The following is a 53861-nucleotide window of genomic DNA, read 5'->3' on the forward strand; positions in this document are numbered from 1 at the left end:
AAAGAAAGCAAGAGTCGACTCTCAGCGGAACACAAGAAAAAGTCAGAGAGCATTTTTGGACTCTGAGATTCGAGTCGACTCCCAATACGCGAGTCGACTCCGAGACTCCGCGACCATCCAGACAGAAAACCATGTTACTGCCTCTGAGATTCGAGTCGACTCCCAGACAGCTCGAGTCGACTCCAAGACAAGCTTCACGTCAAAAGGCAGAAGACCAACTTTCGGAAACTGAGAGCCGAGTCGACTCCAAGGAAGTTCGAGTCGACTCCAAGACTGGATGAGCCAAAAGACAGAGGATCGGCTCTGAGTTCGGTCGACTGAGGACAGTCGAGTCGACTCGAGTGGACAAAATTCAAAATTGGATCCACGGACTTCAGTGGATGAGCCGACTCCAAAATTGCCAGGTCAGCTCCAGAAGTTGGCGAGTCGACTCCAGGTCAAGACGAGTCGACTCCCAGTCGTGACGGCAACTTTAATTCAAATTTGGAACAGTTGCCGAGTCGACTCCGGAAAAGCTTGAGTCGACTCCCGCTACAGCCGAGTCGACTCCTGATCGCGCGAGTCGACTCCAACCCACCAACGGTCATATTGTCAGGCTGCGCAGAGTGTGCAGAACGGCAGAAAAAGCAGTGTAACGGCTAGTTTCCGTGGGGGTTGGCTTAAATAGCCACAGAGGACTGTAGCAAGGCAGAGAACAACCATTCCACTCCAAGCATTCAAGCTTTCAAGCTCTGCAACGTGCTCTTCAACGAAAAAGGGAAGATCTGCATTTACTGCAACCAACTACATCTTCCCAGCAATTAAAGCCTCCTCCTCCTGCATTCAAGTCGACTACTCTTTCAAGAGGAGACCGGAGTTCAAGAAGCCATTCCTCACTCAGCTTAAAAGCGTTTGAGGGCTTCTAACTCTTTATTATATTGTTTTCATCTGCTTTTTGAGAAGCTATTTTCTTTCTTTCTATACTTGTATTTACTTGGTTCAATCGGGGATTGAATCAAGGGGATTAAGGTTGGTTGGTGAGCCAAGTTAAAACCAACGTGTGTAAGGGTTTGATTGTGAGCCCGGGAAAACAATCGGGGTTGGTTCTAGTCGGTGAGCCTGGGAAAACCGACCGAGTTCGTTGTGAGCTCGTAAAACAACAAGTTTGGTTGTGAGCTTGCAAAACAACCGGCTGTAATCCAAGGGGGTTATAGTGAATTCCCAAGTGAGACTTGGGGAGTGGACGTAGGAGCAAGGGTTAGCTCCGAACCACTATAAAACTTGTGTTTGTTGGATTGTCTCTCTCTTCTTCCCTCACATCACTCACAGCACTTAGCATTAATTAAATAACTTGCAATAGTTTTTAATTAATCATCCATAAGTTTTAATTATCAAATTATTTTAAAACCCAATTCACCCCCCCTCTTGGGTTGTCTATCTGGGCAACAAGTGGTATCAGAGCCAAAAACTCTTCCACCAAGAGTTAAAAGATCAAAATGACAACCCCATTTGGATCTTCCACATTGAGGGTCAGTCCACCCAAAGACCCCCTTTCTTTAATGGATCGACTACTCATACTGGAAGGCTAGGATGAGAATATTCATCCAAGCCCAAGACTATGAGATGTGGACCATTGTAGTAAATGGCCATACATCCCATCCATATATGTAGAGGGTGTAAGGTACCCAAACTAGAAAGGATTGGGATGAACATGACATGAGGAAGGCACAATTAAACTCTAAAGCTATGAATGTTTATTGTGCCTTAGATAGAAATGAATTCAATAGGGTCTCTACTTGCAATTCTGCAAAAGAGATTTGGGACAGACTTGAAGTGACCCATGAGGGCACGAATCAAGTAAAGAATCCAAAATAAATATTTGGTTCATAATATGAACTATTTAAAATGGATTCTAATGAAACAATCACATGCATGTTCACTAGGTTTACTGATATTGTCAATGGCCTAAAAAGCCTTGGCAAGAACTATACTAACAGTGACTTGTCAGGAAAATCCTTCGGTGTCTACCAAGGTCGTGGGAAGCTAAAGTGACGGCAATCCAAGAAGCAAGACTTGAACAAGCTTCCACTTAGAGCTCTTGGATCCCTATGACGCACGAGCTAACCATGAACAACACAACGAGGAAGAGTCCTCCCATAAGAAAAAGGTAATAGCTCTTAAAATCTACTTCATCTAACAAGGACTTGTCTTGCAGTAGCAGCAGTGGAAGAAGAAGAAGATGAGGAAGATGGTGGTGAGGCTCTTCTTGTGCGCAAGTTCAAGAAATTCATCAACCACAAGAAGTCCTATCATCAAAGGAGAGGCCCCTCAAATTCCTACCGCAAGGACAAAGGTAAGGAAAGGGAAAATGAGGGGATTGGGTGTTACGAGTGCAAAAGCCGGGTCACATAAGAGCTGAGTGCCCCTTACTGAAGAAGGGGAGTAAGTACAAGAAGAAGAAGAAAGCTCTTGTCACACCTATCCGACTCCGACTCATCATCCTCTCATCAGATGATGAACAAGAAGAGAAGGCCAATTTCTGCTTCATGGCCAACGAAAACGAGGTAACTTCCGATACGCATTTGATTTTTCTTTTGATGAACTTTATGATGCATTTAATGAATTAATGTAGAATATAAGGATAAATTAAAATAAAGAACTAAAAGTAACAATCAATACATTCATAAATATTCATTAGTTAAGGATAAGGATTTAATCACCAAAGAAAATATAGAACTTAAGACAAGCAACCAACTTTTAACTAAGAACTACACCTTAACTAAAGATAATGAAAAACTAACTAAGGAACTTTCAGAACTTAAAAACATAAACAAATCTTAAATAAGGATCTACAAAAGAACTTAATGATCTAAAAGCAGAAAATCAAACACTAACTAAAGAACTTAACAAATACAAACCCTTAGTTGAAAAATTTACATATAGTTCTGAAAAATTAAACATGATACTTAATAGTCAACGAGCCGTATTTAATAAAGCGGGTTTAGGGTATAAACCAAGAAATAAACAAAAACTTCTTAGTAACTTCTTTGTTAAAGCTGGGAAACTAAAACTAAGAAAATAACTGCTTTTGTTGTGGTACATAGTCATAAAGCAAATGTGTGTAATTTTAGGAAAAGTAAAACTAAAAGAAAAATTAAAAGGGTATGGGTTCCAAAAGGAACCAACTTGACTAACCATGAAGGACCCAAGAAAACTTGGGTACCTAAGATGACATGATTTGCTTGTGTAGGAGTGTCTTGCAGCCAAGGTCAACAAAAACTGCTGGTATTTGGATAGTGGCTGCTCAAGGCACATGACGGGTGATAAAGATCAATTTTTCACCCTTGAAGCTAAGAAGGGAGGTGCTGTGACTTTTGGAGACAACAACCAAGGTCACATCATTGGTATTGGTAAAGTTCAAATCACCCCTTCTACTTTTATAGATAATGTTAGATATGTTGATGGTCTTAAGCATAACTTGTTAAGCATTAGTCAATTATGTGATAAAGGATATGATGTTATGTTTAAACCATCACTATGCATTATAACAAATCCTAATGATAATAGTTTAGTTTTTAAAGGGATTAGACGTGGAAATGTATATGTTGTAGACCTAGAAGATCTTGCAAAACATAACCAATGTTTAGTTGTAAATGAAACTAAAGATAATGATGCTAGTTGGTTATGGCACCGTAAGTTAGGTCATGCAAGCATGGACACAATAACTAAACTAGTTAAAAGAGACTCCGTGATAGGTTTGCCAAAATTAAAATTTGAAAAGAACAAAATATGTGAAGCATGTCAATTTGGCAAACAATCTAGGAACTCTTTTAAATCCATAAAATGTGTCTCTACCTCTAGGCCTCTAGAATTATTACACATGGACCTATTTGGTCCAACTAGAACAACAAGCCTAGGTGGAAATAAATATGGTCTAGTTATAGTAGATGATTACTCTAGGTACACATGGGTCATGTTCTAGCGCATAAGGATCAAGCATTTTCTATGTTTAAGAAGTTCCATAAGGAAGTAACAAATGCTAGAGAGTCTTCAGTCATAGCCATTAGAAGTGACCATGGTACCGAATTCGAAAATCAATTATTTGATGAATTTTGTAGTAAAAAGGGGATAACCCATAATTTTTCTGCACCTAGGACACCACAACAAAATGGAGTTGTGGAAAGGAAGAATAGAACACTAGAGGAAATGGCTAGAACTATGTTATGTGAAAGTAACCTCCCTAAGTACTTTTGGGGAGAAGCCATTAATACTCTTGTCACATATTAAATAGAGTTTATTAAGACCCATTATAAAGAAAACACCTTATGAACTGTGGAAAAACAGAAAACCAAAGTTAATTATTTTCATGTTTTTGGATGTAGGTGTTTTGTACATAATAATGGGAAAGATAATCTAGGGAAATTTGACCCTAAATCTGATGAAGGAATATTCTTAGGTTATTCTACAACTAGTAAAGCCTATAGAGTCTTTAATAAAAGAACCTAGTTATAGAAGAATCTATACATGTTGTTTTTTGATGACTCTAGTGACATCTCTCTAGTAAGAAGGTTAATTTTGATGATGATGTTGAAATACTTGAAGAAAAGATAGATGAGATGGGATTACAAGATGATAATCAAAAGTTGATTGAAGGAGAATCATCAAGCCAAGAGGCTATTGTGGATCATGGGCTAACTAAAGCTTGGAGGTATGCTCACGGGCATCCTAAGGAACTAATTCTAGATGATCCATCTCAACCGGTTAGGACTAGAGCATCCTTAAATTTGAATAACCATCTAGCTTTTGTTTCACACTTTGAGCCCAAACATATAGAAGAAGCCGAAAATGATGTAAATTGGATAAATGCAATGCAAGAAGAACTAAACCAATTTACTAGAAACAAAGTGTGGGATCTAGTAGAGAGACCTTCTGAATATCCAATTATAGGTACAAAATGGATATATAAAAATAACTAGATGAAAATGGAATTGTTATAAGGAATAAGGCTAGACTAGTAGCAAAGGGTTATAATCAAGAAGAAGGCATAGATTTTGATGAAACCTTTGCTCCCGTAGCTAGACTTGAGGCGATTAGACTATTATTAGCATATGCATGCTCTAAGGACTTCAAACTATTTCAAATGGATGTAAAAAGTGCATTTTTAAATGGGTATATTAATGAGGAGTGTATGTAGAACAACCTCCTGGTTTTGAAAATCATCAATACCCTAATCATGTGTATAAACTGAACAAAGCACTTTATGGATTAAAACAAGCACCTAGAGCATGGTAGAGGACTTAGTAAATTCCTATTAGAACATGAATTCTCTAGGGAAATGTAGACACAACATTATTTCTGAAAAAGCAAAAATAAGGATATGTTATTAGTACAGATTTATGTTGATGATATCATTTTCGGTGCTACTAACAATCGCCTCTGCGAAGAGTTTGCTGATTTGATGCAGAGTGAGTTTGAGATGAGCATGATGGGAGAGCTGAACTACTTCCTCGGGCTTCAAATCAAACAATCTGAAGGAGGCATCTTCATCAATCAAGCAAAATATATCAAGGAGATGCTCAAGAAGTTTGATATGGAGGGAAACAAGTCAATCAGCACCCCCATGAGCTCATCATGCAAGTTAGACCAAGATGAATCAGGTAAATCTGTAGATCAAAAACTTTATAGAGGTATGATAGGATCTTTACTGTATCTTACTGCAAGTAGACCTGATATTATGTTTAGTGTGTGCATGTGTGCTAGATATCAGGCTAATCCTAAAGAATCACACCTAGCTGCAGTTAAGAGAATTTTTAAATACTTAATAGGAACTAAGAACATAGGGCTATGGTACTCTAAAGAATCTAGCCTAAACTTAATAGGGTACACAGATTCAGACTTCGCTGGATGTAAGCTTGATAGAAAAAGTACCAGCGGGTCTTGTCAATTTCTAGGAGAAAACCTATCTCATGGTTTAGCAAGAAACAAAACTCGGTTGCATTATCCACTGCAGAAGCTGAATATGTTGCAGCCGGGAGTTGTTGTGCTCAAATCTTATGGATTAAACAACAATTAGAAGATTATGGCATTAAACAAGATAAAATTCCCATTAATTGTGATAATACAAGTGCCATAAATCTAACTAAAAATCCAATTCAACATTCAAGAACTAAACACATTGAGATAAGACATCACTTCATAAGAGATCATGTATTGAATGGTGATGTGACACTCCAATTTGTTTGTACTGATAATCAATTAGCAGATATTTTTACAAAACCCCTAAGTGAAGAGAGGTTTAGTGTGCTTAGGAGGGGATTAGGAGTGATTGATCCATCCTAGTGGGGTTTCCACTAGATTAATTGATTTTGATGATTACAATGTGGTTAAAATAGAGTTTCTTCAATGATCATCAAATCAGATCTTAATTAGGTGATTTTCCCTCATTTGGCACGATTATAGCATGATTTTTAGGTGCGTGCCAAGGTTAGAGACGACTCGAGTAAGTTTCAGAGCCGGCTCCTAAGGGGGAGTCGACTCGCGCATTGCGGGAGTCGACTCGCAAAGATGGCAGCTGAGGGGGAGTCGACTCGCACATTGTCGGGAGTCGACTCGAAGTCTACAGGCGCATAAGGAGAGTCGACTCGCGCATATTCTGGAGTCGACTCGAGGTCGAGTCGACTCGCGACTCAGGGAGTCGACTCGCAGTCGGGATCCGACTTTTTAACCCTAGGTTTGTCGTTTCGCAAACACTTTTCTTTCAAGCCGCCACTGTTCAAAAAGCCCTAGAGCCGACTCCTAGGTCGTCCCCGATCGTCTCCAACCTTTTCCGTCGATTTTCGCCGGACTTGGTTTCGTCCGTTCCTAGGTCATTCTCCGGTCCGTCCCGAGTCTTCCTCCGTCGTCCTTCTCCGTCCTCTAGGTTTTCTTCCCGTTTAGGTCAAGATGCCTCGTAAGACCGTGTTAGGAAGAGGTCCCGTCCCGAGGCCGGTCCCGAGCGGCGCTCCAAGGCGCGGCACGATCCCGCGAGGCAACCACCTCCGGCTCGTTCCCCGCCTAGGGCGGTTCCCGCAGGCCGTTGGCCGGGAAGGCCGTCACCACCGGGAGGTATGTCGATTTCGACTATCTCTCCCGGGAAGGGTTCACCATAGGTGATAGGCTTAGAGCCCAGGGCCTAGAGTACTTCCTCACTTGGACCTTCCCACTACCCTGGCCTTGTTCAAGAGTTTTATAGTACCGTCCATCGGGGAGATGGAGGTATCGAGGGCACAGTAGGTGTCCCTGTGCGTGTCACGGAGGATCTCATTGCCCACATCCTCCACCTTCCATTAGTAGGGGTGGCTCCCGCACACCCTGAGGATAGAGTTGAGGCCCTTACGGTCGTCTTAGGGCATCCACCTCAGTCCCCTAGACGAGGTATCTGCTAGCTCACTTCCTATTGAAGTGAGAATCCTTTGAGTATTCTGTCCAGGTCCATCTTCCCTAAGACAGGGAGATTTGATTTTGTAAATGAGAGGGACCTAGCTATTATGTCTTATATCCTTCAGGACACCCCGATCAACTTCCCAAAGCTCATCTATAGGTATATGTGTGAGCCCCTAGATAGACCTAGGCTCACCCTCCCATACGGCATGATTTTCACTCTTCTTTAGGGAGTACGAGATTCCCATTCCTGAGAGGGAACCCTCTCGTGCTTGCGATGGACTGATCGCTTGTGTACGGGGACCTATGCACAGGATGGGGTTTCGGAAGAGAGGGGGTATGGGTTAGGAAGTCTACCCTCACCGCTCAGACCACCAGACCTTCACCCAGTCCTGAGCCCGATTCAGACTACCCAGACCTTCCAGACCATCCAGACCTTCCATCCACTCCTCCTGCTCCTACCACCTCCGCCGGACCTTCCTCCTCGGCACACCATCTATGGAGGTCCGGATTGATCCTGAGCAGCTCCGGGAGCTGCGACAGGAGATAGTCAGAGAGGTGAGGGATGAGCTGCTTCGGGAGCTCCGAGGTGCGGTGCCTGCTCCCACTCCTGCACCCGTATCTTCTCAGTTGGTCCCTTCCTTGACAGCCGTGACTGACATGACGGCTCATGTACGGGAAGAGATCTACAATGTCCGGAGTTTGGTCCAGGCCCAGTTCCACAGCATGAGTGAGGTCACGAGCTCCACTCGACAGATGCGAGAGGAGATAGGTCGTGACATGCACACCACCACCGAGGGGGCCGAGCGCTTGTCGAATGTACTCATCGACAAGCTGGACGCACTTCAGACATCGGTGACTGGGCTTCAGGCGTCGGTGACAGAGCTCTCCACTACACATAGCAGAGCCACCACGTCTATTATCACACAGCTTGGCCATGTACAGATGCAGTCACCCTCCTCATGGAGCAGAGCCGATTGAGAGGAGGAGCCACATCCTCCAGAGGAGGAGATGCATCCTCGAGAGGGGGAGCTCATCCTCGAGGAGGCCATAGATGTTTTTTGTTTTGTCTTGTTTTGCTTTACTTATTGTATCTCAAATGTATTCACATTCATATCAATACAATGAGTAGACATTTATCTTCAATTATGTGCCATTTGATGATTGGTTGTGCCATTGTGCCATTGATTGTGTGTGATTACCTCCTTTTTGTATGATGACAAAAAGGGGGAGAAATATGTATAAAATGTGTAAAAGGGGAGAAATATGAAAAAATATGTAAAAGAAATCAATGGAAATAAATAAAAAGATAAACTCTTAAAAACACACACAAATTTGTTCTAAGTGGATTCGGTACCTCGAGGCTCATTATCTCTCTTTTGGGGCTCCTAATGGAGTAATCTCCAGAATCTATTCAAGGGATATTCGGAGATTAGCTGAATCCTACTCAAGAACAAATTGACAGATTTTCCCTCTAAAACAAAAAATTCAGTTCAAAAACTTCAAAGCATTAAAAGGAAATTCAGAGAATCAAAACATAGTTGAATGCATATGTTGAGGGGGAGAATCTGAATTTTAATCAAACTAAATCATTAATGACATATAAGCCAAACAATTGATTGCATAATATGAAGGCTTATATAATTCCAAATGAAAGGGGGAGCTTTAACTCCGAAATTTTTGTTTCACTCCTTTCAAACTTGGATAAATTAAATTATCAGACATTTGAATTCATTTATGGATTTTATTTCATTATTTATTGAGCAATTCATTTTACATATACTCAAAGTTTTGTCATCATCAAAAAGGGGGAGATTGTGGAGTGATTGATTAAAACCCCATTTGATTTTGATGAGCTCAAAGCATTTGAGTATATCTTGTGATTACTAATGAATTCAATTGAGTGTTTCAGTGAAAATCCTGTCCAAGTGTCTCTAGACTTGGTTCAAGTATTTTGGATAAGTTAAGAAGTCTGCTGAACCAATGTCTGAGACTCGAGTCGACTCCCGAGTATCACGAGTCGACTCCAAGCGTATCAAGTTCACTGGCACGAGCTCGAGTCGACTCCAGATAGTACGAGTCGACTCCGACTGAGAACAGAAGAAGAACAGAAAGCTTCAACTCAGAACCTGTCAACGAGTCGACTCCTGAAGTGCGCGAGTCGACTCCAATGTTCACGAGTCGACTCCAGGGAAGTAAGAGTCGACTCCAAGAGTCACAAAGAAAAGTCAGAGAGCAGTTTTCGGGTCTGAGATTCGAGTCGACTCCAGTGGAACGCGAGTCGACTCCGATGGTTGGCAGGTCGACTCCAGAAGAAAGCAAGAGTCGACTCTCAGCGGAACACAAGAAAAAGTCAGAGAGCATTTTTGGACTCTGAGATTCGAGTCGACTCCCGCATACGAGTCGACTCCGAGACTCCGCGACCATCGACAGACAAAACCATGTTACTGCCTCTGAGATTCGAGTCGACTCCCAGACAGCTCGAGTCGACTCCAAGACAAGCTTCACGTCAAAAGGCAGAAGACCAACTTTCGGAAACTGAGAGCCGAGTCGACTCCAAGGAAGTTCGAGTCGACTCCAAGACTGGATGAGCCAAAAGACAGAGATCGGGAGTTCGGGCTCTGAGATTCGAGTCGACTCCCAGGACAGTCGAGTCGACTCGAGTGGACAAAATTCAAAATTGGATCCACGGACTTCAGTGGATGAGCCGACTCCAAAATTGCCAGGTCAGCTCCAGAAGTTGGCGAGTCGACTCCAGGTCAAGACGAGTCGACTCCCAGTCGTGACGGCAACTTTAATTCAAATTTGGAACAGTTGCCGAGTCGACTCCGGAAAAGCTTGAGTCGACTCCCGCTACAGCCGAGTCGACTCCTGATCGCGCGAGTCGACTCCAACCCACCAACGGTCATATTGTCAGGCTGCGCAGAGTGTGCAGAACGGCAGAAAAAGCACTGTAACGGCTAGTTTCCGTGGGGGTTGGCTTAAATAGCCACAGAGGACTGTAGCAAGGCAGAGAACAACCATTCCACTCCAAGCATTCAAGCTTTCAAGCTCTGCAACGTGCTCTTCAACGAAAAAGGGAAGATCTGCATTTACTGCTCCAACTACATCTTCCCAGCAATTAAAGCCTCCTCCTCCTGCATTCAAGTCGACTACTCTTTCAAGAGGAGACCGGAGTTAAGAAGCCATTCCTCTCTTCAAGCTTAAAAGCGTTTGAGGGCTTCTAACTCTCTTTGATTATATTGTTTTCATCTGCTTTTTGAGAAGCTATTTTCTTTCTTCTATAACTTGTATTTACTTGGTTCAATCGGGGGATTGAATCAAGGGGATTAAGGTTGGTTGGTGAGCCAAGTTAAAACCAACGTGTGTAAGGGTTTGATTGTGAGCCCGGAAAACAATCGGGGTTGGTTCTAGTCGGTGAGCCTGGGAAAACCGACCGAGTTCGTTGTGAGCTCGTAAAACAACAAGTTTGGTTGTGAGCTTGCAAAACAACCGGCTGTAATCCAAGGGGGTTATAGTGAATTCCCAAGTGAGACTTGGGGAGTGGACGTAGGAGCAAGGGTTAGCTCCGAACCACTATAAAACTTGTGTTTGTGTGGATTGTCTCTCTCTTCTTCCCTCACATCACTCACAGCACTTAGCATTAATTAAATAACTTGCAATAGTTTTTAATTAATCATCACATAACGTTTTAATTATCAAATTATTTTAAAACCCAATTCACCCCCCCCTCTTGGGTTGTCTATCTGGGCAACAAAAGGTCTGGCCACGGAGCCCGAAGGAGCGTCCTCTGCGCGGCTCGCCGGCCCTTCGTCGGCCGGCCTACACCTCCCTCTCTCTTCCTTCCTCTCCCTCTCCCTCTCCCTCCCCCACTCACTCTCTTTTTCCTCTCTTTCCTCTTCCTTCTCCTTCTCCTCCAACAAACGGTTTTCATTTCATTGCCGGAAAACCGTTCCCGGTCCGCCGTATAGAACAGCTGGTACGACTAGAACCGTCCCGGTTCGGAACGGTTCGCCAACCCTAGTAAATGCTATATACATTTCCTATAGTTTATAAAAGAAAATATTCTTTTCGCAAAAAAAATCCTATTTGTAAACCTATACACAAATTTGCCAATAGTTAAGCATGTAAACATAACTTCTATTAGTAATGCAAAAAGGAGAAAAAGCATATCTTGGGTGATCTTTTGGTTTCAATCCAGGCACGATCCAAGAATGCACCTTGCAATCAACTCACACCAAAAACACAAATTCTATACAAATTCCTCCTCTTCATCTTTCTCACAAAAAAATAAATAAATAGCCTACAATGTTATTCTGGCATCCAAATAGACAGTTTCCAATAGACTCCTCATGCATGATTTTTGCATAAAATATTAGTAGAGTAAAGCAATGATCCTTTAGGTGAATAAACATCATAAATGCTATGACTTTCATCTCTAGATGAAATTTCATATCATAATTACCTCAGCCCCAACCGCCCTATCAAAAAGGTCTAGGGCGGTTGTCAACTTGTCTACGGGATAGATTAAGTCCTTGAGAAAAGGGCATGGTACACACATGCATGTTTAGAATCATGTATATCTAATAAGGGGTAATCCCCACCCCTCCCCCCCCCCAAAAAAAAAAAAAAAAAAACCAATGATACTACTTCATCAACAAACTTTCTACCAAAATTTCCACCATAGGTCCAACGTTTGCTCTACAACTTGCTAATCTTCAAAAGGAAAAAGAAAGGAATTAATTGTAAAGTTCCTCTGACTCACACCTAATAAATCCAAAATCTAGTGCAAGGATGAGACACACTTGGAGCATAAGTATAATCGATTTGCCATAGTGCCATGATGGCTATGCAAGATCTGCCAACACAAATGCTGAGGCATGTGATGCATGCCTCAACCACCATATTGCTGCCAAGAACACCTCCATTTGGCCAAATGCTTGAAGATGCTGTGCTCAAGGATGATTAAAATTGCAGAGGTTGAACTTCTCATGCTTGCAGATCCCAAGACCTTGGCCTTAGATTCAGCTGCTTTCACCTTGAAGTCAATCTTGGGTTTTGGCTTCTCAAGGAACTTGGAGGATTGTGATGGTGGACCACTGCAGGAAGAAGAGAGAAAGAGAAAGAAGAAGAAAAGGAGGAGGAAGAAGAGGTTATAGAGACGCAGGAAGATGAGGTTATAGAGACGCAAGAGGAAGAGAAGAGGAGGAGGAAGAAGAAGAAGAGCAGAAAAAAGGCTAGGATTTTTTATTCAATCATTCAATTCCTAATTCATGAGCGAGGTGGCCCTTATATAGGCCTTACATCATGAATTGACCAAGTCAAACAATTAACAACTAACCAAACTTGGACCTTTCAATTAATTGACTAAGTCAATTAATTGATTACATACCAAATTAAACCTTACTAACATTAGACCATTAAACCAATTGATCACACCCAAAATTTGACGTTTATAATTAGGTCTTACATTGATCCAATTGATCCAATCACTTGACCCAACAGCTAACCCAATTGACTTGACTAAAATCAAACTAACCAAAACTGACTCGACCAATAACAAAAGCAACCAATTGACTCCATCATCTAAATGAGGAGCTCTGATGTCCCCATCAGATTGTAGGAACCGAAGGTGCAAGGTAGAGAGAAGAAAGCATATTTATTGCTCTAGATGGAACCGGTAGGAAGAAGCTTGTGCTACAACTTGGGATTAAGATCAACTCTTAAGAGACGAGATACGAATTAGGGCATTCAGATTAATTTTCAACAAAACTAGACTTGCTGATTTCACTTGGCATTCATCATTGACAGGGCAAGGCATAGGAGCATGGGAAGCAAGTGCGTGGCACCCTAGCATTCTTCTAAATTTCATCCTGAAAAAATAGCTTGAAAGAATATTGAAAAGATCTTTGTTTGAATTGTATCCTTTTTCAAGATCTTTGTTCTAATTCTCTTCTAATTTCCCTCCAATGAAATTTAGGAAAGTTTAAGCAGTCCGAAATTTAGGAAAGTTTAAGCAGTAAAAAATGAATTTTGCACCACCAAGTTGGTAGCCCAGTTGGAACGGGGCGTTTGCTTCCAACCAAGTGGTTCCAGGTTCGAAACGCGCGGGCGTCGATTAAATTCGGGGACCGGATGCCCCACGCCTGGACACGGGGTCTGGAAGCGCTACTGGTCGGCTGGTAGCCTGGGTGGTGCCAGGTGTGACGTACTCACACGGAGGGTCGGGTCGGATAAAACTGAGCCGGCCCACGGGTGGAGAGGGTATGAGTAAAATAGGTCGGAGTGCCCAACACACGACTCGGTCTACCCGCATCGAACATTCTCCTGGCGGGGTGGGGGCCCCAGTGGTCGGGGCTGCTACGCGGGGGTGGGGCTTGTCCCTTCCTCCCCCCCTTCCCCTTTCGTTTAGCAAAAAAAAAAAAAAAAAAAAAAAAAAAAAAAAAAGAATTTTGCTATACACTCTATCCTCCTAATAGAACTAACCATCAAACACAAATTTCATTTTTTTACCATTTTCTCATGCAATCCAACCTATAGAGAGCTACAACTTCCAATTCTCTGTTCTTTCAACAAATTCGTATTCCCGAAATTTGCCACCATCAACGCTACATAGATAGCATCATCACACACCACAATCTCTTCAACCATCAGCCTTTGTTTTCCCTCTAAACACAGGTTAAAAGGAGCATAGCATAATATCAACTAAAGTTGATGCTTAAACAAATCATGAAACCAGCTTAAAAATAACTGGGTCAAATCAAATATTTAATAATATCTTCCTTTAAACGCCAGCAACCTTAAATTTCCCAGCAACAATTCTCTGTTTGCAAAGAAAACCATATATATCTCTTCCACATTTTCACTCCAAACCCTCCTTCACAGTTCAAATATCCAAAAAACCAAATGTATGACTTCCTATAAACCTTTAATGGCTAAAAAACACAACTTTGATTTTTGCTGAAAAACCATTGAATTTTTTCAAATTTAGTTTCATATGTAAAAGAAACATGAAGCATATCTCATCACTTAGCAAAAGCTTATAAAAATAAGCATACAAATTTACCAGTGTTAATCTCCTAATGCATTAGATTAGGAAGAAAATGATATAACTTATGTTTCCATGAGATTCAAGGCCAACTCATAACATAGCTAAAATCTTGAGCACCATGTCATGCTATTTCAACTAAAATTTGTAGCCACAATGGAAAAATAGAATTAAATAATATATTAAAAAGAGAGCCAACATATGAAAGAATTAAAATCCCTCTTCATCAATAACTTGAAGAAACAATAAAAGGACAGCCGAATTCTCTAACAGCGCAAACGCACAACCATAGAGCATAGCAATGAACCAAAATATACTTGTATGCTTGCTATGCAGGTACAAGTGGAATCAATTAAAATCCATAGTAGATAAGTAAACTTAGACATACATGCTACAGTATGAAGATAAACTAGAGCTCCAAGCTTCTTATGATATCAATTCGAGAATCCCAATAAAAGTAAGGCCAAAAAATAAAAAAGAAAGAAATGAAAAGAGAAGATGAAAAGAAATACTAGATCCCACCTCTATCCTCCTATTGTTCTGGCCATAGTACACAGGGTCATCACCTTTGGTTAAAAGGAAGACCATTTGTTGATCCATCATCTGCATCACAACTCAAACTCATCATCAAGCTTGAGAGCCTCGGCAGCGGCCTCCTCTTCCTCATCGTCGATCACAAAGTAGGGGTTGTGCACCTCTGGCTTGAACTTGTAACCGGTGAAGATGTAGAAGGCGAGGGTGGCGAGCTCCCCGGCGACAACACTGGTCCAGAGGTAGCGGTAGGAGGTGATGGTGACGAAGGCGTAGACAACGACGCGGGTGAAGTAGATGTAGCAGATGACGACGACGTAGTACTGGCGGAACAGGGTGAGCTTCATGAGGTTGACAGCGGCCTTGCCGTCGGTCCGGGCCGCCTCGCGGAGGTTCTTGATGGACCAGACGATGGGAAAGAGGACGGCGCAGCAGCAGACGACGTCGACGAGAAGGAAGACCTGCTTCCAGTTGACCCAGTCGCGAGCGTAGGGGCTGGACTCGTCGATGGCGACCTGGGCGATGTTGGCGACGACCTGGAGGGGGATGACGACCATGAGGACCTTCTTTTCGCGCTCCTGGAGGTAGGGCTTGAGGAAGGACCAACCGGTGCCGATGAGGACGATGAGGGTGAAGAGGGAGATGCCCTTGAGGAAGCTGAAGATGTAGAAGAGGACATCCCAGCCGTGGGCGCTGCCGGTGCGCTCGATGTAGGACTTGTCCTCGGCCTCGCAGAGGAGGTTGAGGGCCTTGAGGACGACGACCGCGAGCATGAAGTAGTGGATGCGGAAGACGGCGCTGCGCTTGCGGAGGAGGACGGCGACCCAGGCGGCGGCGAGGGCGGCGTAGGCGAGGAAGAGAAGGAAGTAGATTAGGGGGAGGGAGGCGGCGCCGGCGGAGAGGTAGGCACGGTGGCCGGTGTGGGGATCGAGGTTGTACATGGCGGAGCGGACGGTCATGGAGACGCGGAGGCCGCGGAGGCAGTTGGCAAAGACGAGGGTGTACTGGCCGGGATCGGACTGGGAGAAGACGGTGCCGAAGAAGGTGGAGCGGGGGATGGAGAGGCCGCTGGGGTTGGGGTTGGGATTATTGAGTTGGTTCAAGAAGTAGACGTGCTTGACGAGGGAGGAGCCGAGGGGACAGGTGATGTCGCGCTCCTGGAGCTGCTGGAGGACGTGGATCCAGGCGTCGCGGGTGGAGAGGAAGAAGCCGAGCTGGGAGAGGTCGAGGGCCGGGGAGGGGTCGGAGAAGGAGATCCCGGAGACGTTGAGCTCCAGGACGCCGTTGTGGGTGAAGCCGAACTCGTCGAAGGGGATGATGGTCCGCCCGTCGGATCGGACCTCCGTCACCCGGATCTCCGCAGCCGACGGCCGGAAGGAGGCCAGGATCGCCACCGCGAGGAGGAGGACGAGGCGGAGGAGGGCCATCGCCGCCGTCGGCTCCGAGGTTCCCAGATCTCGATCTCTCGATCTGGCTGGGAAGTTTTCTTGATTTTTTTTTTTCAATTCCTCTCTAGACGAATTTTTCCGGTGGGTCGACGAATGTCCAGATGGAGGAGATAATTACAAATAGTCGTGGCTTCTGGCTGGGGAGAGGAGAGGAGAGGATAGGCAAGGTAAAAACTGGGGAGCTATCACCTGGGGCCGTTTTATATTAAATCAACGTTTCTGGGCAGGGTTGCTTGATTGCTTCAACGCCAAGGATGGAACGCCCGGAGAGACGTCTTTTGATTCGTGTCTCCGGGTCTTGCCGTCGCCTTTCTTTATTTTTTTTTATTAGTTTAGACTAGTCGCAACGCGTTAAGGCTGGGGTTGACTTGTGACCGGACCTGCTTAGACCCGATTCTAATTCATTTTTTGAGGCTACGTAGAGTCGGATCCGATTCAAAAATTAAACCTATTCTACTTTATGGGTCGGATCTAAATTTACCATCCGACCCGGCCTATTTAAATTTTGAACAATTTTAAGTTTCCAACCCTATAACCTGATCTAACTTGAACCGAACCAGTAAACCATTTATGCCCGAAAAAGTCCGAATCTGTATTGTTCTCTAAGTTATGCCTTATAATTGATTTGCATATTCTATATGTGAGCAGTATTTTGCATCTTGAGTTTTGTTGTGTTTAAAATCTGGCCTGAAGGTGACCACGCCGGAAGAAGCCAAGGCGACACCGGCCAAGACGGAGGAAGAGGGCCACCTTCTGAGCCCCGGGGTACCTGCACAAAGCCTTGGCTGGAGATTCCGGTGAAGGCCCTCCGATGGCTAAGTTAGCTGTGTTTTTGGAGGGGTTTAGAATAGCTTTCTTATAGCTTCTATTATCTTTTTCTTACTTACCCAGGGCCTTTTCTTACCCCTTTTTATAGAATGAGGGTTTTGGCTATTACCTGTAGGCTTTTGGCTGAACTGTGATCAGCTGGCGGCGGGAATCACGGAGACTGATCCCACCGGCGGAGAATCCGGAAGACATCATTCCAGATTTGCTTTGAGAATCCGCGGGGCTTCGATGAGGATTTAAGAGATACTTCTCCTGTCTTGTCCTGAGGATCCGCGAGATCTTTGATGAGAATTTGGAGATGGTAGGATTGACGTTGACAGGGCTGAGGTCGGCTCGGCCTCGGGCTGAGGTCGGCTCGGGCTCGGGTTGAGGTTGGATAGACTTGGAGGCTGTGGCATGCGCTTGGCAAGGTCGGCTTGGTCTCTGGCCGAGGTCGCTTCCTCCGGTCGAGGTCAGCTCGGTCTCTGGCTGAGGTCAGTTCACTCGGCAGAGTTTGGGTAGTTCCATGCTGGAGTAAGATGATCCATTTTACCGCCCATCAAGTTTATAACTCCAATTCAAAATATGGAACAATTCATGCAGTTTCGTTGCTTAGTTTTGAAGGCTTATTAAAGAATAATGAACATTTGTAGTATGCTTAATTTTGAAGGCTTATTAAAGAATAATGAACATTTTGTAGCAACAAAGTAGCAATTGAGCCTCGAAAAGGCTTGAGTATGAAGATCTAGGTTGTTCTTAGATAATCTGATTAAATAAGCACTGCATGTTATTTTTGCAGTCAACCTTATCTGGTTTGTGGTTTTTTGTCCTTCAATATTCAAAAAGAAAGTCATTGAGGTTGCTTTCTACTTCACATACACAATCATACTCTTTCAGATTCATTTGGATCCGACCCAAACTTGAACGAGAGTTGAATTTTTTGGGTTAGGACTGGGTTATATATGGACCCAATCCGACTCAAATGACTCGTAGGGTTAAAAATTTTAGTAATGGACCCGACCCGACCCGATCTGATCTTCTATTAGATTGAGTCTAGGTCCAACATTAGGACCTGAACAAGAAGCTGGGTAGGGTCGGTGTCACTCATGACCTAATCCGACCCGACCTATTTGTACCCCTACAACACGTCAATGTCCATAATTATATAATATAGAAGTAGAAATATATATATACATGCAATTTGTAAAAGAAAAAATACACAATGTAAGTAAACTATGACACGATAGCAATTTAATACAAGAGTTGTATTCCACTAAAGCTGATCGTAGGCCAGATTAAGGTATAAAAAATATCAAATTTTAAATAGATCCAATCCCACTAAAAATAAATATAGTTTAGGTTCGAGGTCTAGCTCATGATTAGCTCTATGTTCGACCTAGCAAATGGTACCATGCATGATGAAAGATCTTTATGTGAATTATGAATATTATGAATTTTGATGCTACGCTAAAAATTGCTGGAACATAAAAAAAGTAATGAATTTGGTCTAAAAGCAAAAAAATAGTAGTATTAAATATATTATCTAGTTAGAAATTTCACAAAAGTTTCGGCTCGTAGACCGATAAAGATAGTAATACTCCACTATAATGAATTCTATTTTATAGACCTTTTACAACTGTTTAATTTCTTTCACTCTTCTTAGAGAATTTTGGATGCCAGTCCGCAAGCTTCTCTAGAATCGTATTCATTAACTGACATTAGTCACCTCTGCTTCGAAAGACTCAATCATGCTCTTTTAACCAAGCATGGAAGATCATCGACCTGATCTGCCAAGGGATAAGTTGAATGTTGAAAAATGCTATTAATTGAAAGATTACATTGAGGAGGACATGCAAGAAATCACAAAGTTAAAAGGCCGTGTTGTTTTATCACTTTTGACTAATATAATTACATAAGCATTAGTATAAGACTGAATAAGTGGATACTCTCAAGACGCTTATTTCTTTCTTGCTAATATCTTTCACCCTTGTTAGCCTATCAAAGCTTCAAGATGATCCGACGTTTTACCTACCGCACTTCTTCAACAAATGCAGCGGAGGTAGATTGGGTGCAGTGGGCTTCGAACAAGGTGCGAATGCAGTTGATACTGCCTAAGCCAGCCCAAGAAAGATGAGAGTATAGGATTAGCTAAAAGCTAGCTGACAAGATATTGGCTTGCCCGATTTAGCGGCCTTGAACCAAACAGTGAGCATTTGGTGATGGTATTCCAAGTTGGCATTGCAAGCCATTGGTAGTATTATCTTAATTTGTGACGGTACTTCAATTCTACAAACCAATCAAAAGTCGGTGAAAATAGGTTGTCCCAGCTAATACTCAGCTTTGCCCTCCATGAAAAGTAAAAGAAAATTGGGGGTGGCATAAGGTTAATAAGGAGGAAGGAGGATGAGCATGGAAGAGAGGGATGTACAGCTTATTTATAGAGTTGGCAGCCAAAGGCAAGTGACATATAGATTATTTTTGACTTGGTTAAGGGGATGAATGTGCACGCACAATATGAAGATTGATGAGACCTATTCGACGAATAAAGAATAAGAAACTGTTGCTAACGAAGCAGCGAAAAAACTTTATCGAGCCATCCATTATTAGACGAAAAGAAGAGAAGACCAATGGATCTGTAACGCAACTAGAGCCGACGTAGGCTAGGGATATTATGAGCTAAGTCTCTGACATAGGGATAGTTCTTTATGTCCATTAGCATTCTTTGCCTCTAGGTTCATCTATTTTTCACTCCTGAGTTGCTATCAAACAATCCTTGCAAGACAAGACAGGAGAAACCTGCCCCACATTGAGTTTTCCTGTCGCATAGAATCAAAACAGGTGAGAATCATGTAACTTTCGATAAATTTAGAGTTCGACCTTAAAAATCATATGAAGGATGGAGATCCAAGACAAATTGATAGATTTAGGCCATGATATGGATAAGCATGTCGAAAGATCAAGTATTGGCCATGACAAATGGCAGGTAGAAGATCGAGACGATCAATACTGATCCAAAATTTTGAATAACATAATTATATTATAGGTCAAACGAGGGGAGATAGCCAACACAAGCTACGTTAGGATAAACTAAAGACTAATAAGATATGATGTCAGTTTGGTACTTGCAGAATACTCGTGTTTGTGTATGTGCATGGTGGGAGAATCATTGGCAGCAACAATCGGAACTACCAGGAGCACAGACTAAATGTAGGAAGCAACTGTTGGAGTGAACAGTTACTGTGTTTGAGTGTAGTTGTTATATACTACTATAGATATATGGAATTGTACTTAGTAAAGAATCCTTCGATAATCAATCCAAACAATTTATCTTTATTTTTATCTCTTACCTTAGTCTTTTATCCTAGGAGTAAGCATAATATGGATTATCTATCATAGCCTAGTGTTACACTCTTCCATCGTAGCCCAACGCTACATCCATATCTAGTTCTATCTCCTTTAAATGGTAGTGTGATAGTGGTGAAAATCCTTAAAGGTCAAGATACCTGAACCCTTGCTACTCTCTATCTTCTCTTCGACCCACATTTTTCTAGCTAGCCTAATGCTAGTGGCATGCTTGTGCATCCAAGCCTCACCTAGACAAGCTTGGTGACACGCCCTCTGTGTTCCACTACCTAATATTATTTTATCTATGTTTGACAATGAGATGCTTTTTAGAGTGATCTCTGATGCTGAGGTTGAACCTACATTACGATCTAGGTCAAGGGATAAAGCTCCTAGTTTGGATCATTTTCCACTTTTTTTCTTCAAATACTACCAGCCAAACATCCGGATAGATGTGTATCGTGTAGTGAAATAATTTTTTACCTCATTTTTGATGCCTGCATCATGAAAGCATACTTTCATTACTCTAATCCTTAAGATGTCAGATGCATCACTCCTATTTCACTATTACCCAATCAGTTTATGTACCACTCTGTACAAAACTTTTATTAAATTGATGGCTAATGGGATGCAACATCTGCTACATCCATTGATAAATCAAGAACAAGGTGCATGTATTAAAAGTTTAAGTATTTCTAATAATGTTCTTATGGCTCAGGAGATTATGTTTGATTTACAACGAGCTCCAGTTACATGCACTTACATGGTGATTAAACTGTATATGAAGAGAGAGCATATGACAGAGTTTGGTAGGATTTTCTATTCTTTTCTCTTCAGCAGCGAAATTTTCAAGATGCCTGAATTAATTGGATTTAGGATTGTATCGAGTCACCCTCCTATGCCATTTTGATCAATGGAACTCCTTTTGATTCTTTCCACTCTTCTATTGGTATGCGACAAGGTTGTCCACTATAAGAAAATAGTCAATCAACTACAAACTAGTTTGCTACCAATCATAATTTGTCGCTAATAAGTACTATAAGGCAACAAAATAAAAAAATTATAATAAAATATTATTTAAATAGTATTTTTGGCTACAAAATTATATTTCATAGTGGTTGAGTAGTAGGTAATAGACCAAAAGGTCTTAGGTTCAATCTTTTGTATAAATGTATATATATATAAAAGAAATTCTTTCCCATTTTTAAAATTGTAAGCATGTACCCATATCCATATATGAATCTGATTAGATTCAAAAAAGAATCTTTTTCAATCCTAATTAGTAACAAAAATATTTTGTTTCTAGTACCTAATTTGAAATAGAATTGTCCCTAATAACCATCTTTTTATGCACAAATTTTTTTTTGTTTCTAATACCTGATTTTGAGCGACGAAATAGAATTGTCGTTAATAACCATCTTTTTGTGATGAAGAAAATTTTGTCATCAGAATATTTAATGATGAAAGTGCTTTTGTCATAGAAAAAATTACTTTCGTAGCAAAAAAAAATGCATGTGACCTTTAGAGCTGACTTTTCATGGCAAAAAAGATATTTAGGTAGTGTCATTTACTCACTTTAGTGATGACTTAGTTTGTCATGAATTATGTATGTGTTAGCAATAAAATTTCTTTCATCCCAAAATGTTGAATATTTTATGAGAGATTATAATTTTCATCGTCGATGACTTTTAGCAATGGGCATTGGCTACAAATCTGTCAATGAAATGTTTTTCATCACCAACTACTTTAGGCAACGGAATTTGTTTTTTAGCAACAAATTTTTTTATTGCTATTTATAAAATTCTAGTAGTGCTATCACCCTACTTATTTATTATCTGTGTAGATGTGTTATCAAGATTATTGAAAGTGGTGGTAGAGAATAATTCATTATATGTGTATTAGCCTAGCCGAACTAGAGTATTTATTTCTCATCTTCTATTTGTGGATAATTATATATTATTTGCCATGGCCATTCTGTCTAATGTAAAAACTTTATCGGCTATTCTAAATAATTATTGTGCAATTTCTGGATAGAGAGTAAACTTTGATAAATCTATGGTGAAATTTAGCTCAAAAGTTAATATTCTTATCAGGCAGTGCAATAAAATCTCTTACACATTAAGGAGTCTAATGGCACATGGAAATACTTGGAAATTTCTATATCTGCTAAGAGGTTGTCCTTATCTAAATGTAGTGATATGATACAATAATTCTTGAATTGAATGGAGGGTTGGAAGTAGAGGGCTTTATCTATAATGGGCATGGTTACTATTATTAAGTCGGTCCTTTTTGCACTTTTTGTTTACTAAATTTCTCATACTATTCTTCTTAGGAAAGTACTTCTAAAGTTGGAGAGTATTATCAGAAATTTTTTTTAGGACTCAAATGATAATTATAGAAGGCGGCATCTAATTTCTTAGGATTATGTTTGCCAATCTATTTGGGATGATGGTTTAGGTATTCCCTTTTTTGTCACTAGAAGTGGAGCTCTATGACTAAACATACTGCGAGGTATCTTTTGAAACATATTGATTTTTGGAGCTCTTTTATGAGGGTGAAATATGGTTCGTAGTCATTGACATCTTACCCGACATCTACACAAAGTGGCTTTCAGGTTTGGAAGAAGATTTGTTCTTATGCTCCAGTTATTTATTCTAAATGGTGTGTAGGTGATAGTGAATCTATAAATGTGCTCTAGGATCCATGGTTGTTATCTCTACTTGTAGTACGTGGCAGACTTTGGTTGATATTTTAGCACTTAAAGGCACCATAGTTATAGATCTCATCATCTCCAATGAAGAAAATGGAATCAGCTAATCATCACTCAAGCCTCCTCATAGGAAATAGTGCATAGAGTTTTATCTATTCCTATACCCCATAGTGATATTGGAGACAAGTTGTGCTAGATTCTATCTTTTGGTCTAATTATTAAGGTACTGATCTTTATCGTGCTTTGCTATCTGAATCCCAACCAGTTTAGAATATTGCTTGGGTACGAAGGTTAGAGGTCCATTTAGAGTTGCTATGTTTATGTGAAAATTAACGTGGCTTCAGCTTCCATGTGGGCCTATATCATTAGGAATGACAATAGGTAAGGTACCCACAAAATTTTCTTTACTCGTACTTGAACCCGTTTAAAATTCTACTATCCAAATCCATGCCAGACTGGATTAAAATTTGCTAAAGATATCCCAAATCTGTCCCATAAAAAAAATGTAAATTTGCTGGGTACCCGAACCTACCCGATTAATCTTTATTTGGATTAGGTTATTCAAGTTAGGTCGGGTACCCGACTAGAAATTACTAAAAAATAAAAAAAGGGTAATAATGTTAACTAAAAATGATGATAAATAATTTGGCAAGCAGTTTAAATAAAAATGAGTTTTGTAGCTTAGTGATAATGGCAGAGTTAAATATCCTTGAGGTTGGCAGGAATTAATCGCATCTTCCAACATACGATATAGATTGCTAGATTCATTTTTCCATTTGTTATATTGCTTATAACACCGGGTTGGCAAAGAATGATTGCATCTTCCAACATATAGTACAGAGTGCTAGATTAATTTTTCTAAAAACTTGCACCCAGGCTCATAAATTACTTCGTGATCTTTGACAGCAAGGATAATCTGTATTTTTACAATTACAATTTCTTTTAGAATCCACCATCTTCCTATTTTCTTGAGATCAATTTTGATGAAAAAAACAACCAACACATGAATATGGTATGAATGCAATGCACAGGTTATAGCAATTGACCGGAAAATAACTCAAAGCATTGCTTATAAATACTGAGAAAATATTTTCTTGTCACCATTACCATGCTGCAGGGACTTTGAAACTGGAAGGAATTAAAATAAGAAATTGATGGATTGCCACACTATCTAGATGCCAATCTTTTGTTTTGTTTTTTTGGTACAATCATCCGTTTAGTGTTTGCGATGCTACCTTAACCAGGCAATGAGGCACTACATTGGCATGTCAATCCCAGCCGTCGGATCTTATATGCCGCATAGAATACTCCGCATCACCCTATCAGCGGGGCGGTAGTTGTAGGTTCGCCGATAATAAAAGAGGGGGAGGGGGCAAGCGAGGCTCCTCTCTCCCCTCTCCCGAGAGCCGTTACCCTCCGCGCCAGCGAACGGCGAGCCAAAACCGAAAGCCAGTAAGCTAGCTTTCATCTCTCTTCTCCTCTTCTCTTCTCACATGGAAGGGTTCATATATATTTTCTCTCTCCTTACCCCCCTAACAACGCTTGCCCTCGTTTTTATCTGGGAGTTGTTCTTACCCCGGCGGAGTCCTTTATGGGAGTTTAGGGTTTTAGGGTTCGCCGGGGAATAGGCCTTAATAAATTCTATCTACGCTCGTTTCTGTAATTTTGAAACTGTTCTCAGCTCTCTCACACACTATTTTGGGCTATTTTGGTGGTTTTTAGACCCTTATCTGAAAAAATATTGGATAGAATGGAGTTTTAGGGGGAGGAGAGTAGTGCAAGAAACAAGAAAGTATTTGAGGTTCTGTGACTGTGAGCTATGGCGGATCCGGAGGCGGTGATGGAGCCGGAGGAGCAGGTGGACATCGAGGGCGACAACGACATCGAGTACATGATGGACGACGATGATGCCGTGGAAGACTACGGCGACCGGAAGTTCAGGCCGGAGTCCCCGGTTGAGGGAGAGGAGCGCGAGCATCGGTCGGACAGTGAGGGGCAGGAGAAGGCTTCGCCATCCGATGGGGCTGACAGTGCTGCTTCTGAACCGATGAAACAAGGGGAGGAACAAGAGGAGAGGCCGGGAGTCGGGTCTAGAGACACGGCTGACTGCCAGAAGTGGGCTGAGCTGCTTGCACTGCCGCCTCATGGGTCGGAGGTTTTCATTGGTGGATTGCTGCGAGATGCTACGGAGGAGAACCTGAGAGATCTGTGCGAGGCCTTTGGGGAGATTCATGATGTGAGTTTGGTGCTGAAAATGCTGAAGTTTAGCTTGTTTTATGAGTTTATATATGGAGTTTGCGTAATCTTTTGTGATACGTATCAGGTGAGACTGGTGAAGGACAAGGATACGAGAGAAAGCAAGGGTTTTGCTTTCATTACATTCACAAACAAGGATGCTGCTCAGAAGGCAATTGAGGAGCTCCATGACAAGGAATTCAAAGTAATTTAGTTGCATGGTTGCTTCAGGAAGGTGCCCTTGCTTTACCTTTCATGTAAATTGTTCAAAGGTGTTTGCTTTTGTTCATACAGGGGAGAACCTTGAGATGTTCTTTGTCGCAAGCAAAGCACCGTTTGTTCATCGGGAATGTCCCAAAGAGCTTGTCAGAGGAAGAGTTGAGGAAAATCCTTGAGGAAAGTGGTCCTGGGGTTCAGAATATTGAAATGTTCAAGGTGGTCATTTGTCGATGAACTTAATTGTCTTGACCAGTCTGAACTCTCTGTTTGGCTCCTCATTTGTTTTCAATGATGACCTCAGGATCCACAGAACCCGAGCCGTAACCGTGGTTTTCTCTTTGTTGAGTACTACAACCATGCCTGTGCTGATTATGCAAGGCAGAAGATGTCGAGTCCGAACTTTAAAATGGATGGAAGCAACCCAACTGTCAGCTGGGCCGACCCGAAAAATTCGGCCGACTCTTCTGCTGCTGCTCAGGTAAAGCAACTTAAATAGAAAAAAAATGTAATTTAGTATGGATTCTGGTATGTTTTATGACCTTTATATTGTGTATGCTCTTATTTTGCTCTGCTTGGCAGCATTTGTTATTTCTCATGCACGTGAGCTTTTATATGACCAAGACGCACAGTTAGAAATGTAGCCAATGTTGCTAGAATAAAAGTATCTGGTTGATTTTTAAATTGCTTTCTTGCCAGAGAACAAGGTAAACTTCCATCATAAAGGGAGGTTATTCTGTCAAAATAACTGACAATATTCAACTCTGCTTAAAGTTTATTCTCCTTATAATACGTTGCTTGGCTTGATAGTAATGCATTCTGACAATACCATGCTGAATATGAAATATTTATACTTTGCCATCTGAACAAAATGAGATAATGAATCAGATATCATGTCTCTTGATTAAATCTCTTCAAAGGCTACGTTAATAGCGGTAGAAGGGTTAAAATTATCGAACTATTGAATGTGTTCCCTAGCTAGAATGCTTGCCCCAATGCAGAAGGTGCTTGGCAGTGGATATGGCAAATTTTTAGCGATTTGAGCACTGCATCAGTCCTACTTGATGGTGCCAGCTTAGTGAAACTGAATATATTTAATTTATTTATGGTGTTGTAGTTAAAGTTTTTTATGCAGATTACAGATTGTGTCACTGGAGCACTTATTCTGCTTCATAGAAATTTAAAAGGTTCACCAATTTTTTGAAGCTTTGGAAAATTGAAAAATCTTATTTTACGTAAAAATAGAAGAATCATAATTTATTGAATTGGGTCTCAAAGGTGAGATTGCTAGCCTCTTTATTTACCTAAAAACTTGGCTCCAATGCTATAAAGGGTGGGCCTTGGCGCAACAGTAAGGCTGCTTTGTTGTGACTTATGTGTCACAGGTTCAAAATATGGAAACAATCTCTTTACATGTGGGGATAAAGCTGCATATGTCCGACGTCCTAAGACCGCACAGTGGTGGGAGCCTCGTACACTGGGATGTCTTTTTTTAAAATTTATTGAACTACTTTTTATTTATAAACTTGAAATTTTAAGGGATGAGTGGAAGTTAAGTATTTTCTTTATAGCAAGGGAGGCAAGTGCTGCTATTGTACATTGCATGGCATCATTATATAGCATGTGGAAGTTGCTGTCTGAAATTTGATTGAGCATGCCTTGGCTAGTATGGTGGTAAGAGAGTTGAGTCCCTGTAGGGGTTAGACTAGTATGAACTCCTGTAGGACCCAAGTACCTAGGTTACATGATGCTCTGAATTGCATGATGTGATCATATCTGACATGTTTTGGATGCCAATACTTGTTGGGTACATCCTTATTTTCAGTACATCTTTTTATTGAAAATGAGAAATGAAAAACAAAGGCTCTGGATACTTCTTGTATATGCTGGAGGTACTCCCTGGATATTGCCTTTGAGGTGGGGGAGATTTTTTTTTGGGGGGGCTCTCTTCAAATAAATGTTCCCTAGTTTGCGAATGTTTATGTTATTCTATGTAGTATGATGTATTATTGTGATATAATTATGCTTTATGGATGCTTTTTAGATATTTGTAAACTTACATATTTTATTTATTGCCATCTTTCAGCCATATTGCTTTTATTAAAAAAAATGTATCATGAGGTATTTGTATCTTGTATTTATTTTTCATGCTTCATAGCGAAGCACCATGACATAAACAAATGTTACTTCTTTGACAAAATAGTTAAACAAGAATGAAGGGTTTTGAATTTATATTATCTTAGAGCACATAATGGTGTAAATATCTTAATACTAATTACTAGTCTGACTTACAACAATCATGGGCATGGCATGGATGCTTCATACTAGATTTGTAAATGATCATGTGCAGGGAACGAGGGATGTGAATGCATATAATCATGCAAGGACCCTCAATTTTGCTATCCTGTCATGCCTCCCTTGCAACCATGCCATGGAAAAATGTATATGCAATATCAATAACTTGACTATAGAAGTGAGTTCCACTGATAACTATGCTAATGCATCTGCATGGTTTATATCAGCTTTATTATACTTAGAAGATCTAGTATCCAAAACTCCTTAACCAAAAGTGATTTTCATTTCTCAATCGCCAGCATTAACCCAAGAAATGTTCTAGGGCTAATAAAGGAATTTAGCACCATTGTGAAATATTTTACAGCCAATTTGGCTTTACTTATGGGTGTCAAAAGATGCTTTCTTTTGTTCTAAGAGGCATCTTGTAGGAATAGAAATAAAAGAATATATTGGGAGTTTACCATATGCGAGGATTTAGGAAATCTCTCAGTTAATGTTTGCATTAAAATATGCAAAAGATGCTTGTTTTTATAAGCATATGATATTAAGCTCTACATGCATATGTGTAGTAATGCTTGAGTTTTTGATTTGATTGTGCACATGAATTTCAATTTTCTACATATTCATTATTTTTTTTAACACTTAGTGAAAACTTTGTTCTGATTTTGATTTGTGTTAGATGAGTTTAATTATACTTACCTTTGTATTTCATGCAACCAAACACTATGATCTCATAAGCACTTAAAACTTGCAAATTTGGAATATAATCTTGCAAAATGCTCTAGAAAGGTTTGGTTTATTGTACACAAGCCAAGCTCAACCTAAAACAATATCAGTAATATTAAAATAAGTTTGTTAACATTAATAAATGAATCAATGTTTAATGGCTTGTGGCTCATTTCTCCCAAAATGATTTGGTTTTGGCCAACAATTTTGATCTTGGTGATAGCAAAATCATATTTTCTAGCTTGGTTGTTTAAATTCTATCATGTATTAGTTCGTTCCCTAGGCATGTAAGCACACATAAAAATATGTAAATATCTCATTTTGTTGGTTCTATTTTTGCATGATTTCAATTGTTTAGGTGCCATTTAGCATCACTTTCATTTTTTTAGAAATAGGAAAAATTATAAGCATGTTTGGTATAGTCAGTTAGTTTTTAAAAACAAATATGGCAATGGTAGTGGATAAGGTGGTGGTTGCAACAGGGGCAATGGAGGCGGCGGTGGTGTTGGTGGTATAATGGAGGTGGCTATGATAGTGGCGGTGGTGCGGTGGAAGCAATGGTGGTGGTCATGGTGGCGGCGGCGATAGTGGTGGTGTCAAGGGCACCAACGATGTGATGAGGCGATAATGGTGGCAGTGGTGTGGTGGAGGTAGCAATGACAATGATAGTGCGACAATGATGGTGAGGAAGAAGGTGCTGGCAAGCTATCGATGGAGGCGGTGATAATGGTAGGGATGATGGCAATGATAAGGGTGGAAGCATTTGTGATGGTAGCAGTGGCGACAACATGGTGGCATAGGTGACGGTGGTGGTGGAGATAATATTGGTGGTGATAAAATATATGAGTTCCATACTTTTAAAATTATTGAAAGTAAGAATTTCTTACTTTAATTTTTCTAGAAATAATAAAAGTGACTTTTAGAAAACAGAAAATAAAAAGAATAGTACCAAACGTGTTTTTTTTGTCTTGGTTGTTTTTAAAAATAGAAAACAAGAAATAAAGGTGATGCCAAACAGACCTTTAGTTCACTAATAATGGACTTTTGGTGTATCTAATATTAGTTTATGGCCCAATTCCGGATATGACTGCATTAGTTTTGTTTAAAAGGACATGTTGCATAGCACTCATCTTAGTCGGGCGAAGTACATAAAATGAAATTTATAGGCTGCATGCTGAATTGTGATAAATAATGTCGAAATTTGTTAAATGACAACCATATGTTTAGATATTTATTGCCTACGTAACAACTGTCAATGAAATTAATTATTCTTGATATATTAATGGTTTTATTTGATTTATTGATTGAAAATGTCTGCTCTCAGTTGTTGGCAATATGTGCTTTAATGTGCGCAGCTCATGCTCAACAATGTGAATTCTCAATGCATTCTCTCTTTTTAGATGGCCATCTTTTATTCTGGAATGATGAGATTCAGGCTCTCTATTTGTACATATGCATGTGTGCGTGGTCCTCTTGTAGATTTATGCATTGGACAATCAGAGTGTGCAACTGCCCACTGAGGAAAATTGGCCGAGGCATGGACATAATCTTTAGCAAGAGAGGCCTTAATGTCAGGATATTACACCCTATGCACCCTATTCTTGAAGCCATGTCTTTGCTTCATTATTGTCAGGAACTAATTTCCAACTCATGATTGACAGTGATCATAAAGTGGATTTCCAATATAGAGTGTTGGAAAACATTCGTGTCTTTAGTTAATTGCTTCATTGGAACTCTCTTCAGTGTACCCTTTGTGACCTTAAACATGCCTTCGATCCTTAAGTGCTGCTCATATGTGGTCTATGAGAATAGTACCAGTGGTCTATTAAAATACTACTAATTGGATGACTTGAAATTTGGAAAATAGAACAAGAAAATAATGTTTAGGCTACCACAAATAACTAAATATGATGCAGTTACCATGTCTCATAAAACCATAAAGAGGAGAACTAGACAATCTTAGAATATGACTTTAACAATCCTAATGCCAAAATATCTGAAAAGTTTACATGCATCTCAGGAATTGTGATAAAACTTGGACCAAGTAAAATTTTAGGATGCTGTCCCAAGCTATTTAGAGCTCACTTATGTTGTGCAGAGATGTCCAAGACTTCATATTAGCGATCCCCGAAATCATGTCTAGAATTAACCTGGCTTCATTTGAATGGTAAACCATCTGAAAAACAACTATGCAAATTAGGCATCTCAGTTCTTAATGGCCCTCTCTTCCTAGCTAACACCCACAAACACTTGCTTACTCCTCTTTATTCGAGATACCCAAAAGGCTGTCAAAGGATCGATTTTGAAGTTACTTTCCCACCAAGTCATATACACAAAGCCAGTGACAGTTTCATTTAATGAAGCAGTAGGGATGTCTGAGAGGATATGATCAAGTCAAAAAAAGAGTCCGTAGCTTTTTTAACCACCCTACAATGATTTAAAAGGTTATCTTCCATCTGCTTATCATTTTCATGTATGGCACAGATGAAGGTTTTGGTCAGCTATAATATAGAAGTTTTAGATTCACGATATATATTATTTGGTCATTTCAAACAACAAAAATAATTCAACATCCCCAACTTATGACATGGTGAAGGGATTGATATTTTCTCCTGCTTTTGATTCTGAACCTTTCTAAATGAAACAAGAAAGAACGGCTGTCACCAATTACTTTGCAAAATACCATTGCCATGGAGTTTGACAGATTTCCATTCAAAAGTTTTAGTTAGATATTCTACAACAGTAACCTGCAAATCCGTTGGCATTTCTTCCTTTGCTGCCATAAATCCACATACCTTAAGAAAATCCTTTTTGCCATACGATCTCTGCTCCAGTAGTGGAGTTCAGTTTATATTCTCAATCCTCCGGTTCTTCAAGAAGCTCAGGAATGCCCAGCCATAATACAAAGTCTTGCTCTATAATTTCTTGATCCTGAGAAGAGAAAAAGATGAGAAGAACACTCTGGGAAGCAATATCCCAGGCATATTCACATAGACAAACATGCTTGGAGACTAACTCATGTACAAGAATTGTGTATTGGCTTATCAGATGATGATATATCAGTTTAACCTTTTTGATTAACCTTTTTCTCCTTCTTCATCTCTTCATACTCGAGATTGATGCTTATCTTAAACTTCATAACTTTATTTTCTTTGAGCATGCATTAACATGAAGCTTGTCACTGTACATTGCATATTTATGTCTGAGTAGTAAAAATTTGGTCAACTGCAGACTTTCTGAACTTGTTATGTAATGCTATCTTGACACATTTTAACATGCAGATTTTCACTGTGCTGTCTTTTTTATGTTAATATTTTCTTACGTATGAGTTTTAGAGGGATTATAACATAAAGGAGCTTGCATATATGTATTCTACTTGACTATGTACCTTGCTGCCCAGCTTGAAGGGTGTCATTACCAATTGTCTATGTGCCGATTACTTCTAATGAAACAATGTCTTCATTGTACTCTTTTGCTTTCTCCTTAAGTTTGTGGTGCCTTACCAACTTTGGAGATTTGCCATGGAATAGTCAGTCATCTATTGCCAGTCTTCATTATTGGCTTTAGTTGCCATCCCCTGTTTGCATTGTTACATTTGCTGGAATTTGCCACTGTCCAACTGTAGTTACCATGGCACTTTCGAGAGTCTGTTTGTATTAGACTAGCCCTTAAGAGTTTACTTTATAGAGGAGTCTTGATCTTGTTCCTGGATGTCAGGCCAACAGATTTTGATAATGTGAGCCCTACTTTTAGATTGATGAGTGATGATTGGGAAAGTAATTATCGTTTTGTCTCCTAGCTTTCATTTAATTTTCATGGCCTTTGACCGTGTGAGAACCATCATTTGAAATAGCAAATTTCCTATTTAATTTAAGTCAGTTCAAATTTGTATTATCTAGTCCACCCTAACTGTTTGGGGGACCAGTTTCTTTTGTCTTCTTCATGTTCTGTGTCTATCTCAGAATTTTTTTTTTGATTTTTACTGTGTTTGGTTCCTCCATCTGCTGCTTTGATATTTTTGACCGAATGGCCTTGATCATAACTCAAGTATTTTATTTGATCTTCTACTGCTCCTAATGCACCAAACCCCAAACAAACCATTTTGTGGCCTTCTCATGCTACTTTTGATCAACTTCTTATTGCACCATAAATGTTTGTCACCTTGGTTGCCAGATTCGGGAGTGAGTGTGGGTGTGGGGAAGCGGATATTTTAGAAAGGGAGAGAGCATTTAGGAAGCAGGTTGGGTTCGAGATTCCGGGAAGAGTCTGAAATGGGTGTGTTACCCTAGGTAGAAGATATCGGCTACTAAGATTGCCACTCTACCTCATCGGGGCTTTTAGTATTCTACTTGTGTTTCGGAATTGCTTTGGAAGCACACCTATTCAATTTTTACGATTTACTTTGGGACCTTTTAGTTTGTGGTGCAACTGTTTGGTTCATCTTGTACTCTACAAGTTAGATTTACTTTATTTACTGTTGGCCTTGATGTTTCATGCAATTCAGATTTTCATTGATCCCACCACATTCACAATTCCAAGATTCACCAGTCTTTGGTTTCTGCCTTCCTTCTTGAATTTGCTATGTACTTGTACTTCTTCAAGTTGATATATTGGTATATGTCACCATCCTTATTGTTTCACATTTCAATCATGTTGAGGACATGTATTTACCACTTTCAAGCTTCTTTGTACTTTTGATTTGTAGTACTGTCAGCCTGTCTTGTCATCTGAATTCAGCTTTGGCTTATGTCATTCTGACCATGATGAAATGCTTTTATTGGTTGATATTATTTTCCATTTTGCGCCATTTTAAATCAATTCAATTTCATGATTGGTCAATTACCTTCATGTTCTTGGACTTTCTATGTGTTGTAATTCGTATGTGCTTGAGGATAAATGCAGGGTTGTTTCTCCCTGCCTTTCACTAGTGCTTAATGGATAGTATTATGACCGATCTCACCTCGCTTAATTTCGGATTTCTTTCATCTGCTTATCATACTTCTTGTTTCTACACCTTGAGGACGTAGATCCATGCATGTCTAAGATTGTCTACTTTGTCATGTGTATTTATATTGTATAGTATGTCTCCTTTCTTGTCGCTTCATTTGAGGATCCTTGCCATGAGATGAAAATGGTCATCCCCATTAACTATCCTGTTGGTAGCTTGTTTGTCATATGATTCTACATTACCACCATCGTTGTTATTGCTTAAATCTGCAGCTTTCTGGCATCATCTAATTAATTATTTCTTATGGAATTGGCTAAACAACTTTGCTACATGTGTAATTCGCCATGTAGTTCACAAAATACCTAGTCAGGCCTACCAACCTGTGGTCTTAATTGCCAGCATTTTAGGTCTAGATGTTCATGCAATTATCAAATTGCTTTTTGAGGCTTTAGTGGTGGATGAATCATAGTTCCTATAACTATGACGTGATTCAACTTCTTGGCATGTACAAATTCTCTGGTTGCTACTAAACCTGTTCGTAGGTTGGGTTTTCCTCAAAGGTCAACATCAATTACTTAGGCCTGAGCCTGGCCTTGGCCTTGGCCTTTGGGCCTACCTTCCAGGCCCAAGCCCAACCCTTACTCGGGCTTCAAGCTTCATGCCAGCCTAAAGCTTCATGACCGTTTTTTACTTTAAAAAATAAAATGCTTAGAAATACTTTAAAAATGCTAAATATGAATAGTTAAATATTACCAACAATTTACAACATGTTTATTATCCTATCTAGTCCACATATCAACACAATTGTCAATTAAGTTTACAAATGCATCAAACATAAACAAATAATACCAGAAAAATAAAAAAAATTCATGCCGGGCTTTAATTCCCAAGCCTGGCCTGTTTATTAAATAGGCCTATTTTCTAGTCCTAGCCTGGCCTGCCAAGCCTGAGAGTGAGACTGTCTAAAAGGCTTCGGGCTCAAGCATACTGGGCTGGCAGCCCGGCCTATGAACAGGTCTAGTTGTTACCTGGGTCGCTCAGAAGTTTATCAACAGTGATGCACCTTCTTGGCCTACTTCCTCAATATTCTGTTTACAATGCTTATGATCTCATATTAGTACTCATGCTTTTAATATAATCTCTTCTCGGCTCACAATCCATAGTCATCACCAGTCTACAATACTACCATGATGCATCAATGCTTGTGACCTCTCACAGGTGCCTGAGTATAATCTTGAACAATTCATAGTCGTCACCAATCTTGTATAACTATTGGACGATTTCTCTTGACCGACTTTGGTGGTGGCAGCTTTACTGTTTATGCATTCTTTGTTCCGTTCAGTAGCCTATATCAATATGTTCACTCTGTTGGTACTTCCTATTTGTTGTTTTACAGCCTGTACTGTATTTTATGCATATGCTTCTATTTATGTGGCTTCTATGATGTATATGATTGTAGGATTTTATATAATCAAAAAAACAGTTTCCCTAGATACCCCGGAGAGCTGTGGATTGAGGGCGAAGACTACAAGATCAGGGACCTTCTTTGACAGCTAGATCAGGACTGTAGCAATATCACTCATGGTACTTATTGTGCTGAAGTACCATGAAAAGTACCTTTCTCTCATAGGGCACAGCTTGAGGATTTTAGGATTAAGTTAGGGTTTCTACTCTTATAAAGCCATCAACCACTCATCATAATTTAGTTTCAGATGAATGGAATAGAGTGAAGGCTTCTTTCTTTTCAATAGATAGCAAGGGGCTCTTTTTGTCTCCCTCTCCATTCTCTTTATTTCTTCTCATTTCCTCTCTCTCTTCCTCCCTCTTACTGCTTGATTCCTTTTCTTGTATCATTTTTCTTATCAATTCTTTATTTGGCTGGAAATTTCTCATATTCTGCTGTTCGACTATTTTTTTCTCTCACTTGAAACTAACAAAAGTTAGTTTACCTTTGCATATCTTTTATCCTGTTCGTAGGTACATCACAATTGTGGGTTAATTTCATATTTTTTGCAAGATAACTCTCTTTCGATGTTTTCTGGAATTTTCAGTCTGTCAAAAATCTCTCTTTGTTACTGCTGTGCTATAGAACTGCTAGAGATCTTAATGTAGTGGTTTGTTTTAGCACTTGCTTTTTATGGTTTAAGCCAGCAAATAATTTAGGACAGCGCTTGCAGTTTCTCTTCAAATACTCAAATACCTTGTGGAAGGGCCTATGAACCCTCTTATGTACGGACCTAACCCTAGAGTTGCATCACCTACTATCTATTATCTCAATGGGATACTGCTTTCTCTACATTTATTCTAGCCCATACTCCTTATTTTTTAGTATTGCATGCCCATTAATTTCTTTTTGTACAACTGTTTGGAAATAAATATCATCACGCTGCCGGAAGTATGATATGATTATGAGGTATTAAAAATATTTAAATAGTAATCCACAAAATCAGAAGTTTATGAGGTTTCGTAGTGTCATGTCATAGAATTGCTTGCAAATTCAGTTATGTACTTTCCTGTCCTTTGGCTTCCTTTTCCCTGAGATCTTTAAGTCTTGCATGTTAAGTCTTACAGATCAGTGTTTCCATGTTTCAGTTATTGGATTGGATATGTACATTCTAAGTACCTTTTGAGGCTTCTGCTGCATATGATGGCGTTTTGAATTTCTTGCAGGTGAAGGCTTTATATGTGAAGAATTTACCGGAGGATGTTACGCCAGAAAAGTTAAGGGAACTTTTTGAACGCCATGGAGAGGTCACAAAAGTTGTTCTGCCTCCTGCTAAAGCTGGGCAGAAGCGAGATTTTGGATTCATCCATTTTGCTGAGAGATCTAGTGCGTTGAAGGCAGTTAAAGGAACAGAAAAATATGAAATCGATGGTAACTTTCTTGGATATTGTCTTAAGCATTAAACAATTGGAAAGAAGTAGCACCAGTGCAATTCCTGACATACCTCAAGATACATCTTTGTTACCAACCAACATATCTTAAATTTGAGTTATTTGTTAATTGATATAAATGGGGGCGATGAACATAGGTCATTTCTTGCTGGGTCTGGTCTGTTTGAAGGCATCTAAACTCCATTTAACATCTATAACCTTAATTATATTGTTCTAGTAATGCTGCAATAAAAATTTTAATGAACTTAGTCCGAGTGAGAATAGCCATTTAAATGATATCGACATGCTTTATCTGCTAAATTTTTTTGTATGATTGTAGTTTTTCAGATAATATTCATGACTAACAGAGAAAGTGAATCACAGGGCATGTTGTGGATGTCGCCCTTGCGAAACCTCAGGTTGACAAGAAGTCTGATTATGCTTCAAATTCAAATTCACTCAAACCAGGGCTTCTTCCAAGTTTCCCTCCATATCCAGCTTATGGTTACACTGGGGACCCATATGGGGCCTACGGGGGTGGGTATGGTGCAGCAGGATTCGGCCAGGTTGGATTCCCCTTGCCACTACATTTGGGATTGTTCATGCACTGTAATTCTGCCATCTTTTTTCCCCACTGCTAACTCCTGCTTTTGAAAATAATGAGATTCTGGCACATTCCTAGTTGAAATTTTTGTTGGATGTTGGTCACTGTGTGCAGCCAGTGATATATGGTAGAGGACCCATGCCAGCTGGGATGAGAATGGTGCCGATGGTACTTCCTGATGGTCGACTTGGTTATGTTCTGTGAGTGCTAGTAATTAGTCATATATATGCAACACTTCTACCTTGTCCCAGCACCCGATATCGATTCAGTTATCCATTACTTGTTTTGCATGGTAAATTTTTTAGACAGCAGCCTGGTCCACAAGCTGCACCGCCACCTTCTCGGAGGAGTGATCGCAGTGGTGGCTCAGTTGAGGGCGGAGGAAGGGGCAGTGATGGGAACCGTGGCCGCCGATATCGCCCTTACTAATCCGGTGTTAAGCTTGCAACATCCATTGAAGATGTCTTCACCAGCCATCCATCCTTTTTGGCCATTTATGCAAACAGACCAAAGTTTTACAGGTGTAGACATGGATCATCATCAGGCTTCCATACCAAACTTCTGATCAATACAAGCACAAGATTGTTGTACCTGTTCCTTCTTCTGAGATTAGCTTGTTTGCGTTTGCATAAACTAAGGGATGACATGTCCTTTGAACGGCAGAGCAACAAACTGCGGATCCATTTATTTAATTTGCTTAATCTTACTATGGGTGAGCCTTGCTACTCATGTAATGATCTTTGGATCTGTTTCTTTAATTTCCTTAACCTTAATTTAGATGATCCTTGCTAGTTAATTCTCTTAATATGGATGATCCGTGCATCTATGTATTTTTTAAGAAAAAGAGAGAAGATGAAAAGATACATAATAAGCTTTTTGTTTGTAAATAATAAATAATAAATGTGAGGAAGGTTCAGACCCTTCGATATCTTTTGTTAATAACTATATGTTTTAATCAATTGCCTAATATATGGTTGGACGATGTGGGATAGGGTATTTTGATAATTGAAAATTAGAGAGTGGAGCCTCATGAATGGAAGCACCTGTGAGTTTCAATTTCATAGCAATAGTTTGGTATGGAGGTTATTGTTCTCCATTTTCCACCATGATCACATTGATTCATCCTTTCCTTTCTATTTTCTTCATTCCTCTCCTTGCCTATATTTTAGCAACATGTATTTCCCCTCCGTCAACTAGAATAAGGTACATAATTACAACTTGACAAGTAATAAGCCATCCTCATAACCTAAGATCGAAACACAAACTGAAAAATTATGAAAAATGTGTAGCTTTATGACTTGAAGCCTGTACTGAAACATTGGAATGTATCAGACCAAGTACAAACTTGAAACCTTGAATAAATCAAATAGAATGTAGGCATGAGGACCGGTCCGGCGGACCGGGGGAGCAGTTTAGGTTTGATGCTCGTCGGACCAACAGGTTGTCTGATGCAGCACCAGACTGTTGGATCACCATTGTGATCAGTGATTGATATCTGGGAGCACTCCAACACTGTAACAAAGCCTGTATTAGCACAGATCACGAGTCACACCTAGGTTTCATTTTCCTCATTTAGTAATCAACTATTCATAGTTCTTCCCCCTTGGCTCTTTGGTACATGTCCCATTATAGCTCATTGAGGACAGAACAAACAAAAGCCCTTCGGTTTTGCTTTTGATCATTTCTATGTTACTCAAGTTTTGTATGAATAATAGCAGCTAAATTTAAATCATAAACCAATGTCTTTTGTCCTTAAGACTGGATCTACTGATGGTAAAGTCATGCATTTACATTCCCAGTCAAAGGAAATACACTGTAAAAATACTTATTAACAGGCCATCTCCACAAAATTCTTTTTGTGACCACCTCTGAGGTGAAGAATTAACTTATTTGCAGACCTGACATTAGTATCATCAATATGTGAAATGAAATGTACTGCGTTCCTTGGATATTATTCATCTCACGAAATCCAGTACTCACTTCGCATCATAATTAGAAGCATCAATGCAGTAATTAGTAAAGATAAAATTTTGACTAAAGTAGACTGTGAACATATACACTTTGTGTTGCAATACAAACAGGAGTTAAACAATTCCTACCAGATGGGAGCTTTTCCAAGCAACTGCATGATGCAGGACTTTTTACCAGCTATGACAAAACAAAAGCCATTGTCAATAACCCTGAAGAAGTAATGATACAATGCTCTTGGTTGTCTCAGAAGTTTGAGTTAGGTTCCTGATCTTTTTCAAGTTTAGGGCAAACAGTGGAGCTGGGATTGGCCATAGAAGCTGTGGAACTCATGGTTAGGAAGTACAGGAGGATCATATTACTGTTTAATTTATCATAAATATTTAACATACACACGTCAACATAGCAAGGCTACTTTGAAAGATGATCCTCTTCAAAAGGAAGAGGTACTTCACCATACACCATGTCACAACTCATGTCCTCAAAATCTGGATAAAAATCAAAAGATCACAAGGGTGAGGGGCGCAGAATTTTTGAATTTACCGCATATGACTGCATAAGATTTCACAATCATGAATCATTATAGAAATAAAGGAGAAGAATAAAGATTAATATGAGATGATAAAGCCCCACAAACACATGATTGGATTTGAGATCTAAATAGTAGTGAAATATTGTTAACTACAGATTTTCTTTTCAAGATTTTACATTATTAATGATGTGAGGTCTCGCAAGCAATTCAAGGACCAAAATGATATTAAGATGTTCCCAAAATATAGAATTTTTATAGGAGCAGTTTAAGATGCGTATTTTAGATCAAGGTTCACCGAATTAGACAATATTCAGCCTTATGTTTCAGTGACTGTTAAATTGAGACTAGGAGAGATACAAGTTTGCTGGAAAGGTGAACTTTAGGACAAGTATATGCCACTGACTAAACATCATCTCCAGCCATGTTGTACTTGATTTCAGGCGCTTGACCTTCACTTGTGGATCAGCCATACTGTCAAATAACCAGTTCATCACATACAAATATTCTTTTATAGAGCTGATGATATCTAGGCAATCAGGTGGTTAGAATAAAGTTATGGAATCACCAATTTCTTTTTCAAACTTTCCACTTGGATCTGCCATCAAAATTTTGGATAGTCTTCTTTCAGCCACGACAACTTTGCTTCTCTCCCTATCCATCTCCCTGTCTGTGTATCTGTCTGTTTGTTAAGTTAATTGAACAGCTGATATTGTTGCAGGGAAACCTCGATTATAGGATAATAAGGAGGCCAACCTTATTCATAAACTTTGATGGCTTCCTAGAGGAGAAAATTCATTTGAAACAATAGTAAAAGATGCAAATTGTTCCATTCAACAATATAGTTGAGAGAGAAAAGAATATGACCATACAAATTAAGAAACCAGATACAAATTCTTGCTAAAAACATATATATTTGCAGAAGAAAAGTTGTGTTTGTCTACATACAAAGTGTCATGGAGCAGGCTCACATACTTGGGGTTCATGGTTAAGGGAAGTCCAAATTCATTGGTAAAGAAATCTTGGTTTGCATTCTTGCAAATAGTCACAGCCATTCCAACACATCCACTGGGTCTCCAAGTACCTATACATATGAATAAATGGAAAATCAGAACATCGGCTTGATTTTCTTAAATGTAATCAGATAACAAAATTTGAATATCAGATATTTATTCTATTGATGAGGTATGACTCAAGATAAAGAACAATTCTACATGTAGGCTAATTCTCCATGAATAATCTTCAAAATGAAAGAGACAGTGACACAGCTGCACTTCTTTATATGCACACCACTTAATCTGTTTCACCCGTTAACTTCCACTTCTTTAACCTAATGGATGCTCAGCCCTCAGTAAAACATATCAAACATGTTTATATCAGTGGAACAACAAGTTTTCTTGTTCATCCACACGAGCGATACTTAAATATCTTTAGCATCATCATAAAAACAGATGATAATAAAACAGATAAATGTCATGTGCATCCTAAATGTTTATTAAGCATCTGAATAAAAATTAGATGGCATCGAGACCAAGATATGACATATACACATCTTAGTCACAGGGTGCAGGGCACTAACAGCAGCATACAAATTGCACAATGCACTTAATTAGTAGAACGGGTGATAACAATATTCATAAATGCAATCTATGGAATCATAATCAATGAATGTACTAGGGTATTTTGTTGTACTTCCTTTTCTCAGTGATACCATTTTTCTTTAGAAAAACTAGATACTTTATATGCAAATTAACAAGCATGAGTAAATAATGATAAAGAGGAATCAGATGCAAAGAAATAATATATAGTAATTTATATATTAACATAAATTGACTGAAGGGAAAAAAACTATAGTCAGGTTTCAGACATTAATTTCTTTTAAAAATTTATTAAGGATCAGAACACCACCATGCTTGTAATTAATGGTTGTTTTCTAAGATGAATTTTGTCAAAAAGAAAATGGAAAGTATAATATGACAATATAATTCTTTTCAAATTTTCCCAAATCATAAGCATAAGAGAAAATTTCTCAAGGAATCTGAAGCAGCCAAAGCACCTAAGATTAGAACGTAAGTTCCTGATATCAGTACCATCCTCAAAGAGTAAAGCAAAAAATTCCTAATATCAGCATTCACTAGATAGGCAGGGAATACTAATATTTGTTATAATTTATAAAGCTTCAAGTACGGGCTAACATATAAAGACAAAGTATACTTTGGAAAATAATATTTTCAGTTTATAGATGGTTTAATTCTGAAACAAGAATTAATTGCAAGCTTATTTCATATGAAGGTGCCACAACTTCTAATTCATAACTAAGTTTTTAAAAATCTTAATAAACCAGTGAATACCTCAGATGAACAAACTAATAGGTGGAAGAAAGGCACTGTCAACGCAGCATTAAACTCAGCTGCCCATTTGTTTTTTGAGGGTTAATGGAGGAAGTGAGACACTGCCCCAGCTCTATTAGTAAGAAGAGATGAATTAATACGAAATATCGTGATAGTTACCATGGAAGGGGAAAGATGAAGAGGAAGATCTAAGGGCCCATTTGGTTGGGGGTAAATCTGGCATGAAAAAATAAATCCCATGTCAGATTACCATATTTGGTACGAAAAGTGGATGACAAATATGGTAAAATAAATGGTTGGTTCCATGCTTATTTTTCTAAGAGAGAAGGTTAAACAAATACCACCAGGAGGGTGGTATTTGTTTTTCTACATTGGATTACCCAGTAGAGATAATCTGAAAATATCATTTCTTGATGAAAATACTCTAACTTATATTATATTAATATTGTATTAATAATATTAATATATTATAAATATAATAATATATTTATTAATAATTATTAATAATTAATAAATATTTATTAACTATTAATAAATCTAAAAGAATTTATTAATAATTAATATATTTATTTTTATACCAAAACATACTAAACTTTGTTTATATTAAAAAATATTTTTAATATATATAATTAATTTAAATATATTTATTAACTTATGTAAATATATTTTAATATTCGAAATAGCCAATACGGACAATGTTTGTGTAAGTGGGCCATAAATAGCCAACAAATGGACTGAGAAAGAAATGTTACTATCTAAATTATTTATTCAAAGACATTGTTGGAAATTTAGCAATATTTTTATATAAAATTATCTCCAACCAACCATAGTAATCTTTTTCTGATGTCATTTTCTAGAGTAATTTTTCCACCAACAAAAATGGTAAAATTTATTTTCTCCTGCAATCATTTCTCTAAATAAATGATTCCCAAAAATCTTCAGATTACCCCGTAATTTGACATGCTCCAATCAAACAAACCCTAAAGAGAGTTACAAAAGAGTTATTGAGGAGCGATCTGCATTAAGGGAGACAAGGAACTCGAGAGGAATCTATGGCTGTCCCCCTTAACTTGTCCAAGCATAAGTTTCTCCACAACTAGAAGGTTTTAAAAGTTTATTCAGATCCATGGTTCTTGAATATTTTCTACCGAGGAAAATTCGTGAGTTCCATTCATGTCAAACTTGTCGATGCAGTGCCATAAGAAGTTGATCACAAGCCCTCCTCAGCAACAATTTGATTTTCTTTCATCTCCAGGTTGTCCAAAGGGCATGAAGATCAGGAGGCCAATAATTCAATTTCGAACATGAGTTCAATGAGGACCAAATGCTTCTAGTAAACGGGCAGTTAAGAAATTTTACGATACAATGGGCAACTTGAGCTGACCATCCAACCTTTTTCACAAAAGCATCTCCAGTATGCAATATATTCTCCAAGGCAAGCCACAGGAACATTTTAACTTTCTCTTCCAGATTGTTTTGTAGTAAGGGTAAAGAATACCATGTTATTGATGAACTTGTAGTAGAAGTCAGTAGTAAAACTACCACTCTCTGTAAGGCTCCGCACCGATAAGTCTGCTATTCTAGATGGTTTAATGGGAATAGGAGATCCTCCATAATTTATAGCTATCTTGGTTCATGAAGGAAAAGCAGACCTTGCAATCTTATGTTCCATGTCAAGGATCTCTAGTTCCATTAGTGCAACGGGTATTAGCCTTTACAACTCTGCAACAAAGATCTTCAAAGAGAGCAGACAACAGCATAGATCCAACCCAAGAGTTTTACCAAAAATGGATGTTAACTCTGCTAAAAGGAGTACAATTCCAAAAGGCTTCAACTTCTTTCCTATTGTCCTTCCAAATAGGTGAAAAATTGACCAAGGATCTTCTAACATGCACACTAAGCTTCCTTCTAGCATAATAAGAACTTGATTTGATTTCTTCTAGGTGCATCCAACCCTTTAATTAGCTTCCAAGCCTATTTTGCTAACAAAGCGAGATTAATGTTTCTAATATTCTTTGGACCCAGACTCCCTTTTCATACTTCTTCCTTTGCACGGAATTCACTGATACTTTCCTTCCCTTTTCATAGAAAAGCATGTCTCATTTGATCAATCCTGTTAGCAACCCATCTTGGTAACTCAAGTATAGACCCTAAGTAAGAAGACTTGGCTGTTAATACAGAATTAATGAGCATAATTCTTCCTCATAAGGACAAAGGTTTCCCTTTCCATGACAAACTTTAGAGGTATTTTTCTTCTTAAGATGCATCCAATACTACTTAGGTATCTTCTTATCACTTAAAGGCATCCAAGCTCTATAACTTAGCTGCCCAATTGTTTGGTGGAAACAATTTCTGAAACTGCATCCACACAAATAAAAGAATAAATAACAATGGCAAGTCTCATTGGAACATCTATTTGGTATTAGACTGATTCCAGGTGATGTGGTCTCTATTCTATTTTATCAATTATCTAGGCACCAAGAAATAATTTCAACTAAGTTTAGTCACTCCAAGAATTTCACAGTCTTCTGCTTTCTCTTATTACTGAAGTTGGTGAGTTGTAGCAATCCAATATATGTGAATTCAATGCAGATCTGAGATGGAGCACCAGGGTGCTGCATGGAAAAGAGCACCTCCCAAACCACCTTCTGCTGCTGCTTCCTGACCTCCCCATCATCGCCCTCTTCGAAACATCCACAAAGCTCTCATAGTCCCACTCCCACATGCTCCTCTTGCTCTTCCCCTCACCGCCACCAGCTGTAAACTTCTCCATCTTACGAGCCAACCGCGACTTGAAGACCTTCTCAGACACTCCATCCCCAAATTCTGTGCTTTGTGCCAATTGGTGCTGGAACTCCAGATGGCTGTACTATCCCTGCACAAATAATTCAAACAAGTATGACCAAAATGCCACCTCCCTATGGGCAACCAAGCAGAGGGTATGTATAAGAGCTCCATAATTCTTCTCTTTCTAAAACTCTCTTTATGAATGCCCAAATGGAGGGCTGCAAGTTATGTAGACTGCATGCAGAGATGGAACAGTAAGTGTGAGGGGTCTAGCTGACATGTTTCAGAGACTGTGGAGATGTTTGTCTAGATTTCTCAGTAAAACATGAGTTGATGTTTTCAGAAGGAATTCTAGCCATGCAAAAGAAGATAATAGTGGCCTGGGACACTGATCAAATAGCAGTAACCTGAGACCTGCAGCTGAGATGGGGAATGGCCCTGCCAATCATGTAATGTGAGGCCTAGAAGGGGACACAGAAGCAAGGCTCTCTCCAGTCCTTTGTCTGGAAATGTGGCTGGAGTGTGGACTGGGGAGAGAGATTGCTGCCACCAATTGGAGGATGGGATAAAATTCATCTGTAGCCTCAATTAGTCTGCATTTGTAATCACAGTATTGGGATGTGTTTGAGCCCTGTGATGCTAAACTCAGTGGTTCTTAATCTGGCTACTGACTTTTTGCCAGTAAGCCAGTGTAATCAGAATAAATGAAGTAGCAGTTCTTGATTTATTGGCAGAGAAAAATTTGACAATCCAGTAAACTTGTCTCCTAAAAAAATTACAATTGATTGAATTATTCATGTTTGAAATGAAAGCCACCAAGAGGTTAAGGAGCATATAGTAAGAGCACTCCTATGCTAAAACATCAAGCATTTTTGTTGCAAAACACCAATTCGAAAATCTCCTCATCTCTTGTGAAAGTTCTGCCAACAAGGGACTGAGGGCGGCTGCTGCTAAGCCATGCAGTATTACAGCCTTGCTGCATAGTACTGTTCTAATGTCGTTTCATTATCTACACTCATCAAAATGTTTTTGGGTATACAATTTATTCATAGTAAACATTAAGTGACATTTCTTTAGGGTTAGAAGGTAATAGAATAACAAGGTAAAGTTAATCTAAATATAAAGATCGATGTTTCCTTCACTGACATTAAGAAAAATCAAGCAGATTAAGGCCTTTTTATCTCTAATACTTCTCCTTTCATTTCTGAATTTCCTTTCATTATCATAAGAATTTATTGCGGAATTCTCCCTCCTTTCTCTTTCCAAAATAAAGCAAAAAAAATAATAAACAAAACTTGAAGTATTCAGGGCAAGATAATATAAGCAAGACATGAAAGAGAGACATGATAAACATCTTTTGTGACAAGTGCAACCTCTTTTTTGTGTGTAAGATTTGTTTGATGAACTAGAAAAAATAATTCGAAGAACTTAATGAACTAAAATTACATTCTGTCCACTGTATGAGAGCCCTTGGAAAATTCTCAATCCACCTCTTCATCCATTGAGAATTCTGTCCTAAGCCATCTATTCTTTTCACTGAACAAAGAAATTATGACAGCAATTGAAGGGAGCAGGCAGATGCAATGATCCCTTTTTGAGATATCTGCATGTAGGAAACCAAAAATAATCATTGAACAGCCCCAAATGGACAGTTATCCCCCATCAATTTTCTCCAAAGATTATCAAAAAGAAATGCAAAAGTATTCCCAGTCATATAACTTTCCTAGCCTCAAGTAACTTCTTAAGTCCAATTCTTGCTTTCCATATGTGTAATTGTTAGAGAAATCAAGACACTTCTAGTAGCCAATAGCAGAACGAAATCAAAATATGAAGCTAATAGTAGGGGTGGTGTGCTTGTAGTTCTTGGATTCGCCTTTCCAACTCCTCAATCCGTGGGCTCCAATCGGCCCGAACCTCTATCGGCCGGGCTTCGCCATAGTCGTAGTCTCCTCCTCCCCCTCCTCCTCCTCCTCCTCCTCCTCCGCCGCCTCCTTCGCTCATCCTCGTCGGCCTCTTCTTCCTCCCCTTCCGCGCCTCTTTCGCGGCGACGGCTCTCTGGAGAGCTTGCAGGACGTCCGACCCCCTCAGCGCCGACGCCCTTTTAGAACACCCCTCGGCCTCTGAAGCCCCGCCGGTTCTCGAGTTGGAACCGAGGGCTCGGCCATCGCGAGGTGGGCCGGATTTGATAGCGACAAGAGCGGCCACGCCGGCCGCCTCTTCGCCGGCGGAGGACGCGAGGTTGCGACGGCTGGGAAGCTTCGGGGCGACGGCGCGGTGGCGGCGGCCAGAGAGAGGATTGGGAGGAGGACGACGGGACGGACGGGTGCCGCGGCGAGCATCGCGGAGGGAGGAATGTACGGGTGATTTGGGTGAGGGTCCATTCGTCCTAGCTGATGGCCGGGTCGTGGTTAGCGGGCTTGGCCAGAATCTTAGTTGAGACTAAAAATAAAAGCCTGGCCCACCTGGCATAGTCAACATTGGGCCAGGAGGGCCGACTTGTATTTGCTAGGTCCACCGTAAAAGATAATAGAGTAAATTACAAAAAAAACACTTAAAAATTAGAAATAAATTCCTCTTACATTCAATAATTTGAAACATCTATACTTATTCTTTATACTTTATTTTTATCCGGCTAACTCATAATTTAATAGAACTTTAGTCAAACCGTTGATCTTAAATGAAATCCTAATGCCATGTCAGAAAAAATTTAAAAAATGATCAAAATCATTTAAGTGACAAAACACCAAGGATATAAGAAAATGTATATATCCTCTTTTTTACTCAAAAACATTTTTGATTTATTATATAAGGTAAATGGTTTTCTTAATGCCATTAATTTAACTAGATGTAAGTATAGGTTTTACAAACTATTATATGTAAGTGTAATAAATATAAATTTTGAGAGAGTTTTTGTAATTTATTCAATATAATATATGTGTACTATAATATAGTATATTTACTGTAATATGTACTTATATGTGTTATGATACGTTACAAGTTTTGTATAAATAATACAAATCATTAAAACTATATATAAATTGTTTGATATGATTTACCCACATATAATGGACGTGTCATAATGTTAATATGTAAAAAGTAGTAATTACGAATATCAAGTGTTTGTGCTGCAAGTAACTAGCCTGCAACTAGTATGTAAGTTTTAGATTCCTAAGGAGAGAAGTATACTCATATCGAAACCTGTATTCTCTAGAGTAGAAATAACTTGTGATGTCCTATAGATTATAGGACTTTCTCATTGAAATAATAAAAAATAATATTCACACAAGCGGAGGTTACAATTGTAGAGTTGGTGCAGAACAATTGAAATGCAAAGGACACATTCTTGCTTAATGCCCATTTGCATTTGAATATATCTCTAAACTAATAGTTTGTGGAGAATGATATTGAGGAGGCCAAAACCTAATAGTTGAAATTATTAGTTTTCAAATTCTCAAAGTGTATGCAATTGCAAGAAGACATGAAACTCAATTTAGATATTGAATTAACGGGCCATCTGTTGCCGTTGAGAACTGGCCAATCTAGATGTTTAGTTAATGGAGTTGTTGGAGATCTCGGCTCGTCCACTATCCGGATCAGAAATATTGAATGGAATCGCTGCACACCTAAGTGGCTTCTGCGACGATGATCCAATCGCCGCTACACTCGATCAATGATGATCTCGATGCCGAGCGCTCCTAGTTGGTGTTGGATGGTAGAGGAACTACTTCGATCGGTACTCCGACGCTAGCTCCACATAAAACAACAAAAATAAAGAAGTCTGCCCATTGGAGCATGTCCGATGGAAAAATCCTTCAATGCCTAAATCAAACATGACTCTCAAAAAAAAAGGAGGACCTAAGAGAGGCAGAGAGGCAGCGCAAAAGAATCGAAAGAAAATTTTTCTAGAGAGTCTCATGAATGCAATATATAAGTGAGGGTCTGAGTCCATCGCTGAGTAATTCGGAGCTACATACTGTCATACTGATTGATATGGTAACAACCCGCGTATTTTGCTCGTGAATCATTTTTATACTTCTCGATCACAGAGCTTTGCCCAGGTGTCGCATTTGCCAGAAAACTATCAGCGATCATGGCTGAATTGTTGTCAATAGAAGGAAGAGTTTCAACGAGCATTTATTGATTGATTTGCTGTACCAACTGAAGTTGGTTCCAAAGTACATCATTTTATTTTATTTTATTTTATTTTATTTTGCGCCTCCTACCCCATTGTAGCCGAAAGCCACCCGTTTCAAGCCCCAACAACCCAAAGATCCACTTAGAACAAGCGCATTTCACCAAACAACTGGCACATAAATATAAAAAATGAATTGTAGGATTATGCGATCCTTCGTATGATCGAAACTTACTACATCCCATCACTCATCTTGTCACCATGCTCCATTCTCTTTGTTCGCACATCACATCCATCTCTCTGCCTCTCACCTCCCAGCTCTGATTCTCTCTCGTTGGACATTTCCCAATCCCTATGATCCTCTCTCCCCATGGCAGCTTGAGATAAGGCTCTTCCTCGTCAACCGCCTGATATAACTGATTTAGGTCCTTGTCTCCCTGTTCTTGGACACGGGGTTTTAATTATTTATTTATTTTACTAATCAACTAATATACACATAGTAGACACCTAGATTCAATTTTAGATATTAATCAGATGAGAAATGATTATGAGTGAAGGAGAATGGAGAGCGGAGAAAGCTATTATTTGGAGAAGTTTAGCTGGGGAATTTTGTGGGAGTTCATCTTCTAATCTTTCCTCTATTTAAGTGAGTCATGGAGTTCCTCTTATCATTTTTTTTCTAATATTCTATAGTGATGTAATTAAGAAATGGTTTGTTAGTAAAATCAAATGATCAATGCAAATTTGGATCAAATTTTAGAGTTTATATTTTTTTATGATAAAATAAATCTATAGTTAAAGTACAATCATCTCTTGATGAATATTGGTGCCCCCTTATCAACATCCTAGCTCTCCATTTGGGATCTCTCTCTCTCTCTCTCTCTCTCTCTCTATATATATATATATATATATATATATTTATATATTATATATATATTATATATATATATTATATATATATATACGCGCGTGCATATATTCAATATACATGTATGTAAATAGGTGTGTCTATATACTACATGCACACAAGCTGAGGCTCATATTCAAACCATATGCAGAACCCGTTTAATGTCAGCCTCAAGCAAAACAGACCAAAGTATGAACCGTTTTCTAAAGCCAAACATGGGTCAACTCTGAACACCAAAAAACAGAAATTGACGGCTCGGCCATAGTTATCAGTTGGATTCAGGAGGGGCTGAGAGCACAGACCACCCCTTGATTCGGGATATAGGGATGATGTGTGGGGTTGGAAATGGCCATCCAGGCCAAACATGTATTCAAAGAAGCCATGTTTTCCGAGAAGCTAATGGGGTAGCCGATTGGATGGCTGGCCTTCACCGGTTCATCATTCAGGGTACTTTTAGATGGGGGAGGGGGAGCTGCCACTGGCTCTCCGTGAGTAGTGTTTTTTAACTTTATTGGGTGTATTCGTATACGTATTGTATGAAAACCCGTTTTCAGCAAGAAGAAGAAGAAGAAGAAGAAGAAGAAAACATAAAGTTGAATTATGGAAGCACATTTAGCCAGATTTTACAGACAAATCCCGTCTAACAAGCCTTCATAAACCAATGAAGCATGCAACAATTTTACAAAAACTAATGCAACATTTAAAGTTCTAAAACACTAATTTCTCTAAAACAATGCTTAGAACCAACGCCCTGATTTCAGCCAACACTATACAGTGGTGTGATTTCTTAGTTCTCCATTTTAATGTCTCGTAAAATTGTGCACTCTTTTTCATAAGAATAATAAGGATGAGAAGAAAAAAAAGATGTCATCCTTAAGCCAAACCCCACTATTTTAACATACTTGTCCTCCCATCCTTTCTCCACAATTACTGTTACTTGAGGAACGGTTCACATGAAATGGTGGAATTGACATCTAATCTTCCTGCAGTAATAATACACGAGTAAAAAAATCCTACTTGATCCTTCCTCTGAAGCTTTATTTTAGAAGTTTTCTATTACCGTGATATCCTGTCAATTATTGTTACTGCTACTACCATTGCTCTGCATACCAGCTCAAATTCAAACGATTGGAATAGAACGCAGTGGTTTTGCAATGAAAGAAAACTTTGTGATGTAAAACAATTTCATTGCTTGATACAGAGCAGATAAGCCTTGAATACTAAATGAACCTTTGGTTAAGCAATCAAGCCACCACCATTGCATAGTTCATCATCAGCCCAAGCACATCAGTTCCGCCCTCTCTGATTTGATTTATTGACCATGAAAAAACAGTGAAAGAAACACATCCATCTCAAGTGTGGAAAGGAAAAAAGAAAAGGAGCTCTCCTCGCCCAAATGCCTTGGAGATGCTATAATTCACCTGCACCCGACAGAAAATGAAAAGCAATGAAGACATAAGTAATCATATTTTTTTGGATACCATTTACTGTAAAGAAATGCAATCATCATTAAATAAACAGGAAGGAAGAATAAAAGGAAGCAAATGAGCATACATCCTTACACCAAAATGCATTCAGAGTAACATATTGAATCTTCTCGATGAACTCAAGTTAGTGGCATAACATCACGTTGCCGTTGTTAAGGTGGGCATGAAAAAATCAAACATTAGCGAGGAAGCAAACCTTGTCACTCAAAAGGCAACGCCATATTATCTACTCAGATCCCTCCGCTGTTTTGGCAGGTTCTACCTCCTTCAGACTTTCCAATGCTGTGATGCGCCCATTCAGAGCCTTCATAGTGCTCATCAAGTGTTTCACGAAAGCCTCCTACCTGGAAAAAACAAAGCAGCAATTGCTACTCAACCGAACTGCAGATTAAGATATCTATCATTTTACACTGGCTAAATGATGCCAAAATAAATTAAAACCGCCACTTACCTCTGTTTGCCTTTGAGTGAAGATTAACTTTCATTCATTTAGACGAATAAAATCATGTTATACTTGAAATCAAGAAAAGAACTAGATAATGTTAGTTTCCTTTAAACAGGAACCATAGCATTCCCATTTATTATGTAGCAAATCAACATGCACCTTTTTATGTCTAAGGCTAGACCAATTCATTCTTTAGGGAGGGTTTATGGTCCACACCATGCTAACTGATCCACTGAGATATAAAAAGTTTCTCACAAAGGAGAAAACCTAGCATGCAGAACCACTTTATGGATTTAACTGATTCCACTGTAATTAGCAGCATTAGTTCTTGTGATATCTACCTATCAAAAGAAGACAAAGTAAATGCATGCATGCTACATTATCTTAATCCATGATTGCATGAGATCATCACAGCTATTCCTACAACATGGTTGTAGAAGGGTGAAAGATGCCAAAAGACTTGTTGGCATATCACACCTGGTGACAACAAATGAACTGAAGCTATTGGACAAAATCTTGGAAAATGCCAGAAGTCCAAAAAGCTTTCATTTGAATCAGTCTCAGCATGTTGCAAATCTCTCAAATATTTCAAAGCAAATGTGTCCACTAGATCTATGCCTAAAATTCTATTTTTGACATGATAGATTATTTCTCAATCAGCATGTCTCACAAGAGAGTGGACACCATAAAGTTGTCAAACAAGTTATGACTGGAAAAGCACGCTACCCCACAATAAGGTAGTACATAAGCCTCAAGGAGCAAAGCATAATTTTAAGGATTTTTCCTTAAGAAAAGTAAAAAATGAACATGCCAAAAAAGTAGCATTTAGGATTCTATTGTTATCTGGCAACAGGAAATCAAACTTCAGTTATCGTTGCTCTGCCACTTCATATGCCAGAGTTCACAATGTCACATTCAAGTACAGTATATTAAAGCTTTAGGCATATAAAAATAGAAGTTCCAATATGACATTCTGATATCCAGCTTCAGCACAATGCCCCTTACGAGAAACCATCAGCATTCTCACATTGTGAAAAGATTCTCTACTTTACTTTATGTTGCTTTCTTCTCTAGCATCGAAAGGAGATGAAGTGAAGGAGAGAAACCCCTTGACCATTTTTGGTGAAAGCATACCTTCCTCCTGCTTTTCTTTTTATTTTTGGATCCCAGGAATTTAACCGAATAGCAATGGAAGATCTCAAGTTTAGAAGTAGACGATGGGATTAATTAGCTAACCTCTTTCAACTTCTTCCTTCTTGTTGTAATATAACACAAGCTATATCTCTTTCTACTTAGTGGAAAAAGCTCTTTATGCATTAATTGATTTCATTCCCACAAACAGTCTCAAACTCTTAATCTACCATTTCTCCAGTGCAAATTTGATCTCATCTCTTGCACCTACCTCTCTTCTAATTCAAAAATCAAATAAAACTTAGACTAAATCTCATTTTTACCATGCAAATTCACATCTCTTGCTAGAATGATTTTTCCTTCTTTAGTTGGTGCAAAAATCATTGCTGATGTATATCCAATATATTACATAAATAAGGTTTAAGGCATGAGCTTTTGATGTACATCTGATTTGAGAAATCAAATCTAAAAATGTGTACATCTGAATAAAAGAGATTCTGATGAAAAAATTTCCCCAAATCCAGAATTTAGTTTTCGATCAACAGAATTTTCTTCGATACATGATTTACACAATTTATTATGGCTAAAGCAGGTTCAGCCCAATCATATGATCCTTGAAATGACTAGTCTCTAAGGATGCTCTGCTTTGCTCTCACTTCTCCTCCCACTAGTGCCACATGCTCTCTTCCATTATAAAAGTGAGGTGAACCCTCTCTGATGTGGCTGACCACTTCTCAATGTGACCTCAAAAACTTAAGTTGGTTGGTTTAAACTTGATCGGTCCACCACCACTTGCATTAAACATCGATTAGAAACAATAAATAACCCTTAAAACAATACAAATTAAACTACAAAAATCATAAAGTTTAAAACACAAGGGATGCCATGTTTTGGCATCTGTTACTCACCTTTTACCTCTATCGCATGATCCACCACCCACAC

General features: G+C 39.2%; 2 protein-coding genes and 2 long non-coding RNA genes across 8 annotated transcripts; 1 reads left to right on the forward strand and 3 right to left on the reverse strand.

The window, feature by feature from the left end:
• Positions 1-14735: 14735 nt before the first annotated feature.
• LOC103698477 (protein CANDIDATE G-PROTEIN COUPLED RECEPTOR 7-like) lies at positions 14736-16631 on the reverse strand. The gene has a single exon (XM_008780503.4). It carries the CDS (start codon positions 16402-16404, stop codon positions 15055-15057), a length of 1350 nt encoding a protein of 449 aa, XP_008778725.2. The 5' UTR covers positions 16405-16631; the 3' UTR covers positions 14736-15054.
• A 7971-nt stretch (positions 16632-24602) lies between these two features.
• LOC103697465 (heterogeneous nuclear ribonucleoprotein Q-like) lies at positions 24603-37964 on the forward strand. Of its 2 annotated transcripts, XM_008779327.4 has the most exons (10): positions 24603-24736; positions 25007-25520; positions 25608-25724; positions 25814-25954; positions 26040-26216; positions 28086-28208; positions 36375-36579; positions 36963-37144; positions 37297-37382; positions 37488-37964. In XM_008779327.4, the coding sequence occupies exons 2-10, from the start codon at positions 25104-25106 to the stop codon at positions 37609-37611; spliced, it is 1572 nt and encodes a 523-aa protein (XP_008777549.1). In that variant the 5' UTR covers positions 24603-24736; positions 25007-25103; the 3' UTR covers positions 37612-37964. The 2 variants fall into 2 exon arrangements, with proteins under 2 accessions (XP_008777549.1, XP_008777550.1); XM_008779328.4 differs by lacking the exon at positions 28086-28208.
• Positions 37965-39186: 1222 nt separating this feature from the next.
• Positions 39187-46552, reverse strand: LOC103697464. Of its 4 annotated transcripts, XR_003383565.2 has the most exons (4): positions 46264-46552; positions 43213-44905; positions 40655-40763; positions 39187-39638 (listed from the first exon to the last, which is right to left on the reverse strand). It is a non-coding gene; the product is annotated as an uncharacterized LOC103697464 (long non-coding RNA). The 4 variants fall into 4 exon arrangements; XR_005510253.1 differs by lacking the exon at positions 39187-39638 and having other exon boundaries at positions 40491-40763; positions 44664-44905; XR_005510252.1 differs by lacking the exon at positions 39187-39638 and having other exon boundaries at positions 40491-40763.
• A 4451-nt stretch (positions 46553-51003) lies between these two features.
• LOC120109316 lies at positions 51004-51652 on the reverse strand. Its single transcript, XR_005510251.1, has 2 exons — positions 51540-51652; positions 51004-51277 (listed from the first exon to the last, which is right to left on the reverse strand). It is a non-coding gene; the product is annotated as an uncharacterized LOC120109316 (long non-coding RNA).
• Positions 51653-53861: the final 2209 nt, after the last annotated feature.

Source organism: Phoenix dactylifera, unplaced genomic scaffold (genome assembly GCF_009389715.1).
Source record: "Phoenix dactylifera cultivar Barhee BC4 unplaced genomic scaffold, palm_55x_up_171113_PBpolish2nd_filt_p 002023F, whole genome shotgun sequence".
Lineage (NCBI taxonomy): Eukaryota > Viridiplantae > Streptophyta > Magnoliopsida > Arecales > Arecaceae > Phoenix > Phoenix dactylifera.

Coding starts and splice junctions, on each gene's coding strand:
- LOC103698477 (XM_008780503.4), bottom strand. CDS start 16,404: ATGGCCCTCCTCCGCCTCGTCCTCCTCCTCGCGGTGGCGATCCTGGCC.
- LOC103697465 (XM_008779327.4), top strand. CDS start 25,104: ATGGCGGATCCGGAGGCGGTGATGGAGCCGGAGGAGCAGGTGGACATC. Junction 25,725..25,813: donor TCCATGACAAGGAATTCAAA/GTAATTTAGTTG, acceptor TTGTTCATACAG/GGGAGAACCTTGAGATGTTC. Junction 36,580..36,962: donor AGAAAAATATGAAATCGATG/GTAACTTTCTTG, acceptor AGTGAATCACAG/GGCATGTTGTGGATGTCGCC.